Source organism: Crotalus tigris, unplaced genomic scaffold (genome assembly GCF_016545835.1).
Source record: "Crotalus tigris isolate CLP2741 ecotype Arizona unplaced genomic scaffold, ASM1654583v1 scf7180000021207.738513, whole genome shotgun sequence".
Taxonomy (NCBI): Eukaryota; Metazoa; Chordata; class Lepidosauria; order Squamata; family Viperidae; genus Crotalus; species Crotalus tigris.
Genome location: NW_024098399.1, coordinates 48,432 through 120,520, shown reverse-complemented (window position 1 = coordinate 120,520; position 72,089 = coordinate 48,432). Strand labels below are relative to the sequence as shown.

Below are 72,089 nucleotides of genomic sequence, written 5' to 3'. Positions count from 1 at the left end.
AATAAATAAATAAATAAATGATAGATGATGTTTCTTTAGACACCCCTTGTCACCTGGATAATAGGCTGACCATTTGTACACCACTCTAAAGGGCATCACCAATTGCATCAGCAACATTTTGATGACCTTCTTTTAGATGCACAGATGCAAATGAAAAAAAATAAAACAGTAACTGTGAGAGACACCTTGGAGTCCTAGTGGATGATCACTTAAGCATGAGCCAGTAATGTGTGGTGGCAGGAATCCTTGGTTCTATAAACAGAGACATAGAATCAAAATCATGTAAAGTGTTAGTATCACTTTATAAATCCTTAGTAAGATCATCTCTACAATACTGCATCCAGTTTTGGTCACCATATTACAAAAAAGAGGTTGAGACTCTGGAAAAAAAAATTCAGAGAAGAGCAACTAAGATGATTAAAGGCCTGGAGACAAAAACATATGAAGAACAATTGCAAGAATTCAGTATGGCCAGTCTAAAGAAAAGAAGGACGAGGGGGGACACGATAGCAATATTACAGTATTTGAGGGGCTGCCACAAGAAGAGATGCTCAACTAATTTTCCAAAGCACCAGAAGGCAAGGCAAAAAACGATGGATGGAAACTAATCAAGGAGTGAAGCAACCTGGAATTAAGGAGAAATTTCCTAACAGTGAGAACAATTAACCAGTGGAACAGCTTGCCTTCAGAGGTTGTGGGTGGTTCATCATTGGAGGTTTTTAAGAAGAGACTGGACAGCCTCTTGTCTGAAATGGTCTAGGGCAGTGGTTCTCAACCTTTTTAATGCCGCGACCCCCAACCGGTCGTAAGTCGAGGACTACTTAACCAGTCGTAAGTCGAGGACTACTCAATCGGTCGTAAGTTGAGGACTACTCAGCTGGTGCAGCATCGTTTGCAGAATGGGACTTTTGGCGGGCTCAGTAGGGCAGAGACAGCCTGGACAATTCCTATTGGCTTTTGAAAGCCAATAGAATTAGTCTCTATTCAAGAGAGTCTATTCTATTGGCTTTCAAAAGGCAATAGAATAAAAGGGAGTAGCACAGCTAAGGAAAAGGGGGAAAAAATGGCAGACTGCATTGTTTGGCGACCCCCGTGAAATGGTCGTTCGACCCCAAATGGGGTCCCGACCCACAGGTTGAGAACCGCTGGTCTAGGGTCTCCTGCTTGAGCAGGAGGTTGGACTAGATGACCTCCAAGGTCCTTTCAAGCTCTGTTCTGACTGAAATAGGAATTCATTTTGCCCTCCCTGCAGGACTAGAGGATTGTGATCAGGTGGGCTGTTTACTTTTCCCCTTACTCTCCAGAGGTTAGTGCTGATGGGCAAAATCCAGTTCCCTTTTTCTTAGTATGGTTTTGGATATCTTCACATATAGGACAGCAGTTGACAACTGTTCAAACTCTTCTGCTGTTCAAAAACAGGATATTTGCCCATCCGTCCTGTTGGCAGTGGGTTGGTTGCTCTTGGCAATGTTCTCTTTGGTAGGTAGGAACCTACAATAATCTAAAAAAGAAGCTAATTTTTTTTTAAAAAAAATAATAATATCTAGGATGATTTAAAGACATCTGTAAAGAGCTCTTTACTTTCATGTCAAAATATATTCTAGTGTGCTACCTTCCTTCCTTCCTTCCTTCCTTCCTTCCTTCCTTCCTTCCTTCCTTCCTTCCTTCCTTCCTTCCTTCCTTCCTTCCTTCCTTCCTTCCTTCCTTCCTTCCTTCCTAATTTTTCCAGAGGATTTTTACAAACCTGAGGAATGAATTTTCAAGAAGTGGAAGGAAAAAAGCAGCTCCAGACCGTGAATTCAGAAAAAGAAAATAAAACTACGAGGACATTATTAACACATGAAAAAGCACTGGCCCCCATTATTATCCATTAATTAGAAAGTCATAATAATAAACCATCATTTGTTTGGAAAATAGAAATGCCGGCTCATCCTTTCATTTACATTTTATTTGAGCCGAACGAAAGCCTTACTTGCCTGAAAGGCTGAAATTATGGGGATCATGTAACTTGATTATCTTTATAGCATCACCATGCATCTCCAGAACCAGCCTGATGCTACGGAATTATATTTCCTGGCTGGCTGAATAAATATTTAAAAGCCTCTCTTTTCCTCCATGTTCCCCAGTGCTGTGATGCTCAGGTGAAAAATCACGATTGGAGCATCTTTCTTCTAAATTGCCCATGGTTGTGAAAATCTCTTTTTCTCTCCCTGCCAAAGGTTGATTTCCTATTCTCCAAAATAGCCTGTCATTGATGGCTCCTTAAGCACTTGTGCTAAAAAAAACGAATGGCAATCATTATGCTATTAAAGCTTTAGAATGCCTAATGCACCTATTAAAGAATAGCTGCCGTTCAAATGCATTCGAGAACATTTCCTATTCCAGCTGACAGCTACAGGGGTGGTTCAAGTGATGGTAATGCACTGTGTGCTCAAGGACTCCTCCCACACACATCTACTGGTAGAATTGTAAAGTTGCTTGGGATCTTGCAGGTTGTCTAGTCTGACCCTTCTGTCCAGGGCAAGACATTTGGAGTTCAGCTTTTCTGGAAGATTGTCAAGATTAGGGGAGACATGAAGAATTTCTAGAAGATTGTCAAGACTAGGGGAAACATGATAGAAGTATTCTAATATTTGAGGGGCTCCTACAAAGATGAACCTACTCTCCAAAGCAGCTGAAGGCAGGACAAGAAGTGATGGATGGAAACTAACCAAGGAGAGAAGCAGCCTAGAAGAACTAAGGAGAAATTTCCTAACAGTGAGAATAATTAATCAATGGAACAACTTGCGTTCAAATATATATGTCAAGATTCTCTGCTTGAAGGCTTGCAGCATCTTCTCAAGAACTTTTCACTACTTGAAAAGAAGATGGGGACTCTTCATTTTCTGAATAGAAAAAGATTAGTATTAATTAAGGTATATTATCTGAAGTCTAAATGGCTGAATAGAATCCTTTTCTGCACCCAGAGGATTCACACTATTTCAGAGGATATAATAGATTGTGATGGTAGATATAATCTTGTCCTCCAATACTATGATCCTGGTTTATTTTCCTCTAATAATAGGTTAGTTCTGAATGATGCACTTGGTTGTCCTTCTCTGAAGGAGGTAGCAAAATGATGAATACCCAGTACCGACATAAAGAATTTTTCCAGCCAAAACTACATTGCCAATCTTTAGGGTTACATTGCAACAGAAGCAACTATATCAGTAAAAAAGAATGTGAAAACTATGGCACGCATCTTCTTGTGTAATCAAGGAGAGAACACTTGGTTTCCTTTATCTTTCCACATTCCAGATTTATTTTAATGCATTTTTGTGTAGCTTTTAAAGAGGTTTCATAAATAGAGCTAGCACACGTGCATATTTGGTTTGCTGTTTCAGCTGAGGTGACTGAAACTCACAAATCCCTCCACGTTATTACTTCATTCTGCAATAATTTGGAATTTAACTGAAAAGAGGAATCTATTATAATTGAGGAAACTTGGTTGCAAGCCAATGCATAATCAAGTTAGCAATCAAATTAACTGAGGAAAGACAAGCCTTATCTGGTGATCTACTGTGGTTTCCAAGTCTTCCTATATTTTAGCAAAAATACCAGGTAGTCATTAAATGACATTTGCTATAGCTCTGGGTACTGGCTTCACCATCTAAGAATTATCAGTGTAAGAAGAAGAATCCTTAAAATAAAAAAAAATCAACTGCATTTAGCTAAGCTGGTGGGGTGGGAAGTAAAGAAGACCTATTTAACTCTATCACTGTCCTGTGTTTTCGTATCATCTAGAACAGGGGTCCCCAACCCCCAGTCTGTGGACCAGTACTGGGCTGCGGCATGCCAGCAACCGGTCCGCATAAATAAGCAAAGCCCCATCCGTGAGATGCAGGCAGCATACAAAACCATGCACCCTCCGGTCCGCGGAAAAACCTCTCTCCACGGAACTAGTCCCTGGTGCCCAAAAGGTTGGGAATCTTTGCTCTAGAGCAGTGGTTCTTAACCTGTGAGTCGGGACCCCATTTGGGGTCGAACGACCATTTCATGGGGGTCGCCAAACAACGCAGTCCGCCATTTTTTCCCCCTTTTCCTTAGCTGTGCTACTCCCTTTTATTCTATTGGCTTTTGAAAGCCAATAGAATAGACTCTCTTGAATAGAGTCTAATTCTATTGGCTTTCAAAAGCCAATAGGAATTGTCCAGGCTGTCTCTGCCCTGCTGAGCCCGCCAAAAGTCCCATTCTGCAAACAGTGTTGCACCAGTTGAGTAGTCCTCGACTTACGACCGGTTGAGTAGTCCTCGACTTACGACTGGTTGGGGGTTGCCGCATTAAAAAGGTTGAGAACCACTGCTCTAGAGCAACGGTCCCCAATCTTTCTGATAGTGGCAGTAGCAGTGGAGCGGGGGGAGAGGGGATGGTTCCGCTCACGCAAGTGGAGCTGTGCATGCTTTTGTGTTTGCCCACTGCTTGTGAGGCCCGGTTCCAAATGGGCCACAGCCCAGTATCGGATCAAAGCCCATGGGTTGGGGACCCCCTGGTCTAGAGCTTCTATGCACAGAAAATTCATGAATGGGGAAAATACAAAATAGCTGCTCAGTGCCACTGGCTAGGAGACTCAGAAAACATCAGTTGAGGTCCTTTCTTGGTACAATACAGGCAAATCCTACAACAGACTAGGATTCTCAGCAAGCTGCTCATGCAGGGTTACTCTCTTTGACCTTAACTTTGTTTGGAGACATACAAACACCCACAAATGGGAAAAAAAATAATCTTCGTGGTGGTTGTGAACATTGAGCAGGTCTCAACAGATTTCACGCAACTCTCCTGAATGATCTTGAGTAGAAAAGTTGGTTTATTTAAATCTTCATAAATAACTTTTTTTTTGTAAACTATGTCAAAACAAACTACCAGATATCTTAAGAGGATTCTTTAAGCAAAATAACATTCAACTCTCTTAAAGAATCCCCTCCAGGTATTATACTAAGACATCTGTTTTCTTCAGCAATATCAACTGCCATGGGAAAGAAGTTCAAAGCAAAAAGAGTAACCAACAAAAATGGGTTCTTTTGCCAAGATGTAAATTGCAGCCAAATACTACATTCATAGCTGTAAAGGGAAAGAAAAATACAGATGTACATAGATACATGAATTGTCCTTCCCCCTTCCCTTCTCTTGGTTTTGCACACACATATTGTATCTATTTAATGTTTGGTTCCAAACACCCAAAGTTCCAGTTTAACTGTAGATTAACTCTAAGTCCATGGATTCTTTCTGGTCCATTTGGATTGTGAAGATAGCTGAAGAAGCCTCTTGGACATGGGTTTCTCCAATATATTTCTCTCCCACTCTTTCTCCAAGAAGCTCACAGTCCTTTGTAAGGTTCTTCTCCTTACCAGATCTTACCAGAATAACAGAGTTGAAAGAGACCTTGGAGGTCTTCTAGTTCAACCCCCCACTCAAGTAGGAGACCCTATACCATTCTGGACAAGTGGTTGTCCAGTCTCTTCTTAAAAATCTCCAGTGATGGAGCACTCACAACTTCTGCAGAGAATCTGTTATACTGGTTAATTGTTCTCACTGTTAGGAAATTTCTAGGTTGTTTCTCTCCTTGATTAGTTTTCATCCATTGTTTCTTGTCTTGCCTTCTGGTGCTTTGGAAAGTAGGTTGAATCCCTCTTCTTTGTGGCAGCCCCTGGATCGCTGCTATCATGTCTCCCTTAGTCCTTCTTTTCACTAGACTAGACATACCCATTCCAGCAACTGTTCTTCATATGGTTTAGCCTCCAGCCCTCTAATCATCTCTGTAGCTCTTTTCTGCACTCTTTCCAGATTCTCAACGTCTTCTTTCATAGAAACCCTGCAAGATAACTATCAAGATAACCTGGAGCAGGGGCTTCCAAACTTGACAACTTTAAGACCTGTGGACTTCATCTAGCATGGCTGGCTGAGGAATTCTGGGAGTTGAAGTCCACAAGTCTTAAAGTTGCCAGGTTTGGGGACCCCTGGCCTGAGGGTTACAGATCAACAGGACTGTCCAAAGGAGATGATGAAATAATTCAAGATGGAAAGCTCAACACACACACAAAAATGAGGGTGTTTCATTTGCACTGTTGTGGCCAACTTCTCAATATTTTTGACTGCATCCCTAAGAATATTTCACATTTGTTTTTCCCAGTCTTAGGCTGAACCTAATGATCATATTGAGTTAGCTCAGTTTTGCCCACTTTTAATCTTTTAAAATTTCTTCAGCTCTGCTGTTTGATATTTATTTTTTCCAGAAATGAGATGACAGAAATGAAAGAACTTTTTTGGCATGTCAAAGTATGTCCACTTCACATATTTTTATTAGGAATTAAATATGCTATACATTGGTCTCCCAGCCTGAGTCTAATTGCAACTATAATCCTCGCATCCTTATTTATGCAATTAATACTAATCAAAGAGAACAAACTTATTTGATCTACACAAGTCAAGCAGAACCCTAGGCTAAAATGCAGTTACTCCACAATGTTTTACAATATTTTCTGTGTCTGGTGATCATTGTTTGCATCTCAAAAACACCAATACCTATTCATAACTCACCTTTTAGGACAGGGGTCCCCAACCTTCCCTGGCCCACGGCCCATTACTGAGCCTTGAGCCATTTGGAACCGGGCTGCGGAAGTGGCGTGCAAGTGTGTACATGTGCATTTCCACTTGTGCAAACAGCAGGCGAGCACACATGCACATATGTTCTATTTCCACGTGTGACTGGTGCTCACAAAAATGTACAAGTAGTCCTTTAGTGACCGTTTGAAGTTACAAAGGCACTGACAAAAAGGACTTATAACTATTTTTCATACTTAAAACCATTGCAGCATCCCCAGGACCACACAATCAAAATTTGGATGTTTGAAAACTGGCTCACATTTATGATGGTTGCAGTGTCCCGGGGTCCTGTGATCTCCTTTTGCAAACTTCTGACAAGCAAAGTCAATGGGCAATCCAGATTCACTTAACATCTGTGTTACTAACTCAGTGGTTCTCAACCTGTGGGTCGGGACCCCATTTGGGGTCAAACGACCATTTCACGGGGGTCACCAAACAACGCAGTCTGCCATTTTTTCCTCCTTTTCCTTAGCTGTGCTACTCCCTTGTATTCTATTGGCTTTTGAAAGCCAATAGAATAGACTCTCTTGAATAGAGTCTAATTCTATTGGCTTTCAAAAGCCAATAGGAATTGTCCAGGCTGTCTCTGCCCGGCTGAGCACACCAACAGTCCCATTCTGCAAACGGTGCTGCACCAGTTGAGTAGTCCTTGACTTATGACCGGTTGAGTAGTCCTCGACTTACGACCAGTTGGGGGTCATGGCATTAAAAAGGTTGAGAACCACTGTACTAACTGTACTAACTTAACAATTGCAGTGATTCACTTAACAATTGTGGCAAGACAGCTCGTAAAATGGGGCAAAACTCATGTAACAACAACAACAGAAATGGCTAAACTGCTCAACTAATAGGCAAGGACTTCCTGTATATACCGTATATTCCAGCGTATAAGGCGACCCGGCGTATAAGATGACCCCCGACTTCAGTGCCGAGTTGCATGCCTAGAAAGTCGTCTTATACGCCGGAAAGTACGGTAAATACAATATTGATGAGAATCTTTTTTTCAACTGCAATTTAGTGTGAAAAAGGAGGAAGCAGATTTAGACACGTACCCAGTGGAAACAGAGAGCATAATCAATGTTTTCTTTAGCTTCTAGGACCACATCTATGTCAGAGGCCCCCAAACCTCAAGAGTCTACTGCCCACTTTCAGAAGCAAAATGACCCTGCAGTCAAGATTACATGGGGGGAGGAAGACCAATGTCCTTCCCCATAAGGGAATCTCAGGTCTCCTGAAACCCCACTGGACACCCTTATTCCTTGGAGACTGGGAGAAAATAGCTCTGAGCTCCAGAGCAGGAGATGAAGGATGATGGCTTGATTGTGATGGAGTGTTCTTTGGCCAGCAGAGAAAGCGAGAGAGAGCAGTTCTTAGGTCTTCTTCTTTTTTGGGGTGGTGGTGGTCTGGAGCAGTCTAGAGCAGTGTTTCTCAACCTTGACAATTTTAAGGCACGTGGACTTCAACTCCCAGAATTCCACAGCCAGCATTGCTGGCTGTGGAATTCTGGGAGTTGAAGTCCACACGCCTTAAAATTGTCAAGGTTGAGAAACACTGGTCTAGAGGGTCATGGACATTGACTTTGGGGGTGCAGGTGAGAGATGCAATTTATTGCTCTACTTCAGGGAGCAATGTGCTTATACTAGCTTCACACCTTATCTTACCAATTCAATCAATTTGGGGCTTTCAAAAGGTATATCTTCTCCAAAACACTTAATTTGGGCTGGATCTTGCCTCTAATCCACACATTCTTGTGATGAAGTTCCTTTCATGGAAGCAGAACATCTTCATTGGCCACTGATTTCACCCTAGGACAGGAGACTCATTTTTAATGGACTTCTGGCTCTTCTGTGTGTTTCCTATTGGTGCCCTTTGCACTGGGAGCTGTTTGTATACCCCTGGAAAATCACTGCATGTACTATTGTGATACAAAACATTAAAGCTTGCCTATAAACAAATTAAACAGTGTCCTACTTTGAACATGCAGCTACAAGATGGAAAAGTTATAATCAAACGGTTCTGCGGGGGATACTTTACAACAAAAAATAATAATCCCATTTCTGGTAAATCCAATTATATTTCTAGAAGAGTTGGATTAAACCCCCAAGATTATACAAGGAGGAATTTATTAACCTTTGGGCTATTGTGGGGAGAGGAACACGGAAGGAAGCTAACATGCAGTCCATGTAACTGAAAAAAGAACCCTATAAAATGTTTTTTTCCCACGTTCAGGAGAAAAATACCAAGAAAATTCCAAAACCACTTAATGGTATAAACCACAGCTTTAGGCCCAGATGTGCATCAGTGGCGGAGGTCAAATGAGGTGGAGTGGGGCATTGGAAAACCTCAGAAAGCACATTTGCAGAAATGTATAATTACTTCTGGAAACAAACAAGCTCTGAGCTAAAAGGCTTTTCCAGCCCCCCAGGCAAGCAAGAGAAGAAAAGTGCAGAAAGGAAATACGGTAGGTGAGCTTGTCTTGTCCTGGAGGTTCTCCTTCATTAAAGGTTGTTTCAAATGGCCACCAGTTAGAAGATCTGTTCTTTCCTGAAAGTAGGGCTGCAACTCCAGGAAAGCTTCCTGATATTTGGTGGGATTTTAATCCAGACAGAGGTCTAGCTCCTTGGTTGCCACTTGCGAGGATCAGAAGGAAAGACAGAGAAGAGGTTCCCATCACAAACCTCAGCGTAGGAGAGGATGAGGCCGTGCAGACACAATCAATAAACATCTTGCTTCTTCGTCAACCTTCCGCAACAAATTATTCCCTGAATGTTTGCTTTTAAGAAGCTTCAAGTAACAAGTTGCTGAGATGACACAGCAATAGAGGATAACCTGTAGAATCTGATTCCAACTGTTGTTTGAACAGGGTTGCTCCTTCTTTGTGATGCCTTAGCCCAGTGGTTCTCAACCTGTGGGTCGGGACCCCATTTGGGGTCGAACGACCATTTCATGGGGGTCGCCAAACAACGCAGTCCGCCATTTTTTCCCCTTTTTCCTTAGCTGTGCTACTCCCTTTTATTCTATTGGCTTTTGAAAGCCAATAGAATAGACTCTCTTGAATAGAGTCTAATTCTATTAGCTTTCAAAAGCCAATAGGAATTGTCCAGGCTGTCTCTGCCCTGCTGAGCCCACCAAAAGTCCCATTCTACAAACGGTGCTGCACCAGTTGAGTAGTCCTCGACTTACGACCGGTTGAGTAGTCCTCGACTTACGACTGATTGGGGGTCACGGCATTAAAAAGGTTGAGAACCACTGCCTTAGTCCAACTTGGTTGATCTTGGAAAGCCAAACAGATTCTCAGTCATCCAGGTCATGGTGGTCCCAAAGATGCTTTCTCAAAAAGCCACTGGTCTTTGTTTTTCCTTGAGGACATGTTGCTTCTCATCCAAGAGGCTTTTTCAGTCCAGGTTGCTTACTAAGTAAATGTAGGGGAGATAACCAGGAACAAACTGTGCTATCTGGTAAGTTGGAGGGAGAAACATCAACAGGCCAAACCTGTAAGAACACAAGGAAACCACTCCTGTATTCTTGCTGACAAAACAACCTGGTTGTGCCCATGAAGCCAGATTGACTGAATCAAAGAAAACCTTATCTTTTGGGCCTTGTCCTAAAATAGAAGAGGGGTTTTCTTTTAAGTCCAAGTCTCATTTTAGGATGGTTAAAGGAAAGCAGGTGTTTGGCCCATATCGTTCAGAGATGTCTGCTACCTGGGCTCTCACCTGCTGGATCTTTCAGTGGCACTCTTTCTTAGATGGGGAAGAAGGGACTTCGTAAGGTCACATGTGTCCTGTTGTAGAGCCTCCTTCTTCTCCTGGCTGCAGAGACTTCTCCATTATCCTGAGCCTTCAGAAAAAACAACAACAATGATTCTTCTCAAATTACAGCATTCCCTCCAATTGTCTAGAGAAGACTTCACATTTTTGAGGATTATCGTTCTAGAAGCAAGCCTTCTGCATATCTTCAAACCAGTCTGGCCACATGTTTTGTCTGAAAAGCTGACCGTGAGGAAGGAACGGGGAAGTCTGGTTTTCAGTCGAGAAGTGGATAAGCTTCCGCTTCTTCTCCCTTTGTCTCTGCTGGAATCTGAAGCTGGAAGATCTGAAGCTAGGTGGAAAATGAAATCATTTGTGGAACTGAAGAACAACAAAAGTGTTAAATGTGTTTTGAAGCAGAGTAGGGAAAGGTATGCAGTCCACTAAGTCTATTCAGTCCCACAGACATTGCTACAAAGTGCTGAATATTTTGCGGGGACTGACAGAGCCTACTCTCAAATTTATTTCGCTGATTCTTGTCAATTTTGCCACTGGCTTTGTTTGTTTTTTTAAATGCATAATATTGTTGTGAATAGCATCAACGGAGGGATAGAATCAAAGTCATGTGAAGTGTTAATACCACTTTATAATGCCTTGATAAGACCACACTTGAAATATTGCATCCAGCTTTGGTCACCACGATATAAAAAAGATGCTGAGACTTTAGAAAGAGTGCAGAGAAGAGCAACCAAGATGATTAGGGGGGTGGAGGTCAAAACATATAAAGAATGATTGCAGGAATTGGGTACATCTAGTTTAATGAAAAGAAGTACTAGGGGTGACGTGATAGCAGTGTTCCAATATTTGAGAGATTTCCACAAGGAAGAAAGGATCAACCCAGTGGTGGGATTCAGCCAGTTTGCCCCGGTTTGGCAGTAGCTAATTTTTTGTTGCCCAGGCCCAGAATGGACTTCCGGAAGCAGCATCCACACAGAGAACCGGTTATTCACAAATTTGAATCCCACCACTGGGTCAACCTATTCTCCAAAGCACCTGAAGGCAGGACAAGAAGCAATGGATGGAAACTAATCAAGGAGAGAAGCAACTTAGAACTAAAGAGAAATTTCCTGATGCCGTAGTTACAACAATTAATCAGTGGAATGGTTTGCCTTCAGAAGTTGTGGGTGCTCCAACACTGGAGATGTTTAAGAAGGGTTTGGACAACCATTTGTCTGAAATTGTATAGAGTCTCCTGCTTGAACAGAGAGTTGGACTAGAAGACCTCCAAAGTCCCTCTCAAGTCTGTTATTCTGTTATTCCCCAAATATGCAAAATGCTTCATCATTGTCCTCTCATCCTAAAATGCTTCCCCGATGATCAAAATAGGCAAATCGTGGAGATTTGAGATATTGTGGGTGAAAAAAGAAATGGTTTGTGTCCCAAATCCTCCTGCTCTCATTTCTGTTCTTGATTTGGATAGCATCCATTTCATCTCTGCACTGGTATACAGCAGTGTTTCCCAAACTTGACAATTTTAAGGCATGTGGACTTCAACTCCCAGAATTCCACAGCCAGCAACAGAGTAGTGCTTCCATAGGTTTTATCATCAGAAAGGAGGTTTGATCATGCAAGAGAGAAAGCAGGAAGGGTGTGGTGTTTGCAATAATGTTTTGGATATGGGCGGGCACCTGAAAAAGAAGAAGGGGGTACTAGCAATGTCATTTGTGGCACAACATCCTTGCAGAAATGATAGGGATTATATGTGAGATGCTAATTACCTATACAGTATATGATATCCTTCCCAGAAACAGATGACAATGCCTTCATATGCCTGTAATCATACAGAGAACTTTGGTACAAGATTGAACATCAAAATACACCAACATTTTAGGGCCTTTTGCCCAAGCAAACATTGCAAGCTTGTCCAATTGACAAAGTCCTACCCAATCCCGGTTTCCAGTTGAGCAAGAGAAAGCCCAACCCCAACCCAAACTATTAAATGTATTTCTTTTTTTAAAAGCTGCGATGTCCTTTGGTTATAAATAAAAAGCAAAACTAGAGAAAGTAAACAAACATTCTGAACTCCGTTTCTCTTTTAACCCAGCAACAACAACAACAACAAAAAACCCGAACACAATCGCACTTCACAGGAGCCTTTCATCTGAAGAACTTCAAAGTAGCCTCCAGAAAACAGGAAAATTACCCTCAAGAAAGCGGCTGCAAGCTAGGAGACGAAACCTATTAAAATGTTCTGCAAAGGCTTTCAAGTGTCAACTCCTTCACACAAAGCATTTTCACTAGGACAGACAAGCACAAGGATGGTAATCAAGGATGGTGGTCCTCATCCTGCAACCACAATTTCTGTTGCTAAGGGAGACAGTTTTTAAGTGAGTTTTGCCCATTTTATGATCTTTCTTGCAACAGTTGTTAAATAATAATAATAATAATAATTAATAATAATAATAATAATAATAATAATAATAATAATAAAGTTGGAAGGGACCTTGGAGGTCATCTAGTCCAATCCCCTGCTCAGGCAGGAAACCCTATAGCATTTTGGACAAATGGCTGTCCAGTCTCTTCTTAAAAACTTTCAATGTTGGAACATTCACTGCTTCTGGAGGCAGGTTGTTTCACTGGCTAATTGTTCTAACCGTCAGGAAGTTTCTCCTTAGTTCTAGGTTGCTCCTCTCCTTGATTAGTTTCCATCCATTGCTTCTTGTCCTGTCAGGCACTTTGGAGAATTGCTTGACTCTCTCTTCTTTGTGGCAGTCCCTGAGATACTGGAACACTCCCCCCTCGTCCTTCTTTTCATTAAACTAGACATACCCAATTCCAGCAACCATTCCTTATATGTTTTAGCCTCCAGTCCCCTTATCATCTTTGTTGCTCTTCTCTGTACTCTTTCTAGAGTCTCAACATCTTTTTTACATCGTGGTGACCAAAACTGGATGCAGTATTCCCAGTGTGGCCTTACCACGGGGATTGTAAAATGATATTAACACTTCACCTTGATTCTGTCCCTCTGTTAATGCAGTCTAGCACTGTGTTGGCTTTTTTGGCAGGTGCAGCACACTGCTGGCTCATATTTAAGTGATTGTCCACTAGTGAATCACTGCAGTTGTTCAGCTAGTAACACGGTTGGTAAGTGAGTCTGGCTCTTCCCAATGATATTGCTTGTCAGCAGGTCACAAAACGTGATCAGTGACCCTGGGACACTGCAACCATGCTAAACATGAACCAGTTGCCAAGCATCTGAATTTTGATCACGTGACTGTGGGGCTGCTGCATGGGTTGTAAGTATGAAAAACAGTCATAGGTCACTTTTTCCCATGCTGTTATAACTTCAAATGGTCACTAAAGAAATGGGTTTTAACTCAAGGACTACCTATAGACACAGGACAGCAATATCATCTCTGCTAAATTGCCTTGGACCTAGCCGGGTGGCAGGCTTCTGCAGCAAAAGGACAACGAACAAGGCTTTCTGCATACCATTCTTCATTTAGCCCTACTTTTGTTGTCCTTCTGTGGGAAGTCATCCCCCCAGAGAAAGAAATATTTTGGGGAATATTTACGGTAAAAGGCAGAATATATTTCCCCAAAGGAATAGTAGAAAATCTTAGGCAGAAACGATCACCCCCCCAAGTCTCTCTGCCCCAAGCAGAAATCAGGTGTGTAGAAATGTAGATTTGATAATCTTGTTCAGAAAAGTTGGAGCCAGGAAGCTAGACGCTGATGAGATTAGGAAGACAAGGACCCCCAAAATCTACATACCCACCAAAAAGGACACACAGAGATTCAAGTCAAAGTACATGACACAGGAAATGCAAAGCCTCAAACAGGAACAGGAAACAACCTCAAAAGCCCCAGAAAGTATTAAAAACCCACCTCTGCCTGCTACATGTGGTCAGCTTTCCCAGACCCCTCTGTCTGGCTCTGCTCTTCAATAAAATACAACCTTCTTTCTAAAGCAGTCTCCATTTTGTTTATTCCCGGCTTGGACTGGACCCTGATGAAGACTTTTCTTTCAACACTTCTCTGCAAGAATTCTGGTTCTAAATGCTCACATAGTCTACTGCAAATCTGTTGGAATTGCAGCAGAACCCATTACATGTTGATTCAGAATCTAATGGGGCTTATTATCAGCAAGCGGGGATGCAATTTCAGGATTGCAGTGAAAATTTTAGACGTTGTAAACTTTCAGCTGGTCCTTAGGACTGGAACCCTCCAAAGTTTCAAAAGGCCTGCATTTGTAATGTGCTTGCATTTCTATAATATGCATATAAAAGGCAAGGCTTCCCATACATCTCTGCCAATTTGATAAGCAATTCCAGTGAAAAATTTCACAAAAGAGATGGTTGATTAAAACAAATGCACACCCACGGTGTTGGGCAAAACCAGTTCAGAGTGCTGGTGTGATTAAATCTGCAATTATAATAATAATTAAGAAAAAAAATGTTTTCAAGGGTTTTTCTTTCCTGCCAAAGGACTTGAGGCATTAAAGCAAAAATAATTACAAACAGTGGAGCAATAAAACAGAAATATTAAAGCTGGCAACGTCCGAAGGTGGAAAAAGCTGAACTGACTCCATTGTTTTACAAGTCAGCTTGGGGGTACAAACTATCATCTGTGATAATAATATGAGGTGAGAAGAGAGGTAGCCCATAAGATGGTTCAGTTGCTTTATTGTTTGCAAATACAGGTAGTCCTCGACTTATGACAGTTGTGTCCAAAATTTCTGTCGCTAAGCAAGTCATTTGTTAAGTGAGTTTTGTCCCATTTTACTCCCTTTCTTAAATGCAACACTGCAGCTGTTAAGTTAGTGACACGGTTGTTAAATGAATCTGCCTCGACCTTGCTTGTTAGAAGGTCACAAAAGGGATCATATGACCCCGGGACACGACAACCATCATAAATATATAAACCAGTTGTCAAGCATCTGAATGTAAATCTCCTGACCATGGAATGCTGCAACGGTCATTAAATCTCAACTAATGGGCTAATGGGAGACCTGGAGATGAAAGGAAATATGACTATTAGAGTCAAATGTTGTTGGAAAATGATTAAAAAAGGGGGACTAATTGCCTTAATAATTAGAGTTTAGATTTTTTTTTAATTTTTTTTATTATTTTTTACCATACACCATACACCCAAACAAACTTAAAATACATAAACATAAATCTTTTCTTTTAACAGAACAGCACTATACATTTTAAGCATTCTTTACATCTTATTTACATTTTATGTAGATCAATAATTATGTCTTTTCCTTTCTCTGTTCTAGCCAATTATAACATTTATTCCAAATTTCATAAAATTCTGTCGCCTCCTTGTCTTTTAATTCTAACGTAAGTTTATTCATTTCTGCGCATTCCAAGATTTTGTACATAATCATATCATTTGTGGGAATATTTTCACTCTTCCAACATTGAGCATATGCTATACGAGCTGCAGTCAATATGTGTATAATGAAACGTTGGAGTTGTTTTTCCATCTTTAAATTTATTATGCCCAAAAGAAATAATTCTGGTTTAAAATCCATTTGTATCTCCGTTATCTCCTGTATCCAATCTCTTATACGTTCCCAATAATTTTTTGCTTTGGGGCACAGTCACCACATGTGATAAAATGTTCCTTCTCTGATTTTACATTTCCAACATTGAAATGGAAATTAAATATTTAGGAATCAGCCTTGAACTATTGCTTAGCCCAGAAAATATAGATGATGGATTTGAGACAATAAAGGTTACTCATTAATAAGCTGTGATGTACTAGGATGAGAAATAGAAAATGTTTAGGAAATAAAATAAGACTATATTTAAATAAGTAATATGTGTATTTTAGATATCATAACTTTTGCGTAGTGAAATAAAGGAAATTTGGGTTACCAGAAATTTGATGTTAAAGGTTAAAATTGGAATACTGTAATTAAAAATTAAGAATTAGGTAAAACTTAAAAACAGAATATGGATATGTAAACAAAAAAATAGATTGACAAATGCCTTAATTGAACTTGTTACGGTTAGAAATTTACTAGTTTAAGTATATTATATCAAATGTTAAGGGAAATAGAGATGGAATTTTTGATAATGTAATCTGAGATATGTACTAAAAATTTTGCTACTGAACTATTGATTACCCAGTCACCACATTGCTTTCTAAATACTTGAATGTTAAATTGGAAAACTAATAAAATTTGTTATAAAAAAAGTGTGAAAAACAGTCATAAGTTACTTTTCTACAGTGTTGTAACTTTGAACGGTCACTAAATGTTGCAAGTTGAGGACTACTTATCATGACATGTGGGAACCTGATGCTTATCCACCAGGATATGAGGTCTTCTGAAAATAGAATATTATAGAATAATAAAGTTGGAAGGGACCTTGGAGGTCATCTAGTCCAACCCTCTGCTCAGGCAGGAAACCCCATACCATTTCAGACAAATAGCTGTCCATTCTCTTCTTAAAAACCTCCAGTGTTGGAGCACCCACAACTTCTGGAGCCAGGTTGTTCCACTGATTAATTGTTCTGTCAGGAAATTTCTCCTTAGTTCCATGTTGCTTCTCTCTTTGATTAGTTTCCATCCATTGCTTCTTGTCCTGCCTTCCTTCCAACTTTACCTGTAATATATTGATTCTTTGTAATTTACAGTGGTTTGGTTTAGAACTTCAGAGAGATGGCAGATGGGTTGATACTACTTTGTGTTCTGTTCTTGAACTGTTTCAAGTTATTCTCCCATTTGGGGTGTGTCAGATTTGGTTGTCAAAATGAATCAAAGAGCATTCTTTTCCTGCAGTGGTACAGTATCTTAAGTCACAAGAGAGGATTTGGATTAAACTGTGACATTTGTATTTATTTAAGGCTCCAGCTATAGCAATAAAAAAGTCAAAAGATTAATTATCAGTCCTGAAGTGCAATTTGTAATCAGCAAAGTAAACGCCGCACCCAAAATAATTCTAGTTATGGTGAGTCCTTTTTAAATGGTATATTATGATTACTTTGAGTGAGTCACAACGCTGTTTAGCAACCTGTTCTTGGTCTTTTGGCCAATTTAATATCTGATCTCATCACAATAGATGTTGAAGGTTATGGTTCTATACTGAAATTGTTAGTCACAGTGTTTTCCCATTTTCTTTTTAGAAGGGAAATAGATGCACTTAAGAAGACAGCTTTTTTGTACATTGTCATGCAAGCACAGTTGGCCTAAGCCACCTGCAAAAAACTAAACTAAACTAAACTAAACTCCTGCCTGTGTCATGTTTCAATGTTTGAGGGGCTGCCACAAATAAGAGGGGGTCAATCTATCTTCCAAAGTACCAGAAAATAGGATGAGAAACAATGGATGGAAACTAACCAAGGAGAGAAGCAACCTATAACTAAGGAGAAATCTCTTAACGGTGAAAGCAATCAACAACAGAACAGCTTGCCTGCAGAAGTTGTGAGTACTCCATCACTGGAGTTTTTTTTAAAGAAGAGATTAGACAACCATTTGTTTGAAATAGTATAGGCTCTTCGGCTTGTGCAAGGGGTTGAACTAGAAGACCTCCAAGGTCCCTTCCAGTTCTGTTCTGTTATTCCCCAATTTCTTCAGAAACACAACTCTTCATCAGAACACCAGGGATGATGGAAGCTAACTCCTTGGGGACAACTGGCTAGGACTATTCATGTCTTAGAACAGACATGTCAAACACAAGGCCCGGGGGCCGGATGCGGCCCGCAGAATGGTTTCATGAAGCCTGCAAAGCCATCCTGGAAACAATGAGGGAATGGCCCCTGCTGCCTTGGCCCTGGCCCAGGCTGGCCAGGAGCCAATGTACAATTTTGTGGTGGTTATCTATGCTGAAACACATTCAGTCTTAGCTCCACAAGGCCATCTAGAAACAGCGAGGAACCAGTCCCTGCCGCATTGGCCCCATCCCCTGGGTGCATGCTGGGGAGGTGTCACCCTTTGTGAGGAATGAAGAAATGGACCATGCCTTGGCGCTTGCCCCGGTCCCACCCCCTTCTGCCAGAGACCCTCAGATCTGTCCCACTCCTGCCCAGGCCCCCACAGGCACCCTTGACATGAATGATGTAGAGCTGGCCATGCCCACCCAGTAGGCCACATCCACTCCAACCATGTCCACCCAGTAGGCCACACCCTCCCTGACCACACACACACACCCCTCCCCGAGGGCAACAACAATGCTGATGTGGCCCTCAATGAAATTGAGTTTGACACCCTTGTCTTAGAGCCAAATTAAGCTGTTTTTGAGGGTCAAGAAGACTGGGGTGGTGGTGCTAGAGATGGCAGAACGTGAATGGCATTGGATGAACCCGGAACATCTTATCTGTAGCCTAGGAACAAGTGAAGAGAGAGGAATGATATCAGACATTCCAGAAAGGGTATTTTTTTTAAGAATTAGGTCATAGCAGTTGTCCAGTTACCCAGTACATGAGTTACATACCAGTTATGTACCAGTTTGCGTTTTTGAGTGCAGACATTTCTTCTCCACAAAGTGCCCATTTACAGCAACGATCTCTTTATTTTGTCACAGTCAGTTTTTATTATTATTACTATTAAGTACATTCATCAACCAGGGACCAAAGACAAGGTCCTTAAGGTGTGTACTAACCCCCAAGCAATAGCTTCAGGTTGAAGACTCAGAAGTATTATCTGAAGGGCAATTAAGAGATCTCGGACAATCAATCCTTGGAGAGTCTCCATTTCATATTGGAAAATGGATAGAGTCTTCCTTCTTGGCTGGGGAAGGGTCTCTGTAAGACACCAGCTGCAGCCCTTCCTTTCAAAGGCAGGTTGCTAGGTTGGTGGTCCCACCCTTTCCAGACAACTTGGTGCATTCTTGCATTATGTCAGAGCCCTTTTGTTGTGTCCTATAAACATTTGACCACGGAGGTCCTTTTTTTACTAGAATTCATCCTTTTCTTACATTTCCACAGTTTGTGTCCGACACTTTGCTCACTGAATTACTGTAGAAAACCAGGAGCAGAGAGCCTTAGTTCTTGATATCTAATTGCACAGTCCCCTTCCACCAATAGGTAAGATGAGGGGTCCTTAATAAGGCCCTGTGCTAAGCAGGACATCTTCTGTGGGAGCGACTGAAGGTGTTTCTCTTTGGGATCTGCAGGCTTAGCCATTGTGGATGTTTTGCAAAAAAGGCCATCTTCTTTGGGGCAAACTCCTGGTGAACGTACGGACATGTTTGTGAAGCTTTCTTGGCAACAGGATGGGGTGGCTTTCTTCTGGGATGTTTTTACAACCTCCCAATTTATCCTGCAGCTTTGTGGTTTCCTGTGGTTCTCCCCTCCAAGGACTCTCCAGGGCACCTCTAACCTAGCCATTCAAGATCAACTATGAGCTCCTATCCCATCTTGGGAGATGCTCTCCTCAATGAAGCTTCAAGGTGGATTTAATTGCCCTGGCTTAGAGGATGGGGCTTCTGCACAACCCCCAGATTTGGCACTTCATTATGAAGTTCCAATTCCCTGGCTGTGTTTGTTAGCACAGTTGGTTCAAGTGGAAAAAATGTATGTCGTAGACAACAAAAGAAGACTTCACAAGTAGAGGTCAAAATAACTTGCATTCAGACAAGAGAATATGAACTGAGGAGTCATTGAATTAAATATGTTTTCTTGGATGCAGCCATCGAAAATCAGAGTAAACAAACTTTTTCCAGAGCCCCCTGAAGACTTTTCTAAGTATCTTCCAACTAGTTTAAAGCCTCCCAAGTTCAAACATTAGACTTTACAGGGCTACACGGGAGGTCTGAGAGTGAAGTTTAATGTAAATTTCTCATACGAGAAGAAATTCACAGTGCAGGTGGAAAAATAGCAAATCAATTTATTCACCAGCACAATTAATTGGTCCCCAGGGCAGGAGCATTTTAAAACTTTCTCCTTCCCACATTTTTCCCTACTTTTAGAAAAAGTTTGTGTTTTTTTTTAGTTCAGAAGCTGCTGAGTCTAATGCTGGATAGGCCAAAATGTGCCAGTTCTTTTGGGGGGAAAGTTGGTGTTGCCGGCGATTAAGCAATCATGTTGACCCCAAACTTCGGGGTAGTTTGGAAGCCTTTTTGGTGAATTTAAAAGCCAGCACTGAGTTTTTTTCAAATGCTGTTTTCTCACTGTCAGAAATCAGAGAGGCGCATAAAGGCTCTGGGAGGCTGATAATGCCTGGGTAGTTACAAGACAGTCTAGACCAGTGATGGCGAATCTTTTAGACACCAAGTGCCCAAAAACCGCTCCGCCCCTGCCCTGCCCACTCTGCCCTGCCCCGCCGCCCACAGGGCCACCTACCACCTCCATGGCCTGCCGCAGCATATCGTCCAGGCGGTCCTACAGCACGATGGCGGCAGATGATTCTGCGGGGCGTGGAGGCAGAGTCTTGGACCTGCTGCCTGGCTGCCATGTCCTTGGCTGAGCTGCTTCACATGGGCCACAACTGGGGGTGACTCTCCTCCGGGGGGGCTGCTGGTGAGGAGGGGTCCATGGGGGGAGGCAGGGTTGGGGTGATGGCGCGCATGCCCACAGGGAGGGCTTTGAGTGCCGCCTCTGGTACATGTGCCATAGGTTAGCCATCCCTGGTCTAGACCAGGGGTGTCAAACTGGTGGCCCGAGGGCCGGATGTGTCAAATGAAGGCCACACCCACCCCAATCATGATACATCACTATATGTCACATGATGCGATCGAGTTTGACAGCCTTGGTCTAGATCAGGGGTCTTCAAACTTGGCCCTTTTATGACTTGTAGACTTCAACTCTCAAAATTCCTCAGCCAGCATTATCCTGAAGGCTCAGGTGTCTAGTTTACCTGCAGCAAAAAGAAACCCTTTCCTCTGGAGATCAAACTGCAGGCTAAACCAGACACTGGCTTGAAGAGTAGACGCTGTGGCATGTGGGAATGACTGCAAGCAGGGTCTGAAGTTTCAGAACTTTAGCCAACAGGAGTGGACACCAACATTTCAGGTTATTATGCCTGTAGGGCAATATATTTGAAATGGGAAGAGCTGAACTGTAAGATGTCCATTGGGTGCTGCGTTCCCGATCCATTATTTTGACCCCGTACTTTTCCCGTCTTGGGAATTTCAGTCATTTGTGGATGATACACGCATATTGCCATGATAACACCACTTTTCTTTTGAAACGAACTGAGTTAGGAGCACTGTCAATGCAGGTGTCCCATGAATCTAGAAGCAGCCTCTCATTTTCAATAGTGGGAAGTTCTTTGCTTTGGAGGAGGCATCCCGACCCATTTCTGTGGGTAGTTGCATAAAATCAGGCAACCCTCTCTTTTATTATGTTTGCTTTCACAATACTCTTGGTGTAATCAAGGAAAGCTCCATTTGCACATATTCAAACAGAACACATCATTCAAGGATGAGATTGGATCTATAAAAACATGGGCTCAAGGACACAGGCACGAAGACTCCTACGACAAATCATACTTCCAGGAATAAATACCAAGAGAAGTGGTGTTACATGATTGACTAGGTAGGAGATCTCTCTATAGATTAGCCCTTGAAGTGAATGCAAACTGGGCCCAACGGCCTTCAATTCTTGACAAATCCCTTTCATTTCAGTAGAGGAATAAGGAAAAATGAGTGCCGTCAGCTCAGGTTTGGCTCTGGTGATGGTATGGGCAACCTTCTCCCATCTAGATGAGGTGTCCAATAAGGTGTAGCTCTCCTAATGAAGTTCCTTTTTGACCCATATCCATGTTCTCTATTCGTGGTTTCCCAGTTCTCGGTGGCCGGGGAGAAAATCCCCACTACCCACTCTTTACATATTTTGATTTGCCTGCTCAGTTGTTGAGATGACAGTAATGTCATCTGCCCATATAAAATGCTGGGTGAGACACTTTAGAACAGGGGTTCTCAACCTTGACAACTTTAAGACTTGTGGACTTCAACTCCCAGAATTCTGGGTGTTGAAGTCCACAAGTCTTAAAGTTGCCAAGGTTGAGAACCCCTGCTTTAGAAGATGGACAGGAGCCTGGAGAAGAGATGAGTTGGTTTCTCATTGGTGTAGGAAATACTGTAGGCTCAAGGTGTACGAGAGGATGGTGGGGCACCTTACAAACTCCATGCTGGTCAACAAGGCTACATGGAGACGTCACGGGCCAGTGGACTCCTGTGGTAACGAAACCTTCACAAGAAATGGAAAAGAAAGAGTCATAAAAGTTACAAGGGGAAATGCTTTTGCTGATAAAAGGCAGAGTGGATAACAAGTCACAAAAGCCCCTCGAAGAAGATAACCTTGAGACGCACCTGTATATAAAGATTAAACAGCAACCTGTATGGAGCGGTTTATAGGGCTTATCAAATGGCAGGTTTCACTGTTGACATTTGCAAAAACTCAACTTTATTATGGGTTTCTCTTTGTTCGTGTTCTGTGCTCATACAGAAACCAACTTTTGTGGAGGGAAAACCACTTCAGGGGGGAAAAAAAGTTTATCGGAGAGGTTTTACAAAAGACATTTAATGAAATGCTATATGACCTCAAAAGACAAACAATAAAGGCTTAAAATACAGCTTTCAGGACAATTAAGCCTGTATCTCTTCCTCAACGCTTGCATGCATGCCTAATACATGCACACATGCACGCACAAAAACACACCCATCCCTTGTCTGCTCTTGACTGACTAAGTACAGGTCCAACACATTAGAGTTAAAAAAAAACCACTCTGGATTTGATGCCTGCCTGGAAGGAAAGGGATGTTATTGAACACTGGCAGGTAGACAATGAGGGCTTGTGGGCTGTGCTCAGCAGTTGTTCAAAAGAAAAGGAAGGAAGGAAGGAAGGAAGGAAGGAAGGAAGGAAGGAAGGAAGGAAGGAAGGAAGGAAGGAAGGAAGGAAGGAAGGAAGGGAAGGAAGGAAGAATGGAGGGAGGGAGGGAAACAAGGAAGGAGGGAGGGAGAAAGGAAGGAAAGGAAGGAGGAAGGGAGAGAGGGAAGAAAAGAAGGAGAAAGGGAGGAAGGAAGGACAGAGGCAGGAAAGAAGGGAGGAGAAAGGAAGGGAGGGAGGGAAGAAAGAAAGGAGGAGGGAGGGAAGGGAGAGAGGAAGGGAGGGAGGGAAGGAAGGAAGGAGAGAGAGAGGAAGGGAGGAGGGAAGAAAGGAAGAAAGGGAGGAAGGAAGGAGAGAGGCAGGAAAGAAGGGAGGAGAAAGGAAGGGAGGGAGGGAAGAAAGAAAGGAGGAGGGAGGAAAGGAGGGAGGGAGAGAGGGAGAGAGAGAGAGGGAAGGAAGGAAGGAAGGAAGGAAGGAAGGAAGGAAGGAAGGAAGGAAGGAAGGAAGGAAGGAAGGAAAATTTTAATTTCATGATAGGAAAGTGTGCTGGCATTTCAGTATGAAGTAAGAGAAGCTGACTGGTTGTGTGAACTTTTGCTCTTCCATGGTAGCCTAAGACCAGCTTCCCATTTCTATTCCATGTTTGTTCAAAACATCTCAGCCCTGAGTGACACAGCCTCAGAACTGAAGCATGGACGTGCAAGCACGCAGCCAAAGCCACCCCAGCAGTAGATCATCGATGATAACGCTATGCTTCCATGCAAGAGCTGGAAAGCCAGAGGCGAGGCAGTGCCAAGTGAAAGGTGGAATCTAGGCTGAAGTCCACCAATTGTTCTGTAGCTGAGGACTGGGGTAGGCGAAGGGCAGCTCTTTCCCAACTTAATGGGCCAACCTTTTGGAACCTGGATTGAGCTGCCAACTGCTGAACCATCCCCCAGAGGGATGGTTAAATTCAGTTCCAGCTTTGTTTCATATAACAAAAGAAAAGCCATCACGTGCTAACTCTGTAGGCTATTCAAGTTGTATAGAACCTAGAGGGAAAAGAGTTTTGTTTTGTTTAATCAAATGGCAGCTGTAACATTGGAGAGAGAGAGAGAACGAGAGAGAGAGAGAGAGAGAGAGAGAGAGAGAGAGAGAGAGAGAGAGAGAGAGAGAGAGAGAGAGAGAGAGAGAGAGAGAGAGAGAGAGCCTGTGTGGGTGTTTAGTGGACAGCTTGGACCAAATGCTTACGGTCCTGTTGGGAAAAGAGAGATATTAACTCAGAATAGACCCTCAGGTGGAATAATGAGTGTATTGTCCGGAAGGCATTCACACACTGCATGAGGGGGCTCAGAGACTACTTTGCTTTCCCACAAATTAGTAGCTCAGTCCGTGAAGGTCTCCTTACAACAATCCATATGACTGTGCTTTAAGGAGGATTTTGATAAAAGCCAAATGCTTCCTTCCTCGCAACGTTAATCCTATTGTTCTGGCCTTTATTAGCATAATCACAATCTGAAATGCAAACAAATAGACGGAGAAGCCCACAGTGACAATTGGATTTTGCCTATTCTCTGTTCAGAACTTTGGGCTCTGTGTCAAAGTCAAAGTAGGGTTACGTTTTGACCATCCTTCCACCCCTGTCTCCCCCAGACTATGTGGGTGGCTTTTCCTTCAGTTAAATCCCAAAGGGCAATTAGTGGTAGACTGAAGGCTACTCTTGGCCCACAGTTCTCCTGATAACCACCCAGAAAAGGAGAGAATATGATTGTATTTTTTTTTCCTGAAAAACAATCACTACATTTTATAGGCAGTGTTAGGCCATAAGCAGCAGGGAGCCGATTGATTCTGATCACAGCTATAGCTGTTTTATTTTACTTTATTTTACTTTAGTTTAGTTTAGTTTAGTTTAGTTTAGTTCAGTTTAGCTTTGTTTAGTTTGGTTTACCTTAGCTTAGTTTCTTTCATTTAGTTTAGTTTACCTTACTTAGCTTAGTTAGTTTAATTTAATTTACCTTAGCTTAGCTTTGATGGTTTAGTTTAGTTTAGTTTAGTTTAGTTCAGTTCAGTTTAGCTTTGTTTAGTTTGGTTTACCTTAGCTTAGTTTCTTTTGTTTAGTTTAGTTTACCTTACTTATCTTAGTTAGTTTAATTTAATTTACCTTAGCTTAGCTTTGATGGTTTAGTTTAGTTTAATTTAGTTTAGTTTAGTTTAGTTTAGCTTAGTACCATTAAATCCACAGTGTAGCTTTTTAAAACAATTTGTTATGAGGTTTCGTACGGATATACCGTTTTCTGCACTCATCATTGATGATCTGGTTCACACATAGCTCACACACAGATACACACAATTACATTTCTCAACGTAATTATTCAGTACATTGTAACTAGCAACTGATTGAGCCTACTCTTTCGAAAACGAAGGCTCAACAGTGATACCAAGGATGAAAGATAACACGTATCAGCTATCACCTGATGTGACAATCCTTAAATTTTGGAAACTCTTGAAAATAACTCCCTTCCTAATTTTCCTTGAATGCTGCTTGGATCTTCCTCTGAGTGGGTTCCTTCTGCTACTACCAGACTATTTTACTCCGACCTAATCTGAAGACATTGAATGTTCATGTTTCCCAACTGGACAACTCCAGAATTCTCAACAAAGGCCATGTGGGCTACAGATTTCTGGGACTGAAGACCTCACATCTGGAAGTTGGAAAAAGACAGCTTTTCCTTTGGACTTTTGAATGCCATCTTGTTTTTTAAAGGCTGTTGTCAGTTTTCAGTAATAGTAAATCCACAGTAACAGAGCTATTGTGGGCACTAGTCAGCTTTAGCTAGTCCTGCAGGGCACTGAATTGAAAAACATGAGGACTCATGTGTGTCAGCTAGTTGTGTGATCCTGAGAAGAAAAAAGGATAGAGGAAAAAAAATCTCTAATTTAATTAACTCTGTAAGTAGCTATGTCTTACATGAAAGAAACAGCCATCATAGGTTAAAACAAACAAACAAACTCAAAAGAGAATACTGTACTCATATAATTAGACAGCACAATAATGTCTTATGAGAATTACACTGCAGTTGTTTTATTAAAAATTGCAATTAAAAAGATAAAAACTAATGCAAACAAAAAGAAAAGAATTAAAAAGTGCAGAAAAGAAAAAAATAGGAAAGAAAAAAGTATAGCAAAGAAACATGAAATAAATATATAAAGAAATGACTTCCTCCACCATCACAAGTATAAGCAAAATTGGTAACTTATCACCCACTCTTGAAATACAATAAACAATCTCTTCTTCCCATATTTCATCTCTCATCTGTACACAAATCTTTAAATCCTTGTTGTTCAGTCCCAATCAGCAAAAATTAGTTAAGGGTTACTAGAGATAACAACATATCTATGTTAACCTTGATCAAATAAACCAACTTTATATTTCTTCCTTTTAATTTTAACATCTTGATATTTACTCCTTTTAAATAATGTCCTAGAGCTTGATGGGGTTTTTTTATTTGTCCCTTCTCAAAAAATCTCCTTTAATTGTAATTTTTATTTTCTTCTGGTTCCCTCTAGTGTCCAGCCTTTAAAGTCTCACCTATTATGTTTTTTTAAAAGATAATTCAAAACAAAAACATTTTCCCATGGGAATGGATTTTTATAATTTGTTCCAAAATATTTTTTCAAATCCACCTAGACCAGGGGTGTCAAACTGCCGGCCCGTGGGCCAGATGCATCATAGTGAAACCGTGCCCACCCCATTGCCGGCAATGGCAAAAAAGTCGCAATACACCACGACACATCACATGACATTGTGAGTTTGACACCCCTGACCTAGACCCTCGGTCTGTATGCAACTTTCAAAAATCATAGTTGTTTGATCCTTTTGTTGTTTATTCCAAAAAATATTTTTTTAAGTCCTTAAACTTATATTTAAAAGTTCTTCCACTAAGCAATGAAGAAAACACAACTGGTATTACAAAATGTGTTGATCAAAAGGTTCCCAATAGCTGGAAAACCAGTTAAAAAGCAATTCCCAAAAATGATTAGAAAAGAAAATACGTGAACCCAGGTATCCTTTTGAAAGTGCTAACTGTGGTTTGAGCAAGATGGCTATTGCGTCACCTCCCATAGCTCTAAAACTACTGAGTACCACAGTGGTGTGACCTCCTCAGGAGGAACAATTGTACAGAGCACTTGCATACCATCTCAAATCTTCTCCTCATCTGGAGAGAAATTGTGAAGAGCCAGTCTACTTGCTGGCTCTTCATTTTACTGCATTTGTCAACCACACTTTTTGCAGAACCATGTTCAGTTTACCATTTCTTACCTGGAAATCCAACACAGTAAAATTTAACAAGGTTTATCTTGACTGTTAGTCATGTTTTAAAACCCTAATTGTGAGTACTGCAAAGCGATATAATCAGGATTTTAAGTGTACGGATACACTAATCCCTTGAGACAGATACAAGCACAAACTGGCTGGCATTAAGATCTCCCATATTTTCTGCCTTCTATATTCTGCACTAAATGCAACACATTTTTTTTTGAAGGAAAATTCTCTTTTGTCCAAGCAGTTGAAGTTTTGGGAAGACCTTGAGGGGAATTACAATGTCCTGTAGACCAGGGTTAGGCAACCTTGGCTCTTTCTGACTCGTGGACTTCAACTCCCAGAATTCCTGAGCCAGCCATGCTGAGGGGAAAGGGAGAGGTTTCCAAGTTGAGCCATGCTGGCTCAGGAATTCTGGGAGTTGAAGTCCATGAGTCATAAAAGAGCCAAGGTTGCCTACCCCTGTCCTAGGACTTTGTGAAGATAGATAAAAGGAATGAGGGTATTATTTGTGTAGACATTGTTTGTTCCCTTTGAGAGCCAGTTTGGTCTAATGGTTAAGACACAAGGCTAGAAAGTGTGAGACTGAGTTCAAATCCTGTTTTAACTGTGAAAGCCACCTGGGTGACTTTGTGCCACATCACTCTCTCTCAGCCCAACTCACTCCCCAAGGTTGTTGGGGGGGGGAAGAGGAGGAAGATGTGTTGGATGTTTGCCTCCTGGAGTTATTTGTAAAAATAATAAAGACAGGATACAAATAAATAAATAGGTTTTCCTTTTGCAAAAGTGGGAGCACAGCCTATCTTTGAAGTAGATCTTCTCTTGTCAGAATTCTTTCCCTCTGTGAAATGAGCTAAGCAGTCTTTCTGCTCTATTTCTGTAATCAATCAATTAAAAAAATGGTCTGTAAGAGCTGGGTAGAAACCTAGAGCTTCAGACCTTGTATCCCATTAAAGAAAATTGATTGAACATTGAAAAAGCAGAGCTCTATCAAGATCCTGGGATCCACAACAGTGTGAGGACAAGTGTTGTCCCAATAATATTGTCAAAGTGTTGATATGCTTCAACACAATGACAACTGAGTGTATTTTCAAAGGGATCTCAGTTAGGGAAACAAATGGGAATAATTTTGTATCGCTTGGTTGTTTGTCAAAAGAACACAGTTTGCTATCACTGGATACACAGCGCCACGACAATATCTCAAAGTTGGGATTTTAGGTATTGTTCTGGTTCTCAACAATGATGTGCTTTGGGAAAAGAACTGGTTGTTGTTATAAATGACTTTAACAGAATAAGAGTTGGAAGGGACCTTAGAGGTCAACCGCCTGCTCAAGCAGGAAACCCTATACCAGTGATGGCGAACCTTTTAGAGACCGAGTGCCCAAAAATTGCCCTGGCCCCACTCCACCTGCCCACCCCTGCCCTGCTTCGCCCTCATCCTGTCCACCCTCAGGGCCATCCACAGCCTGCCATAGATCACCCAGGCGACCCTGCAGCGCCATAGTGGCCACACCCTCTGCCGGTCCCGCAGCATCATGTGCTGCCCAGCTGCCATGTGCTTGGCTAAGCTACTCCACGTGGGCTGCACCCAGGGATGACTCCTTCAGGGGGGGACTGCTGGTGAGGAGTTGGCTGCGGGGGAAGGCGGGGCTGGGGTGACGGCATGTATGCCCACAGAGAAGGCTCTGAGTGCCACCTCTGGCACTCGTGCCATAGGTTCGCCACCACTGCCCTATACTGTTTTAGGCAAATAGTTGTCCAATCTCTTCTTAAAAACCTTCAGTGATGGAGCACTCAAAACTTCTGGAGGCAAGTTGTTCCAATGATTAATTGTTCGGTCAGGAAACTTCTGCTTAGTTCTAGATTTTAAGCATTTCTCCTTACATTTGGATAAAAATAATACCGTTGCTTCAGTCCAGATAAAAAGGAGGAGCTATAGGACATTATGTTTGTAATTTCATCATAATCATCAGAGGAGCTACATTTACAGGAACTCAAAATGCAGAAGAGATTCTGGGGCCCAGGGAAAGGAGGAACCATTAGAAGGAAACTCAGAGTACCACCATCTTAGTTACACTGGGTAGAAGTTATTTAGCAGGATTACTTGAGTAGCTTTTCAAGATTCTGTTATATGGCCTTACCAGCAATAAATGTCTTCCCAGGAATCCGAGTGTTGTTTTCAGAGTTTGCCAAAAGATTTCTAGGCATTGACCAAGCATTGACCACATAGCTTACACACATACACACACAATTACATTTCTCAACATAATTATTGAGTACATTGTAACTAGCAACTGACTGAGCCTACTCTTTCGAAAACGAAGGCTCAACGGTGATACCAAGGATGAAAGATGACACGTATCAGCTGTCACCTGATGTGGCAATCCTTAAATTTTGGAAACTCTTGAAAATAACTCCCTTCCTAATTTTCCTTGAATGCTGCTTGGATTTTCCTCTGAGTGGGTTCCTTCTCCTACTACCAGACTATTTTACTCCCACCTAATCTGAAGACATTGAATGTTCATGTTTCCCAACTGGACAACTCCAGAATTCTCAACAAAGGCCATGTGGGCTACAGATTTCTGGGAGCTGAAGACCTCACATCTGGAAGTTGGAAAAAGACAGCTTTTCCTTTGGACTTTTGAATGCCATCTTGTCTTTTAAAAGTTGTTGTCAGTTTTTAGTAACAGAAAATCCACAGTAACAGAGCTATTGTGGGCAGTAATCAGCTTTAGCTAGTCCTGCGGGGCACTGAATTGAAAAACATGAGGACTCATGTGTGTCAGCTAGTTGTGTGATCCTGAGAAGAAAAAAGGATAGAGGAAAAAAAAATTCTAATTTAATTAACTCTGTGAGTAGTTATGTCTTACATGAACGAAACAGCCATCGTAGGTAAAAAAAAAAAAAAAAAATAGCAGTTGGACCAAGTAGCTCAGTTGGGTCTAATCAAAACTTCTGACTATTTACGTATCAGTTCAGTGCTTAACAACAATGAAAATGGATGCAAAGTTCCACCCTGTAATTTCATTTGGAGGGAGGAAGAGGAGAAGGAAGAAGCAAATTTGTTAAAACAAGTATTTGTTAAATGCTTGTTGAATTATCCTCTGTAAATACAGCCATATAGTAAAATTGCAAGCCACCCATCGGAATAATTGGTGGGTCAGAAGGGAAGTGTTCCATACAAAATGCTTTTATTGATCCTTCATGCCTCCATTCAGATATTTATACCAATGCATACAATTAAAAGTTTAAATTCTATTTCAATTCACAGCTCAAGTCATAGGGAAGTGGAATACATAAGAGCAATGCACCAACAGAATTAGGTCTGAGACACCATTAAAAACGTTAATACTTGTTCATGAAGTTGTCTGCTGATGGGTCTTGTCTTTAGAGGGAACCCCTGTTACGATGGTCATTGGGCAAACAAACAAACAAACAAACAAACCAAAAATAAAATTCACCATTTTACAGTAAAGAAGAGAAAAAGCTCTGAGTATATTTACAATACGTACACTATACATAAATACAAGAACAACACATACATAATCATTGATAAACTTATAACACAGGTGCTGTTTAGCTGCTATGTAGCACAGAACACGCAGGAAGAAAGTATTGGGAAATCAAATGTCTTTTTTAAATCGGGGAAAAGAAAGACGTCAGCTCTTAAAATTGTTTGAAAGAATAACAAAGGAAAAGGAAGGAGCTACCGTTTTGTTGCTAGTACTGGCACAGATAATAATTTGGTGACTATTTGGGGATGGATGGATGGAGACGTTAATAGCCAATGTCTGATCCATTGGATCTCTGGATAAAGATCGATAGGTTGCAATGACTTTTCTATCCAGGGTGATGATCTTATGACCTCTCCATCTGCATTTCCTCACTTTCAAATCACTTTACATTTGTTGTCACCCTTGCTGGTGTGAGAAAATCCAGTAGCTCTCCTTAAAGAAAAGATGCTTCTCAGCCTTGGCCAGCATGTTGGTGGTAGTGAAGAAGGGCAGCTGAGGATAAGTGGCACCTGAAGAACCCATATGCCCACTCTAAAGGGATAAAGCTCTCCGTTTTCTTCAACGCACACATAGCAAAAGAAACCTACGGAGAGTCTGGCCCTGGGAAGGCCTTTAGAATGGTGAACCTCCCCAAGTAAGCTGATTCTACCTTACTGACTCTGCCGTGAATGCTACCCGCAACATCCTCCTGCCTCTTTGAAGTCACATGCTGGCAAAAAAGGAGACGTTTTATGGCATCCATGGACTTTGTGAGCTGAATTTAGAAAAGTCTGCAAGTGGACTTCCTTACCAGAATCCAGTGGAGAAGGGCATCGCTTTGACACACAACTTTATAGAACTAGATTTATTTATTTAGACACCTTCTGCTGGGTTGTGCTTTGTCTAGTCAAGAATGGTGCCAGAGAATGTCCTGTGGAATTGGGCTCCAAAAGTGCACATAGACTTTTTTTCCCCATTGAATACTCCAGAACAAGATTTAATAATATTTGGAGGATCACAGCACTTTTATGCAGACAATTTTGGGGTCCAGATGAAACTGGAAAAATTCATCTCTTAAAGGATGGAGAGACTCACAAATCACTCTCCCTCCATATAAGGCACCCTCATATATATTTTTTTCTGTACAGAAAGGAACATTAGCAGAGGTGTCCACAGGGGCTGATCAAAAAAGGCAATATGGTGGCCGCAACAATGCAACCAACACTCCATATTTTATGTGGACAACCCTGGTGAAAAGCCACCAACTATTTTTTCATACTTTGGGTTCACCTATATTCCATTTTCCATGGAGCCTTATTTGTACAAACAAACAAGATATGACATGAAATACAGGTGAAAAGGGGATCAGTTCATATACATAGTAAGCCAGCAAAATTAGACAAGAAAAAAAAGTTTAATAACTTCTATTTATCATGTGGGATAATAGGCTTTTTTAAAAACATGAAATGGCTGATATTAGATAGCTTTTTAAAAAAATATTCATTCTTTCTCCAACATAAAGCTGTTAAAAAAAAAAACCAGCCCTGTAAAGTTACTAACTCTGACAATTATTTAATTCTATCATATTTTAAGTGAAAGGGATTTTAGTAAATTGATGAAAGAGAGGATTTATCTGGCAGTATTTATCAAATGTCTTCTCCATTGGAAAACATGATTCTTACTTCTGAGTTGGCCTTTGTAAAGTTCTGCTGGAATTTTGATCAAGTGGGAATCAACAGAACCCATGAAAGTGAGTCAAAAGTGAGTGCTCATCCCAAAATAAACTGGTCATCTGAATGAAGGGCTGCATGCCAACTACCAGCTTGTTGGAAATGAAAACGGCCATTTTGTGTAGGCCATTATTTTTGCAGGAGTGAATTTTAAGAGTTGTCTACAATGACTAGGTTAGTCTTCATGACTGGCTGACTTGACAACATTATAAAAGACTTACTAAGAAGAGTGAGAAATGAAAGTATTACAAATGATACACATCCACTGTTTAATATGACCTGATGCTTATGAAAAAACCTTTCTCTATTTGCTTTCGTCTTCTAACTGTATGGAAACCCCATCCCATCTCCTCTGGATAACATTGTCACACAGAAGGAAGCAGAGAAATGGCACTTGGTGATTTGCTGTGTTGCATTGACAGGGACCCCTCCATGTAATCTTCCCTCCCCCTCCCTCCCCCTTGAAAACAATCTAGGACAATTCAGCTGTATTTTATTGCTTCGTAAAAAGAATAGGGCTCACCCCCATCTGTTCTTTTGTTCATAGACAGGCACTTTTCAAATGACTTCACCTATGTAGATTATAAGTGTTCCCGAAGAAATTTGTTAGCCGATAGTCATACTATTATTGTTGCTGTTATTATGGAATCCACACATTTATTTGCTGAGGACTTTCTCTGTGAGTTAAAGTAGTGGGTCTTTCTATGGGATCCTTCCTATAGGATTGTATGCAAGTGTGCATAATTTCAAAGGATACCTCCTCCGTCTTTTTGAGATCAAGATCTGAGCCTACAAATGAAGCTACTCTGTTTTAATCTTTATTTATATGATCTTGGGAAGTATCTGCTCTGTTTTACAGAACATCTGTGATTTGCTTTTGAGATCTGACTAAGAATTTCTTCTGCCCGTGTCAATTTTGCAGATGGAGTCTGCTGATCAGGGTACAGAAGATTATTGTTAAAATGATTATTAAAAAGTCCACCGTATTCTACAATAAAAGTTATACAGCCTCAGTACAACCATATTTCCAATTAACTGATCAAAACCTGTGAGTCTTCAAATCAATATGTGCAACAGATTTGATTCTACCAAGTCTTTGAGGTCCATTCTCCTATCTCTTTTTCCGGTTATTCTAGAGCCAGTAATGTTTGAAAAACAAGGTCTTTATTTGGGGCAAGATCACGTATCTACTATATGGAGTGGCCAGTCTCCAATGGACTTAACTGGAGTATATGTCTATTATCTTCAATTCATTGAATTATCTTCAATTCATATTTTATAGAAATCTTGATTGTAAGAGTAGACATATGAATGATACTGCTATTTATTTCTTATAATTGGAAACAGTCCGATGTGAAATGACTTCTATTCCTCCATCATTGTCCCTTTCCATTTATTTCCCTTGAAATTTCCAAAGGATCGCAAAAAATGAAGAGTTCTGCCAACTACTTTGGATGGACTTGATTTCCCTTCATCACGTGGATGCTACCTGGCCTAAGTCATCTCTCACCTGCCTAACTGCAGGTCACTCCTCCCAGGAGTGTCCATGTACCTCTTGAGAAGGAATGCACATCACACTGATGACAGGACTCTAAATTTTCCAAAGCTGGTAATAACAGAACAACTAGAATAACAGAATTAGAAGGGACCTTGGAGGTCATCTAGTTCAACCCCCTGCTCAGGCAGGAAACCCTATACCATTTCAGACAAATGGCTGTCCGGTCTCTTTTTAAAAACCTCCAGTGTTGGAGCATCCACAATCTCTGGAGGCAAGCTGTTCCACTGGTTAATTGTTCTAAATGTCAAGAAACTTCTCCTTAGTTCTAGATTGCTTCTCTCCTTGATGAGTTTCCATCCATTGCTTCTTGTCCTGCCTTCAGATGCTTTGGAGAATAGCTTGACCCCCTCTACTTTGTGGAAATCCCTTAGATATTGGAATGCTGCTGTCATGTCACCCCTAGTCCTTCTCTTCATTAAACTAGACATGCTCACTATGAGATTTTTTTGCTGGTAAGGTTGGAAGGTTAAGCTTACATTTTATTGTGTTAAAGAAAAGTCAACCTTAAGTAGAAAGGAACTCCTGAAGGACCAAGAAGCTACCTTACACTAGACAACATGCACAGCGTATCCATGATTTGTTCAAACAAATAGGATCCCTACTGCTGTCACTGCTCTGTCCTATTTTCAGTCTCAATAGGTCCATGTTTCAATAACTTGGAATAACTTCAAGGAAGCATTATTCCTTCGAATTTAGCTTTAGGTTTTGACAGGGTTTTTTTTTTTTTTTGGTCAGTTTATGGAAATTAAAACCGATTCTACCATTTACTGACTCTATCTCAGATAAAATGGAACCATGTTGCAGGGACACATGACACAAAAGGAGTGGGCTTTGACAAACTAGAACAATCTTTCCCGTGTTTGTTTTTGTTTTAAAATGTTCATTGTGTCATGAAGGTTTTAGGCTGCATTTTTGGAGCACATTCTTGCCGATGACAACCAAAACTTTGTTTCAAAACACTTTTCATTTCCATTATTTACATCCTGTGAAAAACGGTCAGCTTGAAAATACTTCTTCATGATAACATATATATTACAGAATATTGTAACTTTTACAAGTCTGGTCAAATACTTTCAATTCCATTTTTTTTTATTTCCCCCCCCTCCCTTCCCGTATTTTTATAAGATGCAGTATTCGTATATTTGAAGTCCATACTAAAAAAAAAAAAAAAAAGAACAGGTTACTGCAGTGAGTTTGATATCAACATATTGAAATGTTCCAACGGGCATGACCTATTGAGTAAACTATGCACGGTTACAGATATTTTAATGAAATTGTGAAAATATAGCAGTCTTAAATGTATACATCTTCATCTATAAAACACAGGCAAAGGCATAATACAGGAATACAAGCTGGTTTCCAAACAGGAGAAAATTATGCCTATAGAATAGCTAGTTCCAACTTTTGTTGGGAAGTCATATTGAAACGTAATTCAGATCACACACATGCGAATAATTAGCAATGTGCACACATGAGAGACACTGGACATTTTGATGAGGGTACCCACTCTCCATTACGCTTAGAAATCAGACCATTTGATAGCTCTTCCAGAAAACATGAAAGATATTAACTGATGTTATCTGTTCCCAACAAAACTGGATCAGAGTCATGATTTGTCTTCCTCAAAGAAATTAACTGCTATCAAACATACCCTTATGCAAACATGGATTTGTACAATATATTGCTTCAACCTGATTCTGGGATGCTGATTGGTATGAATACAGGTAGTCCTCAACTTATGTTCACAATTGAACCCCAAAGTTCTGTTGCTAAGCAGTTTGCTAAGTGAGTTTTGCCCCGTTTTACGAGTTGTTAAGGTAGTTAACATGGTTATGTCAATCTAGCTTCCCCATTGACTTTGCTTGTCATAAGGTTGCCAAAGGTGATCACATGACCCAGGACACCACAACCATCATAAATATGAGTCTGTTGCCAAGCGTCTGAATTTTGATCATGTGATCGTGAGGGTGCTGCCATGATTGCTAAATATAAAAAAACAGAAGTCACTTTTTTTTCAATGCCATTGCAACTTCGAACAGTCACTAAATGGACAGCTGTTGGTTGAGGACTATCTGTATAACTGTACCCCTGACCGATTTACACAAGGCATCTTCCCCTTCTCCCAATGTCAATATACCACGAGCCCTTGATATCAGATTAATTTGATTATTTCATTCAAGTAAACACAATGCATGAACACTGCTTCTTAACTCTGAAATTGCGACGGGCCATTTGCAAAGTGCTTGATACTTTTTAAATAAGGGGATCAAACGAGGTAATGAGCTCAAGAATGCAATGCCCCATTGCGTTGGGACCAACTTAAGTTTGCAACTTCAGAGCGGCACCGGTAAGATCTCACTCCTCTCATCAGCAGAGACTCCTCCCACTTTGGACAGGCCACTGTTGATGCAGGAAAGGGGGGGGGTGAGTTTATATTATGATGCAATAAAATCTGCTTTCATCAGTCTGACCTTCCTTGCCTGGGCCCCCACTGGAAGATAATTGGGTAAGTTGGTTTCTGTTTGCTTGGGAAATTGCGTCTCTATGGTGAACATTTGTCCAGTAATGATGGGGTGTCTCAGGGTGCATTCACGGACCTATAAATTGAATCTCCAGTATGCTTAGCAAACAGTAGGACATTCAATCTTCCTCTGCACACCAGAGATATTGACCATGTGCCATGATGCTCTGGAATGTATCAATTTTCCCCAGAGTCAACGGACAGGCATGGTGAATTTTTTTCTGGCCCAACATGACGAAGGAGAACAAACCTTGAATACTCCTTCCATATGCCTTGAAACAACCGCACAAACATTTTGGTTTGTGGGGTTCCATGTGCTAGCATTCCATCATAATTTATTTTTTAAATCTGTACATTAAAACAACAACAACAGTGGGGTTTAATAGCTGCAATTTCTGAACAGGAGAATGTATTCATATACAGGAACATTTCTGAAAATTGCAAATTCTGAACCAAATCACCCAATTTATACCTGTAAAGTTTTGCGTGAGGTTTTACAACATGGTTTTTAATTCCCTTTGAAGCAATGTAACCATCTGCAGCATAACAGAGAAAAGAGACTTCCCCCTTTCTGTTTTAACAAACAGATAAGCGAAGGGATGTCGTTGCATCATGTCGTCATTCCTAATGGAATTTTATTCTGACGGTGAGCTACTTTTAACAGTAGTGCTAACAAAAGAAACTCAACACCTCCACACTTTCCTTTGTGAAGGCAATTTGCTTGCCTGCTAATTAATCTGCCTAAGAGAATAACACTGTCTTTGTTCACGGAAAACTTCCAATACTGAAACTGATTGAACCATCAGAATAGATCAGTGAATAAAATGGCATATGGGAGATGACACTGGCATTAAAAGGGTTGCACGAAGGAAATCTTTCAACGTTGAATCCGCAATGAAATAAAATCCATGGATATTGGAACAACAGCAAATGAACAAGAAAAACAGGCATCAGAAAGAATCCTTATAATATTGATTAGTCAAAATAGCTCCCACTCAACAGTCCTCCCTCAGAATTAGACATGTACATTTCCAGAAATTTCCCTCTTCTGACATCTAAGAGGAGTATCAGAACTGTTCAGTGCTTTGGATTCCATCCCCCCAAAAGGTTTGGGGGTTGTGAATGTTACTCCTGCCTGCCACATCTTGAGTCAGCTGGATCCAGGTGTTTCCAGGTGGGCAGACGGTGCTCTCTGAAGACCCTGTTGGAGGCTGAATATGAAGCACTGAACAGCCCTATGAAGGTCAACTCCCTACCGCAGTGTTTCTCAACCTTGACAATTTTAAGGCATGTGGACTTCAACTCCCAGAATTCCACAGCCAGCATTGCTGGCTGTGGAATTCTGGAAGTTGAAGTCCACATGCCTTAAAATTGTCAAGGTTGAGAAACACCTAGTCAGTCCCAGCAGCCTGTTCCCAAAGGTTCCCTGTGCTGAGGTAGGACATGATGAGGTTGTTAGTCTCTAAAACTAAACTATGTCCCAGTTTGGAAGATCTATGGACCAGCATGAGCAGAAACCAGTAGCTGATGAACTGTGGGGGAAAAATCCACATCCTTCCATCTAATTCCTTTAGAAATTGTCAATTGTCAACTTCACAGCAGGGAGAATATGAAAGCTAATTATTTTATTTTATTTTATTTATTGAATTATAAAGTCCCAATTAAATTGTGACTCTGTTGTTTGATATGCATGTTTTTTATCTAACTTGTTCGGGCAACTGTTGCTTTTCAAGGACCAATACAACTCGAAAGATCATTTCCTATTAATTATGAGATAAATGGATTGGGCCAAGATGTGACCTGATGAGATTAATCTATGCAGATTTGAAACAAAGCTTCCTGATTAAATGCTTACGAAATATCTCTAAATAAAAATTTAGCAGCTGAGTTTCCTTATTTCTCTTCTATGAAAGGAGAAAGGAAACACAGAGGAATGTTTGATGGACCACAGCATCAGTCTCTTCTCATTAAAGAGAAGAGAAACCCATGTACCTAGTGAGCAAATCTCCCATAGGAACAGGATCATACCTTTCCTCTTTAGATATTAGCTCAAAAGACCTCAGCTCTACAAAGGCAAGACAACACTGATTTTGGGAGGCACAAAAACAACTCTTGTGAGTTTCAACTCCCAGAATTCCTCAGCTGGCCACACTGGCTAGGGCAGCGGTTCTCATTTGGGGTCGAACGACCATTTCACGGGGGTCGCCAAACAACGCAGCCCGCCATTTTGGGGTCGAACGACCATTTCACGGGGGTCGCCAAACAACGCAGCCCGCCATTTTTTCCCCCTTTTCCTTAGCTGTGCTACTCCCTTTTATTCTATTGGCTTTTGAAAGCCAATAAAATAGACTCTCTTGAATAGAGTCTAATTCTATTGGCTTTCAAAAGCCAATAGGAATTGCCCAGGCTGTCTCTGCCCTGCTGAGCCTGCCAAAAGTCCCATTCTGCAAACGGTGCTGCACCAGTTGAGTAGTCCTCGATTTACGACCGGTTGGGGGTCATGGCATTAAAAAGGTTGAGAACCACTGGGCTAGGGAATTCTGGGAATTGAGGCCCTCAAGTCTTGTGAGCAGCTCAGATGAAAGGACTATGGATTGATGGTGTATATATGCATGTATGTATTTGAGCTGTGGTGGGTGCATGTATGAGTTGGTCACCCATTCCTTCTACACCAGGGGTCTTCAGCCTTGGCAATTTTAAGACTTGTGGACTTCAAGCTTTGCTGGCTGAGGAATTCTGGGAGTTGAAGTCCATAAGTCTTAAAGTTGCCAAGGTTGAGGACCCCTATTCTACACTATTTCCAAAACCCCAATTGTATGAACAGATGGTTACCACTTGATTGTCAACCATCTTCATTAACAATGAAAAACCAGAACTGTCAGTTCATATTAGTTACCTAGATACAGTGGCCCCCAAAATGCTTACTCATTTATGTCAGTCTGCCTCATCTGTTGTATCTAGGGCAAGGAAGCAGCCGCTTCTAGCTTGGATGACCAAAACAGGTGCAATGGTTGGCATTTCTTAGGGAGATTTCAGGAGAAGAATGCCCACTCTTTCACTTCCTTCTAAAATCCTTTGGAATCCATTTATACCATCTCTAAAAATGACATGCATGGGGAACCACTGGCCACATCACCCCCTACCTATTTCAGGAATGCCTGACAGTGATTGTTTGTCTAACCACCTTGGCTTCAGCCCAGCCCAACTGAAATTAATGATGACTAAGTCTCACTGGCCCCGTATCATAACTCCAGTGAGTTAATTTTAAATTATTCTTGCCAGACCTTCATTTTGGAATGGGAAATACTTTTGAGATCTCTTGAAATTCTTTCTCAGGGTTCTTCTTTATTCTGATGCATTAAATTCTCTTTTGGTCACAGGGGATGTCAAAACTTAGGCGCTATAATCCTAAGCACAATTCTACCACAGGGGTCAACTCAATGGGAGAATAGAGAGAGAGAGAGAGAGAGAGAGAGAGAGAGAGAGAGAGAGAGAGAGAGAGAGAGAGAGAGAGAGAGAGACTGTACAAATTATAGCATCAATTAATGGATGAGCATGTGAGAGTGAACCATTAAAGAGGGTCTAGGACAGGAGTAGGCAACCTTGGCTCTTTTATGACTTGTGGACTTCAACTCCCAGAATTCCTGAGCCAGCATGGCTCAGCTTGGAAACCTCTCTCTTTCCCCTCAGCATGGTTGGCTCAGGAATTCTGGGAGTTGAAGTCCACGAGTCATAAAAGACCCACGGTTGCCTACCCCTGGCCTAGGACAATTCTCCATGGCCAACTCACCGTGGGACAAGAGTTACACTAATATCAAAGAAACAGTGGAATAGAATCATTAAAGGATGCAAATGGAGGGATGGAATGAAATGGGAATGGCAAAAATTAAAGTATTTTTTAAAACTGTTTTAAATAATTAAATTGAATTGTTGAATTGTCCCGCAACGAGTTGCCCCATAATGAGTTGGCCGTGACGAGTCATCTCTTTCCGATCAAGGATCCACTCCCATAGAACAGAAGGCTTATCATGCCAATGCATAGATAGGACTGATCCATGGAGTTACTTCGCCTGTGCAGTGGTGAATGAACTACTGAGCAATCCAAGAATAAGAGATGGACGTTTGAACATCTGTTACCGTACTTTCCGGCATATAAGACGACTTTCGCAAGCGTTAAAATCAGCGCCGAAGTCAGGGGGTCATCTTATATGCCGAGTCGTCTTATACGTCAGAAATAACGATAGTTCCTGGCGTATAAGACGACTTTCTAGGCATGTGACTCGGCGCCAAAGACGGGGGTCGTCTTATACGCCGGGTCGCCTTATACACTGGAATATACGGTATTTTCAGGGAAATATGCTGAGCACTGATACATTGGTTCAGAAAGGGTAGGACCAGTTTTGGTTCTATTATGTTTTCCAAGACCATTTTAATGAACTCTTTCTATTATAGAGCAAGCAAACGGATATAAAATGGGTAATTTCATACAGAAATTTTTACGGATGCCTGTTTTATAGATTCCAGAAAAAAAAAAACAGAAAAGAAAAAAAGATTTAGGAAGTTTTAGAAGAATTAATAGCCTCTAAAGTCCAGCATAACAAGAAAGAGGTAAATATGTACAAATACCACCATCTTTATTGCATAAGTGTGCTGAGAAATCTTTTTTTTTTTTCACTTCAAAGGAGCTTCATTTTTTAAATCCCTTCTCTTTCCAGTCTGTTCAGCTGGCTTAGGAAATTGTTGGGCAGGATGATATTCTGCAGTGTTTTAACAGGGGGAAAAAGTAATAATGACAACAACAACAACAACAACAAAATAAAAAAAATAAGAAGCAGCAGTAAACGAAGAGAAAGCTCTCAAGGACTTGTCCTTTTCGACGGTTTATGACATCCAGTCTTCGAAATAGCAGAAATTCTTCAGGAGAAAAAAGTGGGATGGTTGAAAGAGAGAGAGAGAAAAAAACCCAAGCCATAAATACTTTGAAAACAACAGCGGGTTAGAAAATAATGCCCAATCTTGATGCATTTCGGCTTTTATCCCCAGCAAAAGGTGATGCCTTGGGCCTGTGCTGGACCCCTGCTTAGGGTGGGAGGGAAGATTGTAGCATTCTTGTTCCTGCTTCTTTGTGAATCTGGGACAACACCGACTGTCCCTTTTGTGCTAACACCATCAAAACAGGATTCAGTCCTGCTGAATGCACTGTAGTTAAAAGAGACCCAGCTCTTGAAATTTCACACACACACACACACATATATATATATGAATATATATATATATTCATATATATATATATATTTATATATATATATATATAGAGAGAGAGAGAGAGAGAGAAGGTAGCATTTTTTCAGACCAACATGTGCCTTCGGCGGTGCAATGCCAAGTGATCTGAACGGGAAAAGCTTCGGTCACAGTCTGCGCACTTGAACGGCTTCACTCCTGTGTGTTTGCGGTAGTGCCTTGTTAGTTCATCTGAGCGAGCAAATTTCCACGTGCACCCTTCCCAGGTACATTTGTACGGTTTCTCTCCTAGGGGAGGGAGCAAAAGAGAGAAAGAGGAATTTATTATTGGACTGAACTCAGAGAAGATGGTAGATGGGTCCCGAGAATCCAGAACGATCAGAGTTTTCAGAGTTTAGTTATTTAAGAGGCTTATATGGCCAGTGATCTAATGAGCCATAGCTGGGTCACAGGAGCAGTGATAAGGACATAAAGGCAATAAAAACCAACATTCAGTTCTCCCCAACTCCTAGCATGCTAAAACAGTACTCCCAAACTCCCAACATAAAGGTAAAGGTTTCCCTGTCCAGTTATGTCTGACTTAAGGGCACAGTGCCCATCTCTGTTTTTTTGGCCAAGTGAGCCATGGAATGCTGTTACCTTCCCACCAAAGTGGTACCTATTTATCTACTTGCATTTGCATGCTTTCAAAATACTAGATTGACAGGAGCAGGTGAAATATATGGGAGCCCACCCTGCTGCGCAGCGCTGGGGTGATGTCCAGCTGACAATCTGAGCATCTTTAACCGCTGAGTCATTTTACACACACACACACACACACACACCTCAGCACTTGGGAGTTATAGTTCAACTACTTTCCAAATTTGGATTTATATTGCTATGACTCTGCTGTTGAGTTCAAAACCAGTCGCCATCATGAATTGACTCCAGGGGAGATCTGGCTAGATTCCAGCTATGCAGCACCTCCAGTATTGGCGGAGAACTGCAAAAGATCCATCACAATGGAAACTCAGCTGTTAATTGGCTAATCCTAGCAGCTTTGATCACGGAAGCCTGTTGACTGGGAGGATGAGATTTGCCAGCCAATAGCAATTTGGGATTCTGGCCTGGGTAAGACAGGGAGGGCAAAACTCCCATATCCTCAGAAAAGCTTCTTTTTTGAAGTATTCCAAGAGCTGGACTTTGTTCTTCTTCTCAAGAAGAACTTTTCCCCTTTCTTGCGATTCATGCTTGAAAGCCAACAAAAGCTGGGCTGACGATAATTGAGTAATCCAGATTTCCTCAAAACTGCAAGAATAATAAGCAAGAGACAGGCTGGGGTTGCTATCATTAGCACTGCACAACTGTCCAAGAGGGAAGTAAAACAGTTGCTTCTGAGAACAGCAGTTTTAGTGGTGAGATCCTGGATTGAAATGACCACAATACATTAATAGTAGCAACAGTGTGGGCTACGGCCCTACAGTGGAGAGCCTCTCCTTTCCAATAGCCAAATATGGACAAATGGTTGGAATATTTTAATTTGTATCTGGAGGTCCATGGCACAGGGTGAAGAGATTTGGCAGCTGGACGAAGAACAGGCCTAAACTCCATGACAGATGGCAAGCTCTTTTTGACACGTACTATGATATACCCTCACCACAAACAGCTGGCCAGCTATGCCACACAAATGAATCAGGATTTCATATGACTTGGCAGAAATTCCTTGTGGGATCTTTAAAGGCAACCTAAGGAAGGAGCAGTGTAAATCAAGAGGGAACATAAACACCGAGATATCAATAGCCCAAGTATTCAGCCTAACATTATCAAATATGTTCAATATATATTATTTAATTGGATGTTCATCCATTTGTTCTCAAGTCAGAAAAGCAAATAGCTGGTCACTGAATAGCAGGGACTGAAATTAAGGGGGAAGATTAAATTTCCCTCAACTGAACTCATCTCCTGGTGATTCCTTGACCACATCAATACAGATTTCATATCAATAATATTGTGGTGGCTTGCTGGGATGTTTTTTGACTTTCAAACAAGTCTCACCAGGCTTGTCCCTACTTAGATCAGCGGTTCTCAACTTATGGGTCGCGACCCCATTTGGGGTCGATCGACCATTTCACGGGGGTCGCCAAGCAAGGCTGTCCGCCATTTTTTCCCCTTTTCCGGCGGGTGCCTTACCTCCCTTGGGCTGGACCAGCTGGTGGCCTAGCCGGTGGTTGGCCTGCTCCATCTCTGCCGCTTGCCAGCTACGCCTCGGCCGGCGCAGGGGGCGGCACCACACATGCGCGGCACTCCCGGGCAGGGAAAGTCCTTGACTTAAGACAGGTTGGGTAGTCCTCGACTTACGACCGGTTTAGTTTTCGACTTACGACCGGTTTAGTCCTCGACTTACGACCGGTTGGGGGTTGTGGCATTAAAAAGGTTGAGAACCACTGACTTAGATGGTGAGCCTTACAAGGTTAGTCAGATAATGCTACCCATTCATCAGAATCTATTTAATCAATCATATGTTCAATGGGAAAGAACCAGTAAAGATTGACTTCTTACTAAGTCTCTTCCTGTCCATTTGTCCCTGTATTGTATATATATTCATACTGGCACTGGATGAAAAGCCTAACTTGATCAGATGAAGGCAATTCTTATTCCAGTTTCCCTTTTTCAACAGGGGCCAGTGAAAAAGCCCACCAACCAGGATAGCAACAGCCCTTTCTGATGGTTGTTTGCTAGGAATTTTATTCGTATAGATTCTGCCTCTATGCATTTAATTTTCTGTTTGTTTATTACTACAGTTACTCCCTCTTGCCACAAGTTTGTTCAAGTGTTGTTTGAAAGCGATCCCAAATTGCAAATCCTGAGTTAGATGTTTCTTATCTGTCCTCACATCTTTACCTCTCAGATCTACTGAGGGAATCCACGCAGGAGGCATGGGATAACTTGTAAGGTTATTGTACCAGATTTACCTTATGCTGGAGGATCATCTGAATTCAAGTGGAAATTCAGGGATTATACAAGCCAGAGTTTATGAGAAATTCAGATTTACAATAACCTTGTCTTTGAAATTGGCAGGATCTGTAAGCCACCTTTGCCACATCTGATTTTTTTTCGGTATAGATGGTTTTCTCTTCATTACACCAGAAATTTTGACAATTTAGTGAAGAAAAAAAAAGTGGTCCTAATGCTAATAGCAATAGCACTTAGACTTATATACCACTTTATAGTGCTTTAGAGCCCTCTCTAAGTGGTTTACAGAGTCAGCATATTGGCCCCAACTATCTGGGTCCTTATTTTGGTCTCAGAAGGATGGAAGTTTAAGTCAATCTTGAGCCAGTCAGAATCAAACTTCTGGCTGTGGGCAGAGTTACCCAGCAATGCTGCATTCTTACCATTACACCACTATGGCTTTTGTTATCCAAGGTTAAACAGGCTTTGGCTTATGAAATAGATCAGGGGTCTTCAAACTTGGCCCTTTCATGACTTGTGGACTTCAACTCCCAGAATTCCTCAGCCAGTGTGCCTGGCTGAGGAATTCTGGGAATTGAAGTCCACAAGTCATAAAAGAGCTAAGATTGAAGAACCCTGAAATACATTTTTAGACTTTGTATAACAATTTACTTTAACATCTGAGGGAAGGTTATGGACTATTCTAAGCCTTAGCGGATTCCTCCCCATCTTTGTCTAGCAAGTCTATATTGTTTAGGCTCAAAAAAGGGAAAGCATCAGGAACCAGAAAGCAATGGGTTGGAGAACAAAAAATCATGAGATGAAATAGATATAATTTATGATTGCCCAACACAATTCGATAGGAAAATTTCTATGGAGATCTTCAGTCATCCAGGTCATGGTTGTCCCAAAGGTGCTTTTCCAAAAGGCAACTGGATTTTCTTGTTTTTTTTTTCCTTTGAAGACATTTCGCTTCTCATCCAAGAAGCTTCTTCAGTTCTGACTGGATGGTGGAGAATGGAATGATTTATATTCCTTGTGGTCATCTGGTTCTTAGCACAAATAAACCCCTCAACAATTATCAGAGAGCTAATGATTGACCTTCAGAGTACTAACAACTGTATTACTTCTTCTTCTTGTGCCGTATCCGTTATCGGACGTTGGCGATCCTGTTTTTATCAGCAGCCGCACAAAAAAGTGCTGCTGAGTTTTGTCCAAACCAGTCCCTTAGATTTTGAAGCCATGATGTTCTTCTTCTGCCTGGACCTCGTTTGCCTTCAGTCTTTCCCTGGAGAATTTAATGGAATATGCCGCATTTTTCTGGGTGTCGCATCACATGTCCGAAATATTCTAATTTTTGTTTTTTAATTGTTTTGATGATTTTCCTTGGCTTTCCCAGGCGGCTTATCGCCTCCTCATTTCTGATCTTGTCAACCCAGCTTATACATAAGAGCCGCCTGTAAATCCACATTTCAAATGCTTCTAGTCCCTTCAGGTGGCCTTCTGTCAGAAACCAACTCTCATATAGCATCTGACAAGCCTGATTTTTAGTCTTACTACTACTAGGAACATAAATCCCTCCATTCCCCACCATTCAGTCAGAACTGAAGAAGCTCCTTGGATGAGAAGTCAAATGTTTTTCAAAGAAAAAACAAAGAAAATTCAGTTGCCTTTTGGAAAATCACCTTTGGTTCAGTTCAATAGGAAGCTTTGAGAGCACTCTTGCAGTAAGACGTGGGATGACCCTTTGCCCCAAAAAAGAATCAACACTGCATTTTAATAAAAATTACACTACATTTAAGTCGAAGGTAGGTCCTCTGCCTCACCTTCAGTTTCTTCCCTCTGATATCATGGCCACAGTCCAAAACAGGCTTTATATATTCATCACATGGAATATGGAATGCTTAATTCTGTGCTGAATTGTGAATCATATGTTTACATGCTCCAGAATCAGTTTTCCCTAGTAAAGTCTTGGCTTTTTCTGCCAGAACAATCCATTTCCCCCCCTTTTTTTCTTTGTTACTACTGGAGTAAGTGCCCTCTGGACAGAAAGGAAGGGTTAAAAAAAGAAAGAAAGAATAAATAATAAAATAATATAAAAGTGGCAGTAAGTAGAATCCTTCCACCTCACTACAAAAGAAGATTCATTTTCTTAATGGATTAACTGTGGGTTTTTTTTTTAATTGGTTGTAATACATTTGTACTGATTTCTCCCTGTTTAATTTTTAATTTTAATTTTTAATGTTTAATTCTGTTAGCTGGTCAGAGTACAGCAATGTATGGAGGCTTCTCTGTTGAGTCATTTATTAAATCCGCTGCTTCCCCAAGAAATCTGCTAGTGACTACCCTGTCACATGAACCACTTCAAAGGAAGGCATTAATCATAACACTGAGACTTTTGATCTCAGGTCTTTGCCCTCTGGATGACTTTCATAAATGCATCCAGCTCTGAACCCAGTCAAAATATCTTCCATATTGGAAGGGATGTACCTCTACTCATATCCTCTGGTATGCCAAACCAGTTCAGTATTAACAAAAAAGACAAGAGTAACTGGGAGTCACTAAGCTGGCAGAGTGGAACATAAGAGCACCCAATTACTCTCCTTTTTAATGACCCTGTAGTCCTTATTCAGGGTAGAGTTGGGGTAACTGGATGTAGCTGAGCATTTGCTGGCCAGATGCCCTTCCTGACTCCTATGCAGAGTTCACAGCAAATATATTTTTTTTCTTTGCACCCTAAGAGAGAAACATCTGCCACTATCTAGGATTGAACTGTCAATGTTCCCAGTGGGAAGCAATTGTCTTCATCACTAGGCCACCACCCTGCTCTAGCATAACAGCATCCAATGCCTGTCCTTTAATATTGGCCGCATTGCCTGAACTCTGCTCTTCTGGGGTAGTAAAGATGAAGATGTAGTAAGCACACAGCTCAATAGCCAGAGCATAAGCTACAATAAGCCATAAATTGCAGGTTCGATTCTAACTCAGTGAAGATCTTAATAATTTCGGCAGCTATTTTTAATATAAATATTTAACATTTTCTTCAAACCACCACCAAACATGCCCACGTACTGAACTCCCATTAATTACTATTGTTAAGTGAAGTTCACCACACCCATTTTTTCTCAGAATCTAAGATAGCAGGATCAGATCTGGAACATGACCTTGGGTCTTAACGAAATTTAATTAAGGTGCGCAGCCAACTCAACCACCACATGAAATCCAAAAGGCAAATCTTTCAAGCATTATGTTTGGCAAGTGGGTGCTCTCTTGAAATGCTGATAGCTATGCAGGTGACTGACTGCATTCTGGGTCATGCCCCAAATTCACTCCACTTGGACCATAGAGGGAAAATAAAACCATGATTTGGGGCATGTCTACGCAAGACTGGAGATTCTAGGTATCTCTGGAGGGAGCTAACAAATGAAACAGCTGCTATTGTTGCTGCTTCTTCCTTCACAGCTGAGAAGCTATGAGAAAGGACCTAAACATTTAGGTTTTGCTCATGATCAACAGCTAACACAACACAGCTCTTTCCAGCCCACCCTAATAATATAGAGAAGCCTGGGATGTGTAGGGAAACCAGTATCACCTTTGGCTGGGTGAAGCTTTTTGTGACATGATGAGGTGTGAGGATGGAGACCTTTCCTCGTGTTTCAAGGGAACCCCCTTCTCCCCTTGGTAGGAAATGGGGCCTTTGCATATGGCAGTAGTGCTGTTTTCACACAACTTTCAGAGAAGCTAAAAAAGCACTTCAAAGATTAATACAGCACAGTACCACGGCCCTGGTGGTGCAGTGGTTAAAATGCACTATTGCAAGCAAACTCTGCCCACAAAAAGGAGTTTGATCCTGACCGGCTCCTGACCCCTGACTCAGCCTTCCAACCTTTTGAAGTTTGTAAACTCGAGGACCCAGAATGTTGGGGCCAATATGCAAATAATGTTTCTACATTGTAAACCACCCAGAAAGGGCTGGGAAGAGTGGGGCAGTATATAAGTCTAAAATGCTACTGTTAGGCTACTACCAATCTTCTCATGGTGCCAGCAGTCTGAGAAGGAACTACCTTCAACAATTTCCATCTCACAAAGGTTTTCTCAAGTAATGTAATCAGCACTGTTAGAAACCCTTTCAGGACAGTAAGCCAGTGAACAGGCATGAGTGCACCAATATAGCTCAAAGAAAGTCCTCAAGTAAGTGAAAAGATACATTTTTTTGCCCGCCTTCCCAAGCCATAGCTTATTTTGTCCCAACACCTGTAGATTTCTAGGAAGTGTTGTCTATTCTATCTGGTTCAAGAGAAGGTTCCTAAGAGATCATTATTTATTAAATTTACATGCTATCCACCTCACTATTTTTTTAATAACATTTTTTATTTTCCATTTATCCAACATATACAACAAAATTCACTTTACAAAATAAAATAAATTCATAATCATAACCATAACCATAGGTGCCGCTTGCTCATTCCCCCCAAGCAGCATCCACCCTCTCTAATACCTTCCCTACTTCCCTCCTCTTTCTCTCCTCCCCTCACTACTCTCTTCCCCTCCCCTTCTCCTCTTACCATCCTACTTCCTCCCTTCACCTTCCTCCCTTCTCATCCCTCTCAAATACAGGAATACAGCATAGGGGAAATGCCCAAGCAGCATCTCTCTCATAAATTACCATATCTATATTATCCTATTCTACCTATTTACCCACCCACCCACTCACCCCCCCTCAACCCCCCCCTCACTTCCCAGAGCAGAGTACAGGGTTATTAATAACAAAATTAACAATATACAATAAAAAAAGAAAAAAGAAAAAAAAAGGAAAGGAAAAAAAATCATACTTAGCCCTTAACTCCCCTTAAATTACATCATAAACAAATCTCTTATACAACATTTACTATAAATCCACCTCACTATTGAGTAGCTTCCTTCAGTAAAAATGTTCAAAAATGTTCAGAAGAATGCCCAAGATGACTTCTTTCCTTCTTCCTCCAGTGTTTTATCTACAGTGCTACTGATCTATCTGCGCAGGCTTTCTGCCAGAAGAATTTTTTTAAAAAAAAAAAGAATGAAAAGAAATCTCTATGGTGGCCAATAATGTGGACGTTATTCCCAGATTAATTTTGGTGGAAGGTCAAATGATTTCCCCTTGATTTAAAAAGCTATAATCCATCTTGTAATCATATCAAAAGATTCCCACAAGCCTCTGAACACCAGTAACAACCATGAACTGCTGAAACAGGTTTTCTGGCCCTAAAGAGTTCTTCTTTCCCCATTCTGACAGACCCAATTTCAAACTGGTCAATACTGGGCTGACTGGGCAAAACAGAGCAATTATTTGAGTTTCTGAATGTTTCCAAAGAACAAATGAGCTCCTTATAAAAGAGATCACCCAGAACCTTCGAGCAAAAGGCTGGTGCTGGGACTGCAGATATGTGCTAATGGTCACTTATACACATGCCAATGCTGTCCATCCTTTCTTGACATCCCAAGTCACACAGGGTTCATATCCAGTCCCCGGGAGGGTTTATGACAATTTGCCATGGCCAACTTGCCATGGCCAACTCACCACAGCTAACTTTCCATAGACAACTTGCCACGGAAAACTCACTGCGTGACAAGAGTTACACCAATATCAAAGAAATGGTGGAATAGAATTATTAAAGACAGGATGCAAAAGGAGGGACAGAATGAAATGTGAATGGCAAAAAATTAAAATGCTTGTTTTATTTATTTTAAATAATTCATTAGAATTGTTAAATTGTCCCATAGCAAGTTGTCCCATGGCACGTTAGCTGTGGCAAGTTGTCCTGTGGTGAGTTGGCCATGGAAAACTGTTGGCTATGACAAGTTGGCTGTAGCAAGTTGTCCCACTCTGCCCTGGGATGGGGGGGGGTTCACATGTTCCCACAATCTATGCATTCCATTTCTGAAAAACAAAGGTGTGTGTTACTACCGTATATGCCGGCGTATAAGGCGACCCAGCATATAAGACGACCCCCGTCTTCAGCGCCGAGACGCATGCCTAGAAAGTCGTCTTATACGCCGGAAACTACCAGTATTTCCAGCGTATAAGACGACTCGGCGTATAAGACGACCCCCGACTTCAGCGCCGATTTTAATGCTTGCGAAAATCGTCTTATACGCTGGAATATATGGTAGGTCTTCGGAAGGGGCCTGCTTCCCTGATGCAAAATATCTGTACATTGAAAATTGGTATATTGAAAAAAATTCCAAAACAGCAAAATCATGGGCACACTTCTGTTGGCATGAGGCTACATTTAACAAGGGGGGGGGGATGGGAGAGGGTGTCAGGCAGCTACAAAGTGGTGACACTCCATCACACATGGGGAGCTGAATAATTAGGAGATCTCTTTTAAGACTGAGGAGTCCTTGATGCTCTCTTTCTTGCAGATTTTTCATTACCCAAACTAGGTAATATAATCAGTACTTTTAAGGCTTCTTTTAAACTAGTACAAAAGTCTTCAGGACAAGCTCATGACACCAAAGTGTGATGCAACCTTCTTCCAGGATGCAGTTTTTCAACCAGTCTAGCCAAAAACTCCTGGAATTTGCAGGTGGTTCCCCATCCAAGCATTAACCAGGTAATGTCCTGCTTAGCTTCTGAGATCAGCCATGGTCAACTAGGTCCCAACAATTACAAGCTAATTTTAGGGATTATTGTACAGTATTCTTCTCTTTTCTATTTCAAAATGGCTATGGGTGTTTAATAATTATAGTCAACTGAAGGCCTGGAACTCACAAAAAGAGAAATTATGGGTTACATATAATCCCAGGAACTCCAGGATCCATTCTGTTAGATGACAAGGGCTTGCACTATTTTAATGGAGCAACCACAACTTTTGATAGGAAGAAAGTTTGGGTTTAGAGTATAGGTATAAATCAATGGCTTAATAAATCCCACCTCAACCTGAACATGTGAGTTGCATCGAATACCTCTTAAATTACATCAGTTTTATTACTTCATTTCTCAAAAGTCCTTGATTCAGCAGACTTGGACTATGTAAATACGGGAGATGAATAGGTTGGGTTATCCTAGCTATTTGCAAAAACTACTGATTGGGAGCCACTTAGTACCACAGGAACAACACAACATGCAAATAAATTCTCTTTAGTAAGCAGGTATGTATTAAGCAAGCCCTGGGAACAATGTGTTCTAAGACCAGGACGGTGCCTTCATCATCCAGCATTGTTGAACGTGGGGCAAATACCCAGAAGTTGCAACGATGACTTCTTTTCCTTGTTCTTTCGTTGACTCATAAGAACTCTGAGCAAGTTATGAAACGATACGTAATAAATCAGAAAAGTAAAGGAAGAATTCTCCACTGCTATACTCCTGTTGCGAAAGGAGTCATTTATGCCTTCAGGGCCAATCTCTCGCCACCGTATCTTTCCTCTGTTTCCTCCATAAGTTGAAGTTGGCTAACAACCGAGTTCCACCAAAATTGTGATCGAAATGTGGGAGGAGACAGTATTTGCAGGAAAAACTCACTCCTGGGACTTTTGTCTTGAATTTGGCCAATTCTGTTTCAAATGAATCCACCAGCAGGATCTAAAGTCCCATCTATGCCAAAGTGTTTTGTCTTAGGCAGATATAAGAACCCTGCTGGCACAGTGGTTAGAATGCAGTATTGCAGGCAAACTCTGACCACAATTTAGAGTTCGATCCTAACCGGTTCAAAGTTGACTTAGCCTTCCATCCTTCTGAAGCCAGTAAAAGGAAAACCCAGATTGTTGGGGGCAATATGTAAAACATTGTAAACTGCCCAGAGAGTGCTATAAAGTGCTATGGGGTGGTATATACAGTAAGTCTAAATGTTATTGCTATTGCTGCTGGCTATTGCTATTGTTTTAACTTGATTGAAATCAGCTGAACCTTTTTTAAGGTTATTAGATTGGGTTGTCCCTGGTCCTTTATCCTTTTCAAAAACTCTGGCTCTCAGATTTTAATATTTTGCTCTATTTCATGTATTGGACCACACTTTGAAGTAAAAAAGAGTCCAGCAGCCTCTCAAAGACCCTTCTTCAAACTCCAAACTACAGCATTTTGAAGCAATTTGATTCATTTGATTCTGGAAATGACGGTTTGGTGAAGCAGCTGAGAAATTATGTTGGAGGCCCAAATCTCAGTGCTGTATTTTTCATTTCCCATGGACAGAAGGAACAGCTACTAAATCATCTAAAACTGAGAGTAAAGATAAAGATAGCCAGTGTGGTTGTAGATACTGTGATATTGTAATGTCTTTCCTCCTTTTTTTCTTTTGCTTCTCAGCCCCTCCTATTTAACATGCCTGTTTGTTTGTTTGTTTTTCATTTGTGAGTTTGCTATTGAGGTAGTTCGTCCACAAGACCAGGTACAATTCGTAAGATTTGTCTTGCTTGAGAAAGAGAAAAGAAAACCCGCTCAGAAAATAAAATGCTCTGAATCAACTTCCTTCTCTGCCTGCAAGTTGATGCAAAGTCCTTAGATTATACTGCAATGTTTATTCAATCATACGTGCTCCACAATTGATTTTAAATACAGAGTTGCCAAGCTGGTTACTGGTTCAGGTATTCCGTCGCGGCCCTGTTTCTCAAGCTGAACGTCTCTAATTCCAGATTACATACAGGCACCCTCTCCAGAGAGTCTTCTGTTGAGAAAGTTTGAATTTAAAGAAGATTACCTGAAAAGCTACTTCTGTTGATCTAATTCCTCTCAAGACAATGATGCATTGGTGTTTTAGCCAATCAGAATCGCTTTCTTTCTAAGGTGGTTATGAGATAGAAAGCCTTGATTGAAAGTTAATTTTTACCGTGCAAGTCACCCAGGGAACAAGCTAACACAAAAGTTTGTCCCCCCTCCCCGGGCCTGAGAAAAATGATTGAGTCACGATGATGTTTCGAAAAAGACAATAGCCAAAGTCAAGTCTGAATGTGGGCAGACTTTTCAACTTTTGATCTTAAAGCACTTCTGCAGAGTCCCAACCCTTCATGTCAGATTTTCCCAGGAACTTTGAGAACAGGAGGCTGTCACCTCTTTTGTCTAAGGCAGTGGTTCTCAACCTTTTTAATGCCTCGACCCCCAACCGGTCGTAAGTCAAGGACTACTCAACCGGTTGTAAGTGGAGGACTACTCAACTGGTGCAGCACTGTTTGCAGAATGGGACTTTTGGTGGGCTCAGCAGGGCAGAGACAGCCCGGACAATTCCTATTGGCTTTTGAAAGCCAATAGAATTAGACTCTATTCAAGAGAGTCTATTCTATTGGCTTTCAAAAGCCAATAGAATAAAAGGGAGTAACACAGCTAAGGAAAAGGGGAAAAAATGGCGGACTGAGTTGTTCGGCGACCCCCCGTGAAATGGTCGTTCGACCCTAAATGGGGTCCCGACCCACAGGTTGAGAACCACTGATCTAAGGAGATTCTCAGTCAATTTATTGGTATGTTGATAATTTTGTGAGATAACTAAGCAATGTAACAATGTAACAACAGTAAACTTGGGAAGTGAGACCGCTCAGCTGCTGGAGTTCTCAAACTGAGAGGAGCAACTCAACGCTAGGCTGAACAATCCTGCACCTGACCCTATGGATTTGAACCTGCCCAGATGGCCCAACTGCGACCTCCTTGTTTCACCACCATTGCCTGTCTGGGACTGCTGGGAATTATAGTTCAACATCTGGTGAGCTGTAGATTCTCCACTCCTGCTAGCCACGTCTACTTTGAAGTCAACCCTTTTGAGAAGGTTCATTTGGAGGCAAGAGGCATCGATAGTCTTGCTGTTGGATCTAAGTGAAAGGATAACTTCTTCACAGATGCTCAAATGCTATCTCCTAACAATCTTGTCTACCAATAGGTGACTGATGCACCAAACATATGGTGTATTTTAGCATTTTCTCCTGCTTTATGCTCTATGAGCCAGCAGTGTGCAGCAGCAACCAAAAAAGCTAATACAATCCTGGGTTGTATAAACAGAGGCATAGAATCAAGATCACGCAAAATATTAGTACTGCTTTATAAAACCCTAGTAAGACCACACCTTGAATACTGCAGCCAATTTTGGTCACCATATCACAAAAAAAGATGTTGAGAGTCTGGAAAAAATTCAGAGAAGAGCAACTAAGATGATCAAAGGCCTGAAGACCAAAACATACAAAGAATGGCTGTGGAACTTGGGTTTGGCCAGTCTAAAGAAAAGAAGAAATAGGGGAGACATAATAGCAGTGTTCCAGTATCTGAGGGGCTACCACGAAGAAGAGGGGGTCAGGTTGTTCACCAGAGGGAAGGACGAGAAACAATGGTTGGAAACTGATCAAAGAGAGAAGCAACCTGGAATTAAGGAGAAACTTCCTGACAGTGAGGACAATCAACCAGTGGAACAGCTTACCCCCAGAAATTGTGGGCACTCCATCGTTGGACATTTTTAAAAAGAGACTGGACAATCACCTGTCTGAGATGGTATAGGTCCTCCTGCTTGAGCAGGGGGCTGGACTAGGACCCCCGAGGTCCCTTCCAGCTCTATTTTATTCAACAAGTTTAGTGTAAGTTGCTGTACAAAGAGCAGTAAGTTACACAGCATTGTATGCAAGCTTACTATCTCATTTAGTAGCAACATGGTCACCAAATTTGGGACTACTTGTTGAGTGAAATTGCTGCTGAATTTGTGACAGTTTGGCTTGAACATCTGCATGTGTACAGTAACTGAATAGCTGAATTTGTGACATATTGGCCAATAAAATGTGCTTTATATCCTAATTAAGGAGAAACTGCTGGATATCAGTCCAGGCACAAATATCTTTTATGCTGCACAATCAGTTCCATAAGAAGAGAAGAAACAGCTTTATTTTCAATGATGCACAAAGAGAGCTGAAATATACATTAGGCACGGCTCCCACACAGCTGTGGAACCCAGTTTTTAATCTTGTTCTAGGAATGCTCGTGGGCTGCATTTCTAGAAGTCAAGATATTATGCAATATTTTGGAGAGATCTTACTCCTTGAACATCCTGAAATCATCAGTATTGCTGTGTGCCACACACGCAGACATGAACACATGCATACGACTGCCCAAAAGCCAACAATCATAGTTGCAAATCTTTGCCTTCCAGTTCCACAGAGGGCAACTTGGGCTCTCAAAGGGACAATACAAGAATCTTTCTCACTGGGCATCACATCATTCCTACAGAGCGATAATTGCTCAAAAATGGTGTCTTGTGAATTCCTGTACACTTCATGACTCCATTTTTATATCCACCCATTAATCTGAAGCTACCTTATTGAAAGAAATGGAGCCCGTTTGTCATAAGCTTGTTTCCTTGATATAGTCACTGGATCTCCCTGCTGGAAACGCCAGCAGACTAAAAATCCCCTGGTCAACTGCATACCTAGATCTTGGCTCATGCGTTTCACATCTCGTAGGAGTTGTATAGCAAAGGATTTCTGACACGGTGAATATCTGTTTCACTGCACTGTGGGCTGACATTCACTTTGTTTCGTTTCCAGAAATTGATCAGGAATATGTCCTTTCAGAACGCCATAGCCTTAAGCCAACTGTGTTAGCTAAAGAGACAAGCAAACAAAAATTCAGTTTCTGATCACCCATTTCTCGTTTGCCAATCGGTCAGCAAGGACTGCTATGGAAACACTTTTTTATTAAAGGCTAAATGGTTTCCTCCTGTCCAGTCATGATTGACTCACTGAGGCAGTGGTCATTTCCAATTCTCAGCCTAGGGAGGTATAATATAGGGGGTACCTTGCTCAATAGTAGTAACTGTGAGAGGGACCTTGGAATCCTAGTGGACAATCACTTAAGCCAGCCGTGTGCTGCAGCTGCCAAAAAGGCCAACACAGTCCTAGACTGCATTAACAGAGGGACAGAATCAAGATCACATGAAGTATTAATACCACTTTACAATGCCTTGGTAAGACACTTGGAATACTGCATCGAGTTTTGGTCACCATGATGTAAAAAAGATGCTAAGACTCTAGAAAGAGTACAGAGAAGAGCAACAAAGATGATTAGGGGACTGGAGGCTAAAGCATATAAGGAACGGCTGCTGGAATTGGGTATGTCTAGTTTAATGAAGAGAAGGATGAGGGGGGACATGATAGCAGTGTTCCAGTATCTCAGGGACTGCCACAAAGAAGAGGGAGTCAAGCTATTTTCCAAAGTGCCTGAAGGCAGGACAAGAAGCAATGGATGGAAACTCATCAAGGAGAGAAGCAACCTAGAACTAAGGAGAAACTTCCTAACACTTAGAACAATTAACCAATGGAACAACCTGCCTCCAGAAGCGGTGAATGCTCCAACACTGGAAGTTTTTAAGAAGAGACTGGACAGCCATCTGTCTGAAATGGTATAGGGTTTCCTATCTGAGCAGGGGGTTGGACCAGATCACCTCCAAGGTCCCTTCCAACTTTATTATTATTGTTATAGATACAAAGAGTACACCAGTGATTGTGAAATGGTGTTGCCAACTGGTCTGCTGTAACACTTCCGTCCCCCTGTGGACAACATGAAAATATGGAATGGTGTTACTTTCCCACCAAAGTGGTGTCTATGTATCTATTTGTATTTGCATGCTTTTGATCTGATAGGTTTGCAGGAGCTGGGGCAAGTGACGGGGGCTCACCCCTTCACATGGTGTTCAGTTATTGAACCTGGGCTTTCAGCTTTCCAGCATCAGCATCTTTAACCGCGAAGCTATCATACCCTCTCTCTTCTTTATTATGAATCCTTATTTTCTGGAATTCTAATTTTTCTCCTATGATGTCAGTTAACTTTCTGCCAACCAGACTAGACTACAAATGGCTAATTCATGGAAAATAATGTCCTAATGCAACAACTAATGTCACCACCATGTAAAAAAGATGTTGAGACTCTAAAAAGAGTACAGAGAAGAGTAACAAAGATGATCAGGGGACTGGAGCCTAAAATATATAAGGAACGGATGCTGGAATTGGGTATGTTTAGTTTAATGAAGAGAAGGACGAGGGGGGACAGGATAGCAGTGTTCCAATATCTCAGGGCGGGGCTGCCACAAAGAAGAGGGAATCAAGTTATTCTCCAAAGGGCCTGAAGGCAGGACAAGAAGGAACGGATGGAAACTAATCAAGGAGAGAAGCAACCTAGAACTCAGGAGAAATGTCCTGACAGTGAGAATAATTAACCAGTGGAACAACCTGCCTCCAGAAGTTTGAATGCTCCAACACTAGAAGTTTTCAATAAGAGACTAGACAAGCATTTGTCTGAAATGGTATAGGGTTTCCTGTCTATTATTTGCAAATAATTTGCCTCTAGCAGAAGGAAATCCAAACTGGGCTTAGTTTGGGATTTGAACTAAGTGACCAAAATGGCACCCACTATCCACCAGGTTTTGAGGTTCCCAGTTCCACCAGAACACCCCACACCACATTCCATCTGCTTCCATGCACAGACACTTTTTTGTGTGTAATGGTTTGGTTGGGCCTGAGAATGTCCTCTTTCAGCCTGGTTGAAAGAAAAGGTTGTTGTGGGACAAAGAGGTGTGCTGTGGCCTACATGAATATGTGGAACCTGCTCTAAAGAAAGGCAGAGAATCTCCAGAATGAAGACCAGCCCTGAAGGATTAGCAGGAGAGAATGTCTTGTCTCCAGTCTGTCAAATCAAGGGATTACCAGGAAAGACAATTTCTAAAAGCTGAGTAGACAAAGCGTATTAAGACAACAAAAGATGTTTAAAGGTCACAGAAGAAGGAGAACTGACTTCTCCTGTCTCTGGTCATGAGTTTTACCTGGACTTCCATCTATTCAATGCACAAAAGTCTGAACAAAGACTAATGACAGGTGCCATTTCTTATTCAAATAATACCTGGAGTAACCGTGGCGTCGCAGGAATGCAAAGTTTGAACAGGCTCAGACTAAACAAAATGCCAATGTTCTCCTTTCAAGCAGCATCTCAAAGGTATGAAAAATGAGAGACGAATGGCAGGGCCATCGCACTCAGAGTAGAGACTTATTTGCAAGCAACCCACAATAACTTTGCTCCATTGCCCACCTGCCATGTGGGAATAACAACAGGCCACGACTGTCATGAGGATGATGAGAAAGACTGGTGTGAGAAGGATAATAGCAACACAAAGCACAACCGAAAGACTATCATTCCAGCTCAATTTATGATCCAATTTTGCAAGAATGAAGTGGCTGCAGATTCTTTCTTCTTTACCTTGGGTATACTGGGACTCACTTTCCCACTCATGTTCTTTATAAGTTCTGAAAAAAGCTGAATAACATCACAAGAACACCACAATGCTGATTCTGGGAGATCTGAAAACTTAAAAGTGTGCCCTAGACTGAATTTGCCTGAGTGCTACACATGTTCTCGGAAGTGTCTGCTATATTTGTTATCATACCTGAAAAGAGAAGGACTGGGTTTATGGAATCACTACAAGAGACCCTACTTTTGTTTCCTTCAATAGAAGCCACAGCCAATAGCTCTAGTCCAGTGGTTCTCAACCTTTTTAATGCCGCGACCCCCAACCGGTCGTAAGTCGAGGACTACTCAACCGGTCGTAAGTTGAGGACTACTCAATTGGTGCAGCTCCATTTGCAGAATGGGACTTTTGGCGGGCTCAGCAGGGCAGAGACAGCCTGGACAATTCCTATTGGCTTTTGAAAGCCAGTAGAATTAGACTCTATTCAAGAGAGTCTATTCTATTGGCTTTCAAAAGCCAATAGAATAAAAGGGAGTAGCACAGCTAAGGAAAAGGGGGGAAAAAATGGCGGACTGTGTTGTTTGGCGACCCCCATGAAATGGTCGTTCGACCCCAAATGGGGTCCCGACCCACAGGTTGAGAACCACTGCTCTAGATTATAATATTAACCAAAGGACATTGCTGCAACTCCCACAAGTTTGTATAGTTGGAGATGAGACGGGCTGGTTTTGTTTTGTGCAAAGTTACTCAGAAAAGTCACCAAGCTGTAATAAGATGCGTGAAAATACTGAAGTGGCTTGAACAGAACAGGACCTGTGAACAAAGCCTTCATGTTTGAATCTCTTTCTCTGAGGAATACAACTTTCAGGTCAAGCTGATTATGAAAGGTGTTCCTCTCTTTCTGGTTGAAAGAACCAAAATACAGCCTGTTGGTTTGCAGGCCATAATGTAGTTTGTCAAAACCATTGATACTCAGTTCTTCACGTCCCTTGTCATTTGCTGAATCTTTCATTGTTACAGGCCAGGAACACTGATGGCGCCACATAAATAAAATGCTCCTGGTGAAGAATACTGCAGTGGAACTGAAAAGTTAATCCTAATTGTTCGTTTAAATTGGGATTGGCATAAGAATCTGTCTTACTCTATTGTAATTTTTACCATTTCAGCTTCTGGCGAAGATCCCTGCTTCTGGTAGGCTCCCTTGCTAGCAATGAAAAGTATCTGCAGACTCAAAGCAATCAACTTTTTTTTACTATGCTGCTTACCAAAAAGGAACTTATGCATTATTGGAGTGACCAATTTACTTCTGATCTGCAGCTGTGGGTTATTAATACATATTATTGCTCAGGGTTTGAACTGATACATTTTCAAGGGAGAGGATTTTCAAGAATTTGGTGGGTTCCTTTGAGTAGTTTAGTCTTTCTCTCCATTTTTCTGCCTTCCCCAGAAGCTATAATGGTAAAAATGTTATATATTAAGAAAGATTCTTATGCTGATCCTGATTTAAAAGAACAATTAGGATTAACTTTTCAGTTCCATTGCAATATTTTTCCCAAGGAGCATTTTATTTAAATGAGCCTAAACTATAATACTTGAAAGGTACTTGATATTTCTACTTTAGTGGCGTTGTGGGAGGAGGTTTGTGCAAAAAGGTCAACATGGCAATTGTGGCAGTGTGTTTAAAGCCCCACCCTTTGTGTCTATGGGTCAAGATTTCATAGCTGTACAAACATGGAACTTATTTTATCAATGGCTGGAAAAACGGGATTGAGAGTAAGAACTTTACTTGTATTACTAAGCAAAGCAAATCAACCCAGGCAACACGTTGTTCATTAATGAATTGTAATAATAGAAATTTAATAAAATATTTAAAAAAAGATTTCGTAACTGTACTCCCAGAATTCCTCAGCCAGCATGTCTGGTTGAGGAATTCTGGGAGAGGTCTTCAAACTCGGCCCTTTTATGACTTGTGGACTTCAACTCCCAGAATTCCTCAGCCAGCATGCCTGGCTGAGGAATTCAGGGAGGGGCCTTCAAACTTGGCCCTTTTATGACTGGTGGACTTCAACTCCCAGAATTCCTCAGCCAGCATGCCTGGCTGAGGAATTCTGGGAGTTGAAGTCCACAAGTCATAAAAGGGCCAAGTTTGAAGACCTCTGGTTTAGACTTTCTCTTTTGTTTCTTATTCAAGTCTACCCAAGAAAGCATTTCTTAACTTCAGCCAGCCAGCCCAATGATTGCATTCCATGGCATCATGATTTCAAAAGTTTCCTCAGAGCCTGGCTGTCTGCTAGGTAAATAACCTTCACCTCTGAGGTGGATAGGAGGTTCTCCTCTCTTACTAGCCATGTGAGGAAGATTTGTGAGCTTTGTGTTCCTCATTGCAATCCAACATGGCTACACCACAAAATAATCCTCACAGACCGGCAAGATAGGAAAAGGGGTTCTGGGCTAAGACTTTCACATTATTGACAAGGATCAGTTACGGGTTTGTGCGCTGTTCTTCACATTGCGATTTCAACCCTTTTCTCTATAAAAAGAAATACTACAGCCAGAGAAGGTTGTCTCAAAGGTGCTTTTCAAAAGGCAGCCGGACTTTCTTGGATCTTTTCTTGAAGAAGTTTTGCTTCTTCATCCAAGAAGCTTCTTCTTCAGAAGAACTGAAAAAGCTTCTTGGATGAGAAGTGAAACATTTTCATGAGAAAACCCAAGAAAGTCCAGTTGCTTTTTGAAAAGTACCTTTGGGACAACCATGACCTGGATGATTGAGAATCTCCATAGAAATGAGAAAGTTGAAAAGTGTTGAATTTGTCCAGAACATCCAGAAATCAACCTTCTTCTTCTTGTGCCATATCCATTATCGGATGTTGGCGATCATGTTGGCGATCCTGTTTTTATCAACAGCCACATGAAAAAGTGCTGCTGAGTTTTGTCCAAACCAGTCCCTTAGATTTTGAAGCCATGATGTTCTTCTTCTGCCTGGACCTGGTTTGTCTTCAATCTTTCCCTGGAGGATTAAATGGAATATGCCGTATTTTTCTGGGTGTCGCATCCATGTCCAAAATATTCTAACTTTAGTTTTTTAATTGTTTTGATGATTTCCCTTGGCTTTCCCAGGCAGCTTATCACCTCCTCATTTCTGATCTTGTCAACCCAGCTTGTCAACCTAGAGATTTTTTTTCCCAAACTCTGGGAATCACAATGTAGCTGCTTCATTCCACAGAAGTTTGGAGCCAGCTTCTAGAAACCTCCAAAATTTGACTACAAATTGTACTTTTTAGTGTAAAAGAACAGATGATATACATGTTAGCTCTATTCTTAATACTTAATTAGATGTATTTATTTGTTTGTTAAATTTATTTGCCTTCTATCTCGCCGTGTGGCTACACTAGGTGGCTTGCAACAATAAAAAGGAAGAAATAAAAAGAGTGTGAATGGAGCAGAACTAAGTCAACAGAACAATAAAATAAACAACAAGAAATACAATTATATGATTACCAAAAAAGAAAGATGGACATGGGTAAAGAGCGGAGAAAAAAAAAGGAGGAAGTGGAGTCAGCCATCAATCCAGCAGCCACTTCCAGCATAAATGAAATCTTAGCTGTGGTCGTCAGTCCTCGACTTACGAGCACAGTCCAGCCCAAAATTTCTGTTTTTAAGTGAGACATTTGTTAAGTGAGTTTTTGTGCCCTATTTTATGACATTTTTGCCAGAGTTGTTAAGTGAATCACTGCAGTTGATAAGTTAGCAACATGGTTGTTAAGTGACTTTGCTCATCAAAAATTTGAAAAACGTGATCACATGACCTTGGGACACTGTGACGGTCATAACATGAACCATCTGTGACGGTCATAAGGACGAAGCATCTGAATTTTGATCACGTGACCATGGGGATGCTACAAAGGTGGTAAGTATGAAAAATGGTCAAGTCAATTTTTTCAGTGCCGTTGTAAAAAACCTCTGGTTCCGGTGACTGGGCTGTATTGGATCCTGCCATGTTATCCTGGGACATGTGTATTTGCAGTCGTGCTCGGTGAACAGCCAGGAGCTCTTCCCACAAGACAGGAAGGATCAGTAGAGACACATTTTGTGCATGAGTCTTTAGGAAGCCTTTTGCCTAAACTTCCGAAATTACTATTAGGGTAGTCACTTTTACTAATCGGTAGAAACTAACATCGCATTGACAAAAGGTGAAGCGTAACTATTTGTAATAGTTTCTCCTTTCGAAACACGATCACACATTTTTTTTTAAATTTAATTTGCATCTCTTCCATAATTGACCTTACACATGGTAGAAGAATACACAAATGAGAAAAAAGCAGGCAGGATATTTGTGACTCACAATTAATCCTCACTTCTGGAGGGAGAGATGTCACACTTGTTTAGAAGTTGTTTATTATTACCGTGCACCCCCTGGTGGATTAGGTGAAAATTACAAAAGCAGGCATTACTCAGCCCAAACCATCTCAATGAGGAAGATAGCAATGCTAGTCTTCTAGAACTATATCCGAATGGCAGCAGAATTATAAGTTTTGTGAAGCCATATTAACTTGGGGGAAGCAGATCATTCCTTCTTAACTGTCTCTGTTACCCTAGCCATTTTCTGGTATAGCAATATCATGTTATTCATGTCACTAGGGCTTAATCATAGACAACCCCTATCATAGACAGCCACCCATCAAGCTGGATTGATCTTAAAAGAGATCAGGAGGATCCTAACTGGTTAGCACTTGAATGGGAACCAACTATCTGGTCTCTTGACAAGGAAACTATATGTCTACATGTCTACATAACAGTCCAAGTAATCTTCCTTTAGCTAAGGATGTCACTCATACCAACAGAACAACAGAACAACAGAGTTAGAAGGGATCTTACAGGTCTTCTAGACCAGCACCCTGCTTAAACAGGTGACCCTAGATCAGGGGTGTCAAACTGCCAGCCTGTGGGCTGGATGCGTCATGAGGAAACCACGCACACCCCATTGCCGGCCACAGGGAAAGAGCTCTGATACATCACACGACGTCACGTGACGTCGCGAGTTGGACATGTCTGCCCTAGACCATTTCAGATAATTGGCTGTCCAATCTTCTTAAAAACCTCCCATGATGGAGCACCCACAACTTCTGGAAGCAAGCCATTCCACAGATTAATTATTCTCACTGCCAGGAGTTCTCTCTGATCCTTCTAGCTGGAGATGAGGAATTGAACCTTACAAATTTTCTGCATGTGAAGGAAGACAGCTTTCTAATCAGTTTTTTTCAGAGGTTTGAGAGTTAGACATCAAGTTCCTCATCCATCGGACAATGCATCCATAGAAATAGCTGCTGTGTAGTTCCAGGGAGAAGCAACTGGTGCTTCTCTGGACCATTTCAGGAGAGATCCTCTGATATGGGGGACTTGTCATAATGACTTACAAGGTTTGTCTAGCAGTGTGCGGGTGAGCATTATCGTGAACCAACACCACTCCGGAAGTGGTGCCATAGAAAATCCCGCCAAGTGTGAAGATGCCAAAGGAGTACGGCTAGTGAAGTTCATGGAACGTGGTTTGACCATCAATTCAGAAGTCTACTGTGAAATATTACAAAACTCAGATGAGCCATCCATAACAAGCATCAGAGCATGCTAACTTCTGGTGTGATGATGGTTCACGATAATGCTCGCCCGCACACCGCTAGACGCACCCAAGAACCTTTGAAGCAGTTCCATTGGGATATTTTTGATCACCATCCATAGCCCAGATTTGGCACTGACCGATGACTACTAAGGAATTTCAAGATGTTGTAAGATATTATGACAAGTGCCTCAATTTGAATGGTGATTATGTCAAAGAGTAATGTAATGTTTTAGTTTTCTAATGCGTCTAATAAAAGTTCTGTATCTGCGAGTGTCTGTCATAAACGGAGGTTTATTTCCGAATTGCCCTTGTATTACGAATATACTCAGGTGCAGATTGTTTCAAAATATACTAAACATACTCCTTTGTTATGTAACTTGCAGCAACAGCTAACCTACAATCTCAGACTGAATACAAGGCTATAGTGAAGTAACAGAAGCCTCTGTGATCTGTTTCCTCCTATTTCTCCTTATGTGCAGAGCTGTCCTAATCCATTTATCCCTGGTCCATAACATACCCCAATTACTCTGGATCATAAAAAAATAATAATTGTCTCATTCCACTCTGGAAAGAAAAATATAGATAAGAGTAGTTTCCCTAACCCTGAATCCATGCGATTTATATGGGAGATATTTTGAACATCCCAAATGATCTACAGAAGTGAATACACATCCTTTTAATCATTTGACCTATGGGCATTTGTACATACTGTATATGACCTTTCAGCTCATTAGGACCTCATTAAAATTTTGCCCTGGAAAAATGGAGTTGTTAGGGTCTAAGCAAGTTAGACTATACTTCAGTAAGAACAAGTCTGCTCACTGGATCATTTACTAGATTATTATCAAGTTTGACGACATGCATTATACTTAACCTGGGATCTTTATTTAGGCTTTGTTAATATTTTGTCCCACTCCCTACCTTAACAAGTTCCTGCCTGCCAACACAATTTTGTTTTACGAGGGCTAAATAAAAGAGGCAGCTCTCTGAAGTCTCTTCTTCCAAGTTTGAGCACCCTGACCCTCAAGCACAGAAATACTGATATATATATTTTTACTTAAGGGGTTGTAGAAGACTGCTGATTGTGAAGAAAACTTTCGAATGCAGTTGATTAAAATATTCTTATGCATCCCGTGATGTTTTCATGAGGGCCTTCCATTAAAACTGTGCTATAAGACTGGAAGTTGGAAGTCCAACACCTGTAACATCCAATGAAGCTCTTCTGAGCATAGAAGGAATTGCAATGGTTAGGACGGCTCAGAAGACAGTCTCCAAGGGAAGGCAAGTGGATCCACAGACCTAAAACTTATGAAAGTCCTTTGTTCCTGCAGGGTAATGTAAAGCTGTTAGAATCCAGGGGGCTCAGAGATGGGTTGTTTCATGTTGATCCTTCTCTGTCACGCAGCCATGGGAAGTTCATAACTTTACTGGTTTTGCAAAAGGGAGTGGGACAAACCACAAGGAAAGATGCAAACAGCTTTCTCACACATTGAAAGCCTGGAGCTTGCCATTGTTTCCTGGCACCAAGTTTCCAGCCTAGATCTTGTCTGAAAAAGACCTGGGAACGCAATGTTCAGTCTCTGTGCCAGGACACCTTGGGGTTCCTGGAACTTATCAAGGCGATCCATAAAGAACAGATGAACTAGACTGCTTGCCATCTATGACACCCTTCTGTGCAGGTGTTTTCTGACAGCTCAGCTTCAACTCAGGTCTTGATGTAGACAGAGATGAAGAGATTACTCAGAATCCCATCCAGATTGAAATACTCCTCTTCAGCAGCCCACAAGAATGCTTAAAACTAAGGTGACCAACCGTCCTCCTTTAGGGAGGACAGTCCTCCTTTTGTAAGTTCTGTCCTCCCTCAAAAAGTGTCCTCCTTCATGTCCTCCTTTTCGATATTTGAAGACTAATCTGCAGGGCTTTTTTTTCCCCTCATAGAACGCTCAGAACGGCGTTCCGGCATCTTTTTTTGATGTTTTTTTTTTTCAACTTTTGCATGAGCTGTGCTACTCCCACTATTGGCTTTCGAAAGCCAATAGGAATTGCTGCTGAGCGTGCCAAAACACCCGGCTGGCAAACTTTGCACATGCAAGTTGTCTGTATTATTGTTGCAATGAATAAAATGTTTATTTTATTTACAATATTTCTTTCTTCAATTTATTTGTGTCCTCCTTTTCATTGTAAAAAAGTTGGTCACTTTATTAAAACCTACCAGATGGAAGGAAAGTCTCAGAGTTTTGGTTATGAGGAGGAGCACTGTTGGTGAAGGACACGGGTAGCAGCCTCAGGCATGCTTTATTTGTGCATCCTAGCCTCTTTCACGTAACTGTGATGCTAACGATGCAGATGCACTGAAAGGAACTGGCCCCTTTCTGATGGCTCTATAGCAGTACCCTAATGTGAGCACACCTGAGATCAGACAACCATGTGAATGAATGACCCTCCCTTGATGTAATGCAGGTAGCCAGCTTATGTTTTAACAATGTTTTTAACCAGTTACAGCCCTGAGGTTTTCCCTCTCCTCTCAAAAAGCATCCTATCTGGAGAATATAAATCTATCCAAATAGCCAGAGGTTTTTGAATATTGCTCAAAGTCATTTCTGCTGGATTAGATGGCTGCATACATTTGATAAATTAATGGATGATAGCTAGATAGCTAGATAGATAGCTAGATAGATAGCTAGATAGATAGATAGATAGATAGATAGATAGATATAAAGATAGATAGAAATATATGATAGATAGATATAAATATGACAGATAATGATAGAAAGAAAGAAAGAAAGAAAGAGAAAGAAAGAAAGAGAGACAGAGAGAAAGAAAGAAAGAAAGAAAGAAAGAAAGAAAGAAAGAAAGAAAGAAAGAAAGAAAGAAAGAAAATGTTTTTAATGGGTGTGTGTCCTTGCCAGTGCCTGGAGGAGCGGATACAGAGTAGACAGCCATTACAACTTTTTTTCTCCTGAACTGAACTGATGTCCAACTGGAATGTCACCACCATAGAAATAACCTCTAGAGCAAGAAAATCACAAGAAAGTCATCCAGATTCTTGACTGGATTGGAGTCATGGCCCTTCATCTTAGTTGACAGTACACACCCTGTTTCCCCACCTTTACAGAAAAATACTGGAACCAAAGAACTGTTTCCTATTATGGGGAAAGCCTTGGTTTCTAGGATTACATGGCAGGTGGGAATTATCAAGAGAACTGTACTGTGTGGAATTATGTCCAGCTCTTCAAATTACAACCACCACTGAATTCATAGCTGGAAATTTTCACTCGTGCTCACCTGTGTGGGTCCTCCGGTGAGCCTTCAAGTGGGAGCTTTTCGTGTAAACCTTATTGCATCCTTCAAAATCACACCTGTGGATGCGGCGCTTCCGGGAGTCCGGCGATTCAGACCGTCTCTGGCGTCTTGTGCTCTCAATGCTAAACGGTGAAATTGAACTGTGAAATAGAAGCAAAAGAGGAATTCAGGGTGTTGATTCCCTTCGCACAGATAAACCCCCAAGTGGCCTCAATGGCTCTCAGAGAGTGCTAATGACCAGATGACTGAAAAGAAATAGGATTCTTTCATCCCTCCCCACCATCCTGCCAGAACCGATGAGAATGTTTTCAAAGAAAAAAAATGAGAAAATCCAGTTGCCTTTTGAAAAAGCACCTTTGAGACAACCATGACTTAGATAACGGAGAATCTCCATAGATAACTTTGCTCTGAGATAGAAGTGAGTGTCAAGGATGAAACTTTGGCAGCTGTGCCTCTGTATTTCAACTTGCCTTTAGATTAGGGGGGGGGAGGTGTTACTTTCAAGTGGGTAGATGGAGAAAGGAAACTTCTTCAATTCAGCTGCAGACCATGAGAGCTTGAAGCCTTGTCAAGGACACCAGAACAGGTGTGGATTTGAAGCAGATGGTTCCCATAACAAAGTGGACTTGTTGATATGGATTATGTAACATGTTGGGGGTTTGGCTGGGAAAACTATTGTTTAAGTCTATGAGTTGGTGTTGGAACCTCAAAGCTAGTTTTTCTTCGACATAACCAAGATGTGTATTCAATAAATAGTAAGCTTTTTGGAAATGAAATGAACCTGGAGTTTTATTTGGATTCTTGAGCTGGATATTGGCCGTGAAACTGGTGACAAGAGACAGAAAGCTTATTCTTAAAAGAAGGAATACAAACCACAATATACTTTTCATTGACACTTCTTAACATTGTCACACTTTTCCTCAGCATATTTCTCTTTAATGACACAGATTCCTGAAACATAACACAGATTCCTGAAAGTTAGAATAATTAACCAGTGGAACAATCTGCCTCCAGAAGTGGTGAATGCTCCAACACTGGAAGTTTTTAAGAAGAGATTGGACAGCCATTTGTCCGAAATAGTATAGGGTTTCTTGCCTGAGCAGGGGGTTGGACTAGATGACCTCCAATGTACCTTCCAACTTTACTATTATTATTATTATTATTATTATTATTATTATTGTTGTTGTTGTTGTTAATAATAATAATAATAATAATAATAATAATAATAATAATAATAATAATAATAATAATAAAGTTGGAAGGGACCTTGGAGGTCATCAAGTCCAATCCTCTGCTCAGGCAGGTAACCCTATGCCATTTTGGACAAATGGCTGTCCAGTTTCTTCTTAAAAACGTCCAGTGTTAGAGCATTCACCGCTTCTGGAGGCAGGTTGTTCCACTGATTAATTGTTCTCACTGTCAGCAAGTTTCTCCTTAGTTCTAGGTTGCTTCTCTCCTTGGTTAGTTTCCATCCGTTGCTTCTTGTCCTGCCTTCAGGCACTTTGGAAAATAGCTTGACTCCCTCTTCTTTGGGACAGCCCCTGAGATATTGGAACACTGCTATCATATCCCCCCTCGTCCTTCTCTTCATTAAACTAGACATACCCAATTCTAGCAACCGTTCCTTATATGTTTTAGCCTCCAGTCCCCTAATCATCTGTGTTGCTCTTCTCTGTACTCTTTCTAGAGTCTCAACATCTTTTTTACATGGTGGTGACCAAAACTGGATGCAGTATTCCAAGTGTGGCCTTACCAAGGCATTGTAAAGTGGTATTAATACTTCACGTGTTAAGTGGTATTAATACTTCACGTGTTGTTGTTGTTGTTGTTATTGTTATTATTATTATTATACACACAACACCTCACTTCGAAAACCCTGTCCTGGTAGTCCTCAACTTATGATGACAACTGAGTCCAGAACTTCTGTTCCTAAGCCACACAGTTGTTAAGTGAATTTTGCCCCATTTTACGGCTTTCCTTGCCACAGTTGTTAAATGAATCACTGCAGTTAGTAATATAGTTGTGCAGTGAATCTGGCTTCCCCATTGACTTTTCTTGCCAGAAGGTTGCAAAAGAGGATCACCTGACCCTGGGACACTGCAACCGTCATAAATATGAGTCAGATGCCAAGAATCCTGAATTTTGATGCTGTGATCATGAGGATGCCGTGTGAAAAATGGTCGTAAATCACCTTTTTTCAGTGCCACTGTAACTTTGAACACTCGTTAAACGAATGTTGTAAGTCAAGGACTAGCTATCATTTTCTCTCAAGTTTCTGTCACCTTGGGGGATAATATTACTCAGTTCAGGGATGAACCTACACTTGTCTCTTGTCTCTGTATATATTCCTAATAACTATAAAAATACGAATCCCAGGCATATCTCTACAATGATAGAAAATCCTCAAACTCTGGGAAGGATATAAACCAGCTGTTTATTGTTAAAAAACTAAAACAATAAAAATAACTACCGTATTTTCTGGTGTATAAGACAACTTTCTTAAAGCGTGGAAATCGGTGCCAAAGTCGGGGGTCGTTTTATACGCCGAGTCGTCTTATATGCTGGAAATTATGGTAGTTTCCGACATATAAGACGACTTTCTAGGCATGGAAATCGGCGCCTAAGTCGAGGGTCGTCTTATACGCCGAGTTGTCTTATACGCCGGAAAATACGGTATTTACAATACTAAAAACAACCTAAGCTTTCGCTGGTCCACTGCCAGCGCCATCAGAGTTTATAAGAAAACTCCCCATCCCTCTGACACTTACTCTGATGATGATGGCAGTGGACTAGCAAAAGCTTAGGTTGTTTTTAGTATTGTATATAGTTGCTTTTATTGTTTTAGTTTTTTAACAATAAACAGCTGGTTTATATTCTTCCCAGAGTTTGAGGATAAATGTGGGCCCTGTGCATGAATTTAGATAAGATAAGATAACCTTTATTGTCATTTTTTTTTTACCGTGGGTACAATGGCACACATCAAAAATGAAATTTAGTTACCCGCTCTCAAAGTGAAACATATACATAACACACACCTAAACATACTATATGCAATGTATGTATAGACCTGGGATAGGCAACCTTGGCTCTTTTATGACTCATGGACTTCAACTCCCAGAATTCCTAAGCCGGCATGGCTCAGCATGGAAACCTCTCCATTTCTCCTCAGCATGGCTGGCTCAGGAATTCTGGGAATTGAAGTCCACGAGTCATAAAAGAGCCAAGGTTGCCTACCCCTGGTATAGACCCACACCCCTACATATACATAACAAATAAATATTAAATACTATCCATCTTGAATATATAACAGAAGGAGGAAGGTTGAGAGTTCACAAGGTTAATGCTGTATGGAATGAAACTATGGCTGAATCTGGATGTTCTGCTACGGATACCATGAAGCCTCCTCCCAGAAGGTAACAAGGAAAACAGGTCGCAAAGAGGATGTGTAGTGTCCCAGACAATCCTGCGGACCCTGCTCAAGCAACGCTTCTGTGCTATGTCCTGGATGGAAGGGAGGGAACTGCCAATGATCTTTTCGGCCATCCTCACCACTCTCTGCACTGCCTTCCTGTCTGAAGCAGGGATGCTTCCAAACCAGACTGAATGATGGGCACCCAATTAAAGACGGAGGGTGTGTTTCGTGGCCATTTTAATTAGGTGCAATGATTACAGCTAATCGTTCCAAGCTGAAGATCTCCATTCTTCCACTAGATGGAGAAAAAACCCTTCAGAAGAGTGGAAGCTTCTCTCCCTCTTTTAACTGAAGGCATTTCTTTTCCAGCCAAAGCTTTCTTTCTTTGTTTGTCTGGTGAAATCACCTGGATTTCACAGGGATTGGTCCCTGCAGGTGATACAAACAATGGCTTTAAGGCTTTAAAACCTGCCGTGTGTCTGAAGAGGAAAACAAATCTTAATATGTTGTGTGATTTCAATTTTTTGGGTGGGGGGGCAAGGTTGATGATAAGTAGAATATAATAAGGTCAGTCAGTTTTGGAGGAACAAAGAAATATGGTGTGTTGCCTACATGGCTTTTGTTTCATCACAAAGCA

The 72,089-nt window shown here is 41.2% G+C and overlaps 1 protein-coding gene across 1 annotated transcript; it reads right to left on the bottom strand.

Moving 5' to 3' along the window:
- Positions 1-41,391: 41,391 nt before the first annotated feature.
- Positions 41,392-68,206, bottom strand: LOC120320199 (Krueppel-like factor 12; the record flags this gene model as incomplete). The annotated part of the gene is made up of 2 exons (XM_039369729.1): positions 41,392-42,303; positions 68,023-68,206. Coding segments are annotated over 2 exons (366 nt in total), but the record flags the coding sequence as incomplete, so codon positions are not given.
- Between the last annotated feature and the right edge of the window lie 3,883 nt (positions 68,207-72,089).